This window comes from Pelodiscus sinensis, chromosome 3 (genome assembly GCF_052426305.1).
Source record: "Pelodiscus sinensis isolate ZL-2025 chromosome 3, ASM5242630v1, whole genome shotgun sequence".
In the NCBI taxonomy this organism is placed as follows: domain Eukaryota; kingdom Metazoa; phylum Chordata; order Testudines; family Trionychidae; genus Pelodiscus; species Pelodiscus sinensis.
The window spans coordinates 159,588,224-159,660,312 of NC_143054.1; the positions used below are offsets into that span (position 1 = coordinate 159,588,224).

The following is a 72,089-nucleotide window of genomic DNA, read 5'->3' on the forward strand; positions in this document are numbered from 1 at the left end:
TTAGCAAATTAAGAAAGGCTATAAAGGAAAACACACCTGTATGTAAGAATATTTCAGAAAGAAGGGGACATTTTTAGCTGAGCACAGAGTATGCTTCCATGGGTCAGAGCAGTTGGGAACCTGCATTGTGGATTTTTATCCTGACTCTAAAATTAGAGTGTTGTGTAGTTATCTGTGTTTGTACAAACTGAATTTGTTCCCCCGGTGTCTGTTGCTGTTGTCTGCATGCCAGATGGATTGCCGGAGTGCCCGTGCATGCTGCAGTTAACTGTTCTGGAGCAACTCCATCAGTTAATGCATCAATTCTTGTTAGCCTGCTTAATCTTGCTTTTTCACTTTGAAATTCTTTTTTTCTTACATTCCTGTGATCAAGTTGCAGCTCCTGTTTCCAAGTGTGCTCTGTGAACTGTTCAATTTTGTCCTTCATTTTATTTACCAATTCACTGGGAGTATTGTTTGTTACTTCCCCCTCCTGTGCACTTCATTTTCCCATTCTGACAGGCACCAGTCTAGGCCTCCATTTAAGTTCAGCTGGAACCTGGCTTTTATCATATGGTTGTGGTTGCAGTGCAGTGAACCCCGTCTCATCTTTCAAATTTGCCAGGACCCCCTTTGTCCATTTCTGTCCCATGGCTTCAGGTACCATGAAAATTCCCAAATGTTGTTGCTTTGCAGCAAGGGATGGCACTTCTCTCTTTTTCAGGGTTGCTTCCTTTACTTCCCTAGTCTGTTCAATTACTTGGGAGGTTAGCAGTGTGGCATACTGTTTAAGCCATCTCACTGCCATAAACATAAATTGCAAAATCCTAGGCTTTTTAGTACTATTACTGTTTTTCAGCGCTTCAGTTTCTGCCATGACTTTACATATACCGATTTCTCCATACTCTTTTTTTAAATTCATAGGGCTCTTCTTTTTTAGCAATCAAATGGCCCCATATTTCATCAAACTCTGTGGTGATTTTAAGGGAAAGATGGGGATTACCTAGCTCATGACTTTCTACCATGTTAGATAGCAAACAGAAAAATCAGTGTTTCTTAAACTTTTTAAGACCGAGGAACACCAAACAATAATTTTGTCTCAACGACTTAACCACCTGCATTCTGCTACAAAGACCTTTTACATCTGCACTTGAAAGGGAATCCTCTGAACTGTCATTCATGTTCAAATTCGACACTCTCCGGGGGGGGGGGATTGAACAAAGACCCCAACTACCTTACTCATTACCAAGATAGCTTCCCCAATTATCACCTCTAATACCATTAGCTCACAGACATCTAACTTTCCCCACCTCTAATATCATTAACTCACAGACACTTACCTTCCTTCCTCCCCCGCCCCCCCGCATCCCCCTTCTGTTCTGAAATGTGATTTGTCCTTTTCATATGTGTTCATTTTTTTTAAATTGTATCCTTTGGTATATATGGTTGTGACTATTTTCTTCCACTATTTGATCTGAGGAAGTGGGTCTGGCCCACAAAAGCTCATCATCTAATAAACCATCTTGTTAGTCTTTAAAGTGCTACATAGTCCTGCATTTTTTTTTTTTTAATGAGGAACACCAAGGATTTTTTTGTTGAGCAAAACAAAACAAAAAAAAGGTTTGGGGAAAAGTTGTTGAGGAAAAAAAAGCATCAGGGGAAAGTTATCGAGGAAAAGAAAAAGGTCGCCTGCTCCTTGTAAGGTGGTCATTTTGAATTCTCTTGTTCTCCACGGCACACCTCTGACTGCCTCGCGGCACCAGTGTGCCACGGAACACGGTTTAAGAAACACTGAGATAAATAGAACTATTCACCTTCTTACCAGATGAGCAGTCGGGGGGGTCACCAGTGTCGTCAGTCAGGGTTTCGGGATTGTCCCAGTTCGTTCTTGACAGGTCCTCTACTCCAGTGGTGCTCAACCTTTTTTAATTCGCAACCCCCAGGGCCAGGAAAATTTTGGTTGAGCAAAAAAAAAGCTATTCGGAACATTTTGTTGCGGCCCCTTTACTTTCAAGCACTGGTCCGCTTCCCTGCCATTCCCCCTGTTGTGCGTACGTTGGACACCAAGCCGGGAAAACAAAATGGTGACCAGCCTGGTGCTGCGACCCGCCCCCCCGCAGGAAGACAACTGCAACCCAACCCATGGGTTGCACACCACTGCTCTGCTCCATCGGTGGTGATATACTTTCATCTGTGTGCATACATGTGCTCCCTTTATCTAAAACGTTAGACCCCGTGCACTTGGTTCAACACAGTAGATATCTGAGAGCCTCCAGAAATGACAGATTCAGGCAAGGATGAAACCAGTCAAGCAGGTTTATTGCCAAATGCTATGCATTAACAGTTATCAGCAGAAAGTCTCAATGCTAAGCCACTGCGTTCTGTAAGTGTTGATAATGCCACCACCTACAAAAGTGCATAAAGCACCCCCCAACCAAGGTCGGTTGGTGCTAGGTTTGCCAGATGGTTTCAACAAAAATACTGGACACACTTGAGACGTTACATAACAATCTATATTACATCTTATTTAGAAAATACCGGACATTTATATTTTCTCATTTATATTTTCTTAATTTGTTTCCTGAACCAAAAGCTCAAATACTGGACTGTTCGTTTCAAACCCAGACACCTGGCAACTCTAGTTGGCGCTTACCGTTTGCGGTGCCCTTTTATAGACCGGTACAAACAACTTACATCACTTCTTTACATACCAGGTTGCCACCCTCTGTTGCCTAGTTATCAACCCTCACCTTGCAAAAGGGGAGTTTCCTTACTTACTATCCTTTATACTGTCAACTTCGGCCCAGTCCTGAACATAGGTCGGTATGTACATTAGTTTTTGGTACCAAGTCTTTGGAGTCTTTGGTACCAAGACATTTCTTATCGAGATGTTCCGCTACTCCCCTCTGGCTTACAGTCTGTCCCTGGTGCCTCCCTATGTCCTTCTATGCTCAACCTAATTTACACAATCATCAATAGGGCCTCTTTCTTGGCTCCTGTGTTACTGAACCAAAGATTTGCTCACTAGATTCCAGGCCTGTTGCTGTTTTCATGTTACAGACCTTTATTCAGGCCTGCTTACTCCATGTTACTGACCTTCAACTTGCTATACTAGGTAAGCGCCTCCCAGCCAGATTCTGCCTCTGGCACCCTACCCCTTCTCTCCCCTCATCTATCTGCCCCAAGCCACTATCCAAACCCTCTGTATCTCCACTTCCTCCAGGTCACAACTCCCTCCCAGAGCCTGGGCCCCCTCCTGCAGCCCTCCCCCAGGCCAGAATCCTCTCCTGGACCCTGCACCCCAAGTCCCTGCCCCAGATTATAAACCTCTCCTTCAGCCAAACTTCCTCCCACACTCCCTCCACCCCAGCCCTAGCTCCCTACTACACCCCACCCGCTGTGCCGCACCCCCTTCCACAGAATTGCAGCCCTTGACCACTTACCAAAATCTTGGAGTGGCCCACATTGAAAATTATTGCCCAGCCCTGTGTTAGAGCCATCCTCGGTTGTCTCTTTTCTAGGCTGACCAGCCCTAATATATATAGTCTGTTCTCTATGGTCAGAGCTCAACAAATTAGGCAATCGACTCACCCATGGCGAGTAGATTTTAGCACGGCGGGGCCACGCAGCTCTGTCAGCACATGCGCAGCATGCACTTCCATGAGGGCTGGCAAGCAGGGCTTGCTGCCGCTTGGCGAGCCCTGTCTGTGGTAGATGTTACATCACCTCAGACTCTGAACCTTTTCCATTTCTGCTCTATCCTTTTTGAGTTGGGGTGACCAGGACTACACTCTGTTCAAGGTAAGGGCTCACCGTGCATTTACATAGTAGCATTATGATATTTTCTATCTTATTTTTCTATCTATTTCCCAATGGCTCCTAACATAGCCTTTTAGATCACTGCTACATAGTTTTCAGAGACCTCTCCACTCCAGACTCCAAAATCTCTCTCGCCTCGTGAACATTAATTTAAACCCCAGCCTCATATATGTACAGTGGTATGTTTCCAGTGTGCATTGCTTTGCACTTAGCATTGAATTTCTTAGATTTTGTTGCCCAGTCACCCTGTTTTGTGAAATCCCTCTGTACCTCTTCCCATTTCCTCCTCCTCAATTTTTGTGTGTGTGTATGAAAGAGCATGAGCTCACCTGGCTTCAGTGCTGTCCCTAAGGGCATGTGGGGACCAAAACAACCTCACCCCTGCCTCTTGCCATCCTTGCTCTGTCCCCTTCCTCCAAGCCCTCTCCCCTGAGCGACATGACCCAGGGAATTACTAAGAGGGCCTGGTAGCAAAAGTCCTCCCACCACCACTCACTGCGGTGGCAGAAAATGGAGCAACCCGGCTGGGAGATGGCAGAGTCCCCCCCCTTGCTGCCAGCACCAGGGCTCACAGTATTCCCGTAGGTCCCCCAAGAGCTCCCAAAGCACAGGCCCAGGGTGGCTGCCCCAAATTGTCCTGTGGACGGGACGGCTCAGTTGCCCCTCACAAACCTGGTTGGGCTCCCCTAGTTTGTGGCTCACTGGATTGCTGTGAGGGAATCCAGTCACTGAGTCCCTGGGTGTTTTAAGCCCCCAGGATGAGAACACAGTCCAGGCATTGTCCCAAGGCACAAGTTTGGGGTGCAGAGGCCCTGTCTAGCCACTCCCCCTGTGAGCTGCAAGTAGTGCAACTAGAAGTAGTGCTGATTCCTCAGACTCTCCCTGTAGCTTACATATGTCTTCCCCCAGACCGGCACCCAAAGGGGTCAGCCCCACTGGTTCCTCTCTTCAAGGAGGCAGGTGTAGCACAAACATGCAGGTGTTTTGCAGAGAAGTCTAGCACATCGTTGCTCTTTACTTAATCCTGTGAGGAAAAACACAGGTCTATACAAGAATAATAAACCTTACATGCATTTCCTTGCATCGTTTCCTCACTGCTCCAGAGAAGTCCCTAGGCTGGGGTTAGAGACCTTTGGGGCCATCCAGCATTCTCCTGCTCCTGTGCCTGGCTTGTGTTCTGAAATGGAACCCTCTCTTTCCCCAGATCAGCTTCCTTCCTCTGACCTTAGCAGCATCAGCCTGGCTGCTTCCTTTCTCCTGCCCAAAACTTCCTGTGCACATCTCTCCAAGTCGTCTTCCTCTGAGCGCTTCTGTCAGAACCTGATGCTTTGGAAACTTGCCTCTGCTTCGCTTGTCTCCTCCCATCAGACAGGGCAGATCTCCTTCCAGCTCAAGTGAATTCCCTTCGCATATCTAGCTAAAACACGATTGCTAAAGTCAGAGGCGGATGAGAGTTTTGCGGGGCCCAGAGCAGCACAATTTTGTGGGGCCCCCCTTTTGGAGAAAAAATAGAAAAAAGGCATCCCCCCTGTGCCCACTCCTCCAGTAGCCCCACTCTGATCATGTGAGCTACCCCTCCTCATCCCCTCTCTTAAAATCTTCCTCTACACACCTGGCCTGCCTCTCTCCTCTGGTGCTGATCCCTCTCATATAGGTGTCTGCCCTTCTGCTTCACCCCCAGAATCCCCTAGCACCTGCACCTTCCCTTACCCCCCTGTACCCTCCTGGTGCTTCCTCCTTCCCTCACTGCCCCTGCGCCTTTTGCCCTCTTTCCCCCGATACCCATTTCCTCACCACCCTGTGCCTTCACACATGCCTTGCTCCATCCCCACCTTCCTCATGCCCACCCCTCCTTTCAAGCCTTCTCTCAGCACCTTCCCCCCCAATTAAGTCCGCAATGCCCTTACTCTCTCCTCTCCCAGCATCACCCTGTCCCCCCTCCCACTGACGCTTCCCCTCCTGCCCTTTTCCTCATTGTCTGCACTTGGCCACATAGCATTTGTCTCTCCTCCTTGCTGTCGCTTGGTGCCTTCCCCTTTCTTCTCCTGACCTGCTCCCCTCCCCTCCCCTCAGCACAAGCCCCTTCCTCTGCCATCTACCTTCTGCCTTCCAGTTTGCAGGGCAGCCACGACCCCAGCCCAGGCACCAAACCGAGCGGTGCAACACTGGGCTGTGCAGTTTTAAAGTCCCAGGCCATGATGTCACGCCACGCCCGGGTGTCTCCCCTCTCAGCTGCTGCGCGGCATGCGCTCCCTCGGCCCCATGTGGCCTGTACTGGCCGGCACAGGGAAATTTAAAGTGCAGGGCTGCAGCGCCCTGTCACAATCCCCCTACTCCTCTAGCAGCCACCAGCTGGTCCTTCGGCAGATGGCCCACTGGGAAATTCCTGGTATCCTGCCGGGCCAGTCAGCCCCTAGCGCTGGCGTGGGGCCTATTGAAGTGCAGGGCCTAGGGCAGCTGCCCAGCTCGCCCTGCCCTAATCTGCCACTGGCTAACATTAAGTTTCCCTCAGAGGCCTCCAAGTTGTGTACCTGCTACTGGTCCTGTCAGCCATGGTGAACACTTACTGAGACTGGGACTTTCTGTGATACAGCAATTCCATAATACAGCCGCTCCCCGAGTTACGAACAAGTTACGGACCAACACTTGGCCAACTCCGTAACTCGGCTCCCATAGAGTTACATGGCGACCGCGCTGTTCGTAAGTGCGGATCACCGTTCATAACTCAGATCTGCATTTACGACTCTTTCGTCTTAAGTGCAGATGGTCGTAAGTGGAGGTGGTCGTAACTTAGGAAGTGGCTGTAACTTCAAAATGTCACTTACAATTCATAAGCTGCATGAGGAAAAGAGATTTGCATTAGGAAGGTGAAAGGCTAACTGGTAAGCATCACGCTTAATGGGTGATGCTTACCAGTTCCAGTTAACTGGTCCCCCGCCAGCCCTACAGGTGGGCCTGTTGTGGACAGGAGCTGCTCCGGCTATCCAGAGCAACCCCTGCCTGCAACACATTTGCGCCACCTAACTTCTGTTGCTGAATCATGAGTGGCAGAGTCAGACTTATTTTTTAGAATAAAAGGATTTGAAAACCAAACTCTTTCATAGAATCATAGAATCATAGAATAATAGGACTGGAAGGGACCTCGAGAGGTCATCGAGTCCAGCCCCCCGCCCTCAAGGCAGGATCAAGCTCCGTCTACACCATCCCTGACAGATGTCTATCTAACCTGTTCTTAAATATCTCCAGAGAGGGAGATTCCACCACCTCCCTTGGCAATTTATTCCAATATTTGACCACCCTGACAGTTAGGAATTTTTTCCTAATGTCCAATCTAAACCTCCCCTGCTGCACTTTAAGCCCATTACTCCTTGTCCTGTCCTCAGAAACCAAGAGGAACAAATTTTCGCCTTCCTCCTTGTGACACCCTTTTAGATATTTGAAAACCGCTATCATGTCCCCCCTTAATCTTCTTTTTTCCAAACTAAACAAGCCCAGTTCATGAAGCCTGGCTTCATAGGTCATGTTCTCTAGACCTTTAATCATTCTTGTCGCTCTTCTCTGTACCCTTTCCAATTTCTCCACATCTTTCTTGAAATGTGGCGCCCAGAACTGGACACAGTACTCCAGCTGAGGCCTAACTAGTGCAGAATAGAGCGGCAGAATGACTTCACGAGTTTTGCTTACAACACACCTGTTGATACAACCTAGAATCATATTTGCTTTTTTTGCAACAGCATCACACTGTTGACTCATATTCAACTTGTGGTCCACTATGACCCCTAGATCCCTTTCCGCCATGCTCCTTCCTAGACAGTCGCTTCCCATCTTGTATGTATGGAACTGATTGTTCCTTCCTAAGTGGAGCACTTTGCATTTCTCTTTAATTAAACCTCATCCTGTTTACCTCTGACCATTTCTCTAACTTGCTAAGGTCATTTTGAATTATGTCCCTATCCTCCAAAGAAGTCGCAACCCCACCCAGTTTGGTATCATCTGCAAACTTAATAAGAGTACTCTCTATCCCAATATCTACATCATTGATGAAGATATTGAATAGTACGGGTCCCAAAACAGACCCTTGAGGAACTCCACTTGTTATCCCTTTCCAGCAGGATTTAGAACCGTTAACAACAACTCTCTGACTACGGTTATCCAGCCAATTATGCACCCACCTTATCGTGGCCCTATCTAAGTTATATTTGCCTAGTTTATCAATAAGAATATCATGCGAGACCGTATCAAATGCCTTACTAAAGTCTAGGTATATGACATCCACCGCTTCTCCCTTATCCACAAGGCTCGTTATCTTATCAAAGAAAGCTTTCAGATTAGTTTGGCATGACTTGTTCTTCACAAACCCATGCTGGCTATTCCCTATCACTTTATTACTTTCCAAGTGTTTGCATACGATTTCCTTAATTACCTGCTCCATTATCTTCCCTGGGACAGACGTTAAACTGACCGGTCTATAATTTCCTGGGTTGTTCTTATTCCCCTTTTTATAGATGGGCACAATATTTGCCCTTTTCCAGTCTTCTGGAATCTCCCCTGTCTGCCATGATTTTTCAAAGATCATAGCTAAAGGCTCAGATACCTCCTCTATCAGCTCCTTGAGTATCCTGGGTTGCATTTCATCAGGACCTGGTGACTTGCTGACATCTAACTTTCCTAAGTGATTTTTAACTTGTTCTTTGTGTATCCTATCTTCTAAACTTACCCTCTCTCTGCTTGTATTCACTATGTTAGGCACACCTCCAGACTTCTCGGTGAAGACCGAAACAAAGAAGTCATTGAGCATCTCCGCCATTTCCAAGTTCCCTGTTACTGCTTCTCCCTCCTCGCTAAGCAGTGGGCCTACCCTGTCCTTGGTCTTCCTCTTGCTTTTAATGTATTTATAAAAGGTCTTCTTGTTTCCCTTTATGCCTGTAGCTAGTTTGATCTCATTTTGTGCCTTTGCCTTTCTAATCTTGCCCCTGCATTCCCGTGTTGCTTGCCTATATTCATCCTTTGTTAGTTGTCCTAGTTTCCATTTTTTATATGACTCCTTTTTTATTTTGAGATCATGCAAGATCTCCTTGTTAAGCCAAGCTGGTCTTTTGCCATATTTTCTATCTTTCCTACACAGCGGAATTGTTTGCTTTTGGGCCCTTAACAACGTCCCTTTGAAATACTTCCAACTCTCCTCAGTTGTTTTTCCCTTCAGTCTTGCTTCCCATGGGACCTTACCTACAAGTTCTCTGAGCTTATCAAAATCTGCCTTCCTGAAATCCATAACCTCAATTGTGCTGGTCTCCCTTCTGCCTTTTCTTAAGATCATGAACTCTATTATTTCGTGATCACTGTCCCCTATACTGTCTTCCACTTTCAAGTTCTCAACTAGTTCCTCCCTATTTGTTAAAACCAAATCCAGAACAGCTTCTCCTCTGGTAGCTTTTTCAACCTTCTGAAACAGAAAGTTGTCTCCAATGCAGTCCAGAAACTTATTGGATAGCCTGTGCCTCGCTGTGTTAGTTTCCCAACATATGTCTGGATAGTTGAAGTCCCCCATCACCACCAAATCTTGGGCTTTGGATAGTTTTGTTAATTGTTTAAAAAAGGCCTCATCCACCTCTTCCACCTGGCTAGGTGGCCTGTAGTAGACTCCTAGCATGATATCACCCTCGTTTTTTACCCCTTTTAGCTTAACCCAGAGACTCTCTACACAGCTATCTCCTACGTTCATCTCCACTTCAGTCCAAGTGTGTACATTTTTAATATACAAGGCAACCCCTCCTCCCTTTTTTCCCTGTCTGTCCTTCCTGAGCAAGCCGTACCCTTCCATACCAATATTCCAATCGTGCGTCCCATCCCACCAGGTTTCTGTAATACCAATGATATCATAGTTGTATTTATTGGTTAGCAATTCCAGTTCTTCCTGCTTATTACCCATACTTCTCGCATTTGTATATAGGCATCTAAGATACTGATTTGATCTTGCCTCCCTGTTGTGCCCTGACCCTCCTTTCTCCTTGCCATTATAGGCCGTAGTCCCCCCCATTTCCAACCCATCTCCCAGTCCCGCACATTCAGCACTTACCTGTGGGCTTTGCTCACCTGCCCCCGACAAACCTAGTTTAAAGCCCTTTGGAACAGAAGTTCATGGCAAATGTTCCAGCCTTGTACTAGCACCCGGGGGGAAAAGCTGGTTTTTACGATCCCAGATGAAGTGGGTTGGGAACATGGCATTAAGTTCAGTTTAAATAATTACTCTTACCGTAGCTAAAGTATGTTTAGTCTAGCAGTGTTACTTACTTTTGAATATGTAACTTCATGTTGCACCAGTCCCTTTAAGATACAAATGGGTTGTGTAAGCATTAGGGATGTTCAATATTGAGTAATTGATTAATAGAATAGTCAATGCAATTTGCAGACTATTCGATAGGGCACCTCAGCCTTTGAAACGTAGCAACAGCCCTAGGGTTGTTGCTACACTTCAAAGGCAAAAGAGCCGCGTGGAGCCCGGGGTCAGCTGGGGACTCTGCTGACCCTTGTCTGTGTGCTGCACTATTGCTTTATGCTTCTGCTTTGAAGCACTGCAAGGAGCCTCATACTGGGCACCCTGTGGTGTTTTAAAGCAGCAGCACTGCATGGAGACCAGGGTCAGCAGGGAGTCCCCAGCTGATCCCGGGTGTCACGCAGCGCTGCCTCTTTAAACGCCACATGAAGCCAGGGGACACTCCAGCTGGCCCCAGACTCCATGCAGCGCTCCCACTTTGAAGTACCCCTACCCTCTTTCTGCTGCTTTCTGATAGAGGCAGCAAACGGGGGGGGGAGGGGAGGAAGCAACTAGTCAGCCTGTTGACTATCTGATATGCATTTGCTTTCACAGGCTATCGTCTTAAATTGGAAAACTACTATGATACTTAGGTAGGGAAGCTATTTTGCATATACACAAGGGAACACCCGGGCTTTCACTTTACCCTCGTCCACACAAAGATGTAATAATACAAATGAACTATGCTGCCTGCTACTACATGTTCTGCTGACCTAAGTATGAGTGAACATCCGGAAAACTGGGTCTCTCACCTTAAGAGAGAGTGGCAAAAGATCAAACCATGGGTATGTAGTATAATAGCTGGGGGAAGGCATTGCCTTCACAAACTACCAGCCTGGCCCATACTCTGCACCCAGCACACCTAGGCTATGTCTACACTGGGGATTCTTGCACAATAATTCTTGCACAAGAACACGTCCACACTGCCATGCACTTTTGCACAAGAGCATCCATTGCAGTGTGGACACACTCTTGTGCAAGAAAGCACCAATGGCCATTTTAGCCATAGGGCTTTCTTCCGCAAGAATCCTGTCCAGTGTCCATACTGCCCTCTTGCACAAGAGTGAATACACTTTCTTAGAAAAGAGCATAGCTCTTGAACAAGAAGCCCTCTCTTACCATGCTTTACTGTAAATCATCTTGCACAAGAGCTGGAGGGCAGTGTGGACACTCTGTGGAAGAACTGCCATTCTTGCGCAAGAACCTGCCAGTGTAGACATAGCCCTACTGTAGGCAAATTACAGCAGTGTTACTGCTCCCAGGGCCTGCCCACCCTGTGGAATATGGAGGCTCAGGATGCACAGCCTCCATGTGCTCCAATGCCAGGGAGGCTGGACCCTCGCACAAGCCATCCTCTGAGGCACACACCCACCCGCTCTCCTTTACTCCCTATGGTGGTGGTGGGGCACAGAGAGGGAGCTTGGCTCCCATGAGGGCAGAGCCTCAGCAGAAGGGGTGGGGCTAAGGACTTGCCTTTCCCCAGTCCTACCTTCACTGACTCAAGGGCTCAAACACTGATTAAGCTGGTAACTGATACACAGCACTTGTGTGGTTGTAGTATAAAACCATAGCTGTTGGGGGTGCCTTCACTATCCATTTCTGCACACTGGAAATGTCATCTTCTTGTCACTTCATAACCCTCTGCATGTGAGACTAAATGGGGGAGGAACCATTGTGATTTTGGATGTGCTAACATGGAATCTAAACCTAATTAACTACACTGCACCCTGGCCTTTGGAGACAGCATTGCATAGACCCTTGCTGTAGGATGACCACCACCCTGTGTAAGTTTTCCCCTTATTATTCACTGTTCACCACAGGTGAAAAGGGAATGTAAAACCTTATGTTTCTTAAATTTGTGCCCCTCCTGCCTACAGGGACTTGCTCTTGTACTCATGTAGGCTGTTAGGTCTACCTCCATCCTCATGTAGATGGAAGTCTAGCACATTCAGCCCTTGCTAGAGGAGCCTCTTTCATTCTTCCAATCCCCTCTAGACTGGTTTTCCTCTTTCTACAAAGATGTGCCACATTTAAAGACTGATGGGATCTGGGGAGATGGATAAACAACTGTCAAACCCTTAGATCATAGTCCCACTGCTATTTTGTGGATGTCCTGGGGAAGTACTGCCCTGAAAATTGAGTAGGAGCCTGGAGAAAACCAATGCAGCAACTAACAACCCACAAATCCTTCCTGTTTTCTCACCCAGGGTCATTACCTGACCTTTGAGGGAGGCAGAAGCTGGCAAGAGCCAATGTTGCCATCATAGGTCATGTAGGTTTGGGAGGAAGGGAAGAGGGGCCCAGCTGAAATCATTTCCCCCCTCCAATAGTCCCCCTCACCCAGAAGAGGTGACACTCCTTCCAGGGGCACTAGCATTCACGTAGTGGCCTACTTTCCCCAATCTCACAATAAGTGAAGGAGAGGCTTCACTGCCAGAGCTCAGCCAGACTGGTAGGTGAGGGAAGAATTTTCACTGGACACACTACACTGTGGGAGGGGGTGTATAAACAAAGCCAGTCTCTTGTCCTTAATCACACTATGCAAGCCCTTTATTTCCCCTTCCTTTGCCTAATGCACTCCATTAACTTCCACTTCAAGTTTTAAAAAAAAAATCATGGCACAAATGTGTTGACACCATCACATTGCTCACCATTTGCTCCATGGCTATAGCAACTGTAAGCACCTCAAGACAGTTAACTGTTGGTGCAGGGCTTAGCACAGTAGAACCCCAGGAGTGCTCCATAGCCACTACTACTGCAATAAAACAGTACATGAGGTCTCCACCCCAGCAGGACATTAACCTCCACTGCACATCCTCAGGCACATTTGTCCACATGGCCTTATGGTTTTTAATTGGTATCATCAGTATGTGCAGGGCAGTGTGTAAGTATAGCAGAACTAAATAATAGGGAAGAAAAGGCTGCAGTATACCATTAATCTTTGTAAAAAGGAAGGATATTTTAGAAAGCTTTACCATGTTCTACTTGAGTAGTCATATATAGTGGGAAGTTAATAAAAAGCCAACAGATGTACAGATAAAATGTATTTTAATTAAGATTAAATATATTATCCAAAGTATTTTGAAATCTCACTTGTACTGTACTAAACAGCCAGAGGCAATAAAAAAGTTCAGAAACTGAAAAGTTTGGACATCCAACACATGACAATAAATGTTGCCATTTAAAGCGACATACACCGCTCTCAAGAACAGTTATATTTTTAGAGAAAAGTCAAACTTTTTTTAGGGACAAATCTAAATTGAAAACTCAAAGAAATATTACTGCCTGTCTTTATTTTTTGCATTTTAAATATAGTTTGTTTTCTTAAAAAAACCAAGGTAATTCCTAACTCCATGGCTTATATACTATATGTACACATGAGCAGAGCATTTTACAAGTGTTTTGGATGGAGCAGCACTAGCTTGCTATAAAGCTGGTAAGTGTGTTGCTGAACCAAATTTCAAGACAAGTTAAGCACTCTATTTTTTTTCTTCTTCAGAATTGGTACGAGAGTGAATCATGTACATTCAAACCACATATTCAAACAAAACCCCACAAACTCCAACATCCCTATTTTTATGGAACTGTATAAGCTGCAACTAATCGATGGAAATCCTACTGCAATAATTGATTTGAGAATGATGCAACACTAATCAAGTGCATTACTCCTTCAGAAAGAGCAGTTCATCTTTACAATGTGCCTGAACCCTCTCATCCTTTCAAAAAACAGAGCCCCACAGAAAAGTGCACTGTTACTGCAGATGTGCACCAGATAACCATCTGTATTTATTTTTAGAGTAAAAACTATGCAAATGCTTCAACAGTATTATGAAATATGGTATGGAGATTAAAGCTAAAATATTAAGGATCTGCAGTGACATTCTGCTTTTCCTTGGAAAACATAATTACAGACTAGAATTAAAGCATGGAAGGTTTGCACCCAAGTACCCCCAGATTAAACTAAAATGGGTTGTCCCTGGCAGTGATTTCCATAATATTAGTGCAACATTAATTCCTATGCTTCACCAAAATGATTCAGATAATCATTTAAATGCACTAAGTGCAAATTTAGGTTTACAAAACACACAAAGCAGGAACTGAGAGTTGTGCAGAAAACTGGTTTCACTTCGAAGTCTACCCGTACAGCCAAATCAGCAAACAAGACAAGAACAGTCATCCCCTGGTTCAGTATCAGAATCCCACCATGACTTGCAGCAGGTGGAGGGGGACTAAGATTCTGTTGTGTCACTAGTTATGTATATTTTCAATTGCAATCCGAGTTAAAGCTTCCAATTTTGAAGTCAGAGAAGGACCTTTGTCTTTACAGTTGTCCTGATCTGGACTCTGCAGCCCCACTGAAAACAAATACCCTTCTTTTATACACTACACTGTTTTAAGAGATCAAATAGGTCACATTTTGCATGACAACAGGAGACACAACTTGTTTCAAGTTTTAATAGTGTAAAAATCTGACATTAATACAGTTTTGAGAGACTTGCTACATTGCAAATTGTGTCCAATTCTGTCCATTAAGGATGAGACTCCCCCCAACAACAATTAACAAGTTACCATTCCATTCCCAAAGCACACAGACCAGCCAACACCCCACCAACTGTTCAAACACTATGTGCTTGTATGTGTAAGTAACAGCTTGGAGGTTTTGCATATGCAGTTAGTGTGACTTTAGTCTGACAGTCAGTGATTTCATTGGCTAACCTCTTGCTGCCAGTAAGTGCTGGGAGATGCTGTACTAAGCCCCAAAGTAATCTTCTTTACAATTGTTCAGCAGAAAAATCCCAGCATCTAATGTTAAAGTTCACATACAAACCGTATAGATACACCAGACAGGGTAAAATACAAACTCAAAAGATCCATTACATTTGAAGAAAATTCCAAATAAAATGATGTCTTCTGCACAGCCCCAGCCTCCGCCACTGCAACAGCTTTATCTAGTGTAATAGACTCTGTAGTAAACTGTTTTTGATCTCCATAATGAGTAGGAGTTGTCAAATTTAAGGAGATAAACTCCTCTCCCTGGGTACTGGTGGCTGCCAGCATACACTTCTTCATGACAGTCTCGTCTGTACACAGGCACTATTTCATCTAGCTGAGGCTTGTTGGCATTCTTTTTGGCTTTCTCTTCACTGTTTTCTGTAGTAGAAAAAATAAAGCAATCATTACATGAGGGGGGATTTAATACAAAAAGCAAGAATAAAGTCAAATTGAGTTTTTAGGTTTTTGCTAGCCCAACAGGAACCAGGAATGCACGAAATCAAATACATTCCACTAAAAATACCCCCTATGAGTTTAACTATTTGGGAGTATGGATTTTTGTGGGTGAGGTTAGGGACAGTCACAAGGAAGAGCTGAGGTAAGACTGTTAACTTCATGCTGTTGTGTACGATTTCTAAACTGAGGCATGGAAATCAATCTTTATTCCAGCCTCAGGAAGTTCTTTATTTAAAAAAAATAAAAAAACGGACGGACGATATTTTGTTGTAACATTCATTATATTTACAAAGACAGGAACACCAGCCTTTGGTTCAGTCTGGTGATGGGTTTCTTCATCAAATCCAATCAATCTTTATTAATTCATTAGCGTAAAATGCTAAACTATATTCATACAGATGCAGGGTCTGATTTTAGGGGTGTTAAGGACAAGTCAACTATCAGATCAGCAAATGCTTATTTGGATATTCAGTCGACTAGTCCATTTCCCCTCCTCCCCCCACCTTGTTGCCTCTATTACAGTGTTTCTCAAACTTAAAGACCAAAGAACGCCAAAATATATTTTTTTAAATGAACACCACCAAGGATTTTGTGTTGAGCAAAAAATAGAAGAGAGGCAGGGAAAGTCATTGAGCAAGCAAAAAAAGTTGCCTGCTCCTTTAAGAGCAGCCATTTTGAACTCTATTCTCCCCAGCACACTAGTATGCTGCAGAACACAGTTTAAGAAACACTGCTCTATTAGAGGCAGGGGGAGGAGGAGGAAGAAGAGGAGGGGGATGCTGCTGCTTTGAAATGCTGCAGCAGCCTTCAAAGGGACAGCACTACACAGCTGAGCCCAGGATCAGCTGTGCAGCACTGCCACGCATAAAGCCTGGGGTCAGCCGGGAATTGATCCTAGGTTCCAGCATGGCATTTCCAGGAAACCCAAGATCAGCTGGGGAGTTTCAAAGCAGAAGCATGGCATAGAACAGGGGTCAACAGGGGACTGAGTCCTCTGCTAACCCTGGGCTCCATGCTCTGCTGCTGCTTTGAAATGCATAAGAACTCTTCTCCCCTCCACCCCCCCAGGACTCTTGTACACTTCAAAGTTGGCACATCATGTGCAGCCCCAAGTTAGTGGGACTTCCCACTGGCCCTGGGCTGCACACAGGGTTCTGCATTCCTCCTCTGAATCCCAGCAGGGGTTCTTGTACATTTCAAAGGAGGAATGCAGAAGTGCCTATCAACTAGTCAATTAACCATTACTTAACATCCTTACCTGATTTTCAACCATCTACACTTGAGGCCCCAGCTTCATTACAGTCAATAAAAGCAATTGGTGGTCAAATTTCAGAGTTGAACCATAAACACTTTGAGGTCCCCTGACAAGGCGCTTTAAAAGCCCAGCTGTTTTGGAGTCCCCACTTGAGAAATGCTTTTGCTCAAGACCAGAGTTAATAGAACATAAGACTCAAGAACTGGGAGCACAGTAAAATAAAGGTTAGCCAAGCTAACTCGATGCATCTGTGACAAGTTAGGGTAGCTAACTTGTTCATAGGAGCTGAAGGACAGCCTATGAAGTGCCTAACCTAATAACTAGACTGCAGCTGGCTGAAGGAAGGTCACAGTCTGAGGCAATTCACTACTAAGTGAACCACAGGTCATTTTGTTCACTTTTCTGTGCAGAGCAGTTGTGCACCTCTCCAAACAAATCCCTCTGCACAATTTTTGCATACAAGATAGTGTACACCAAAGTTGGCAGTAGCATAGGACAGATGGCTAGATCACAAGCTCCTGCAATGGCATGCCAGACTCCCCTGATGGCTGAGAAAATGGACCTGAGTCCACATGTTTGGAGACACAGGTCATTGCAATGTGTGGCCTTCAGAGACAGGATATTGAGGTTAGTTTCCTTCTGGTAAAATTTCATGTAAGCAGGGCAGGAATTGCATCCTTCATGGGAGTAAAAAGCATATGGAGACTTACTCCAAAACTCAAGATGTAGTGGTGAAACATAGAATAGTAGAAATGGGCATTGAGTTGTTGGATACATTAGATATTTGACAAAACTCTGAAGACTAGACAGTAAAAATATTCCTATATCAGAGGCAGGAGAATAAAAGACAACTTAGTAAGTCTTTTCTAGAGCTCTGCATGGATACAAAATGGATATCCGCAGATTTACAGGGCTCTAGTCTTTTCCATCTCTGACTTTTAAGACTGGTATGTCTCATGCTCTCTCCCATCAGGATACTTTAACTCCTCTACAGATGACATTTTCAAAGGGGCCTCTACCCAACCTCCATTTCTGTGTGAACATTTTATGCACACGAGGTTTCTGTTCTAGGTTTCAAATCACTGCACACAATGCACCCAGTGCCAACAGGGAAAGGCAGGAAACCATCAGCTTTAGCATTGCCCGAAGATCAATTTCAAAGAAAGCTTTCACCATAGTTGCTTCTCAAATTGATGCTTGGCTTGGTAACCTTTTAGGTTTAAGCTTTTCTTCCTTTTTTGAATATCCATGAAGGAGAATATTATTTAGCAATGGCTTGCTCTAGCTAGCACCAAGCATTATCTGAGTTAATATCTGGCAGAAGTAGGAACATCCAAATTTGTTTACCATGCGGTCATATATTAGGAAATCCAAGAGCTTGAAGGTCACATCCTAAAACAAAGATTTCCCTTACCCTTCAATGTGCAGGGGCTACAACTCCTGGCCTCAGCACAGCAATAAAGGCTTAGCACTTTACAGCTCTTTCTATCAAGGAACTCAGTACAGAAGTAATTTTCTCTCTCAATACCATACCCAGGACAGTGTATGTTTTACAAATTAAAAAGTCAAGGAAGTGGTTAAGTGATTTGTCCAAGGTGACAAAGTATCAGGATAAGAAACAAAATCCAGGCCTTTCCCCCTTGCTTTGATTACAAAACCAAGATCATCCTTCTATCCCAGCATGCATCTTGTTCAAGATGAGCATTGCATAATGACTCCCATAGTCTACATGAACACCCTTTCAGTGTTAAAGGAACTTTTTTTTTTTTCCCCCAAATCTCTTCGGAAGTGTTACTGTTACAGCATCCTAGATTAGATAATTTCAAACACTGGTGCTGTTAAATGCTTGTTTCCCTTGGTGGGTCTTTCATATCAAAAGAGAGAACAAGATAATAAAACAATCTCAAAAACTGGCAACAGGGCTACTAAGGCATATGCACGAACATACCCATACAGCAATAGCTCCTGAAACCAAATGATCACCAGAATTGACATTTTCACTTAACCACATTTATTCCAATTGGGTTTTCACTTTGAAAACCCTACTGCCTTGAGAGCCGCCCCCCAGACACTGGACCCACTGAGAATCCTGGTACCCTTGCCATCAGCCCCCACTGCAACTCTGTTCAGGTGCTGGTGGCAGGACCTCCTTTGCTTGGGTAAGAAAAAAACCTTTCCTATGAGAACTGCACCTGCCTGCTTAAGGAGCAGTAGTTTGGACAGGAGGCATATCTTGCCAGATGAGGGAGCAATAGTGACCCCTCCATAAGCCATATAGGTGGCTCCAGACATACACCTCAAGGACTATGGGGCCATGGACTCTCCCTCCCCCCAATGGATGCAATTGGACTATGACTGCCTAAGCCCAGCACCAGGCAGATGAACCAGAAGTACAGGCAGTCCCCGGGTTACGTACAAGATAGGGACTATAGGTTTGTTCTTAAGTTGAATCTGTATGTAAGTCGGAACTGGCATCCAGATTCAGCCGCTGCTGAAACTGATCAGTTTCAACAGTGGCTGAATCTGGACGCCAGTTCTGACTTATACAGATTCAACTTAAGCACCCCAGGAATCCCCAAGTCAGCCGCTGCTGAAACTGATCAGCAGCTGATTCCAGGAAGCCCCGGGCAGGGGCTTCCTGTAGTCAGCCACTGGTCAGTTTCAGCAGCAGCTGACTTGGGGATGCCTGGGGCAGAGCAGCTGGGGTGCTGCCGGGTTGGTCCCGTAGCGCCCAGAGCAGCGTTACGGGACCAACCGGCAGTGCCCCAGCTGCTGTACCACAGGCGCCCGGAGCAAAGGCGCGGAGCACGGGGGCAGCGGGACAGCCCAGACACGCCATGGCTGTCCTGCTGCCCTCGGGCTCCGTGGCTGTGCTCTGCTTTGCTCCCCGTCCCCCTGGTCTGCAGACCAGGGGGACGGGGAGCAAAGCAGCAGAACACACGGGCAGCCCAGACGCATCTGGGCTGTCCGCCGCCCGTGTGCTCCCCGTCCCCCTGGTCTGCTGGAGACCAGGGAGAGGGCCCCGTTCGTAAGTGCGGATCCGACATAAGTTGTATCCACGTAACTCGGGGACTGCCTGTAACTACTAACTCAGATTTGGAAGGGGCAGTTTTTGTATTTAGAGGTACACCAGCTGTGCAAAGAGACCCTTAGAGCACAGCCAACCAACTCCAGTGAAAATGTATACAAAATAAGCAAATATACCTTCATCTTCATCCTCTTCATCACTGGATTCACTGACATGCACACTGACTGCAGTGTTAGGCGAGTCTGTCCATTCAAAATATACCCCAAAACCAATGTCATAATTGTCTGTAGCAAACTCCCAGAAGAGATACGACCCTTCTTCGTGAGTTGGTACTCTGACTGTAACCACTTCTCCTCTGCCTACTGTGATCACAGAGTCTGCATCTTGTCGGATCTTCTCTTTGAAGTCTTTTATCTGGGGTCGTGTCCACATGGATGGAGCCGCTATCACAGGAACAGATTCTAAAAAATGGAAAAAGCATGGAAAGTGAAGGGCTTGACTTAAAAAAATACAGTTATGTAACATGTCACTTCTGTAAGACATGGCATCATCCAGCCTCTGCAGGGCAAGTCTTAAGGTTGCATCTTAAATGGAGCTTTCATGCTACAGGACAATGCTCTTGTAATGGAGGCCTAGGAAACTCACATGAAATACAGCATTGGAACATTACAAATCAACCTCTTAGAAATGTAAGTCTGGCTGAGTGTTCCATTTGACTTGTGGCTGCCAGCCCATCTAAGCTGACTGACAATTCTTTCCATCTTTATTCAGGAAAAACCTCATTTCCCAAGACATCACTTCAGTGCAATATGAGTTACCACTATAATTCCAGGCACAGAGGGTAATGACTGATTCTATGACAGCTAGAGAAGATCATTTAAATCCTTTAAACAAATTCCTAAACATGAAAGCTGTTTTGACATGTAGTCAACTACAGAACTGCTCTGCTTTTTACACACAGGACCCAGACCCCATCCCCTGGTTTCTTAGTAAGGCCTGCCCAAATGTCACAAGGACTGCGGATGAAGGCAGGAAAGTGCTGCTGCTGAAATCAGGAACAGACAACTACAGGGGAGGGGTGGGTGAGAGTGTGTGTGTGGGGGGGGAGGGGAGATGTGAGTGTGGGAAGAGTGGGTTGCTTTTCCTCCTCTTGTAACCCTCCTTACAACAGGTTTCTGCGAGCCAAGGGAACACCGAGGAGCTGCAGTCTGGTGGATTGGAAGGAGAATACATCGGGCTCACTGAAAGAGGAGCGGTGGCAGGAGAGAACAAATTACTTCTTTAAAGTCTCTGCCTTTAAACACTTGGTTCTAGTATCCATGAGACTACACCCTTCAATGAACACCCACCACCCCCATCAATACCCACTTGTACAACTATGAGAGAGAAGTTCTGCAACAGAACTTCTACCTTACATTCCTTCCCTCTGTGGTCTTGTGTCAATTCAAGTGGACTGGACAGGGCTCTTTGGAACCCATCCAGCCCTCTCCTAGTTTAGGTACTGGAGTTGCTGCACATGTGTCTTTCTATAGGAACTGCCTTTATACACAATCCCTTCTTTAGGAAAGGAAGGGAGTGGGCCCAAGAACCAAATCTAGCTCTCACACAGTAAATACAGCGTGCCAAATACAGACAGAGCCTCAATACCAAAGAAAGAAAAGCAACTGGTAATTTGATTGCCTTCTAGAACTAGAAGTTCGAGATGTGTGGTCCTGATCTATATTCCACAGGAGGTGAGTGTGCACTTATGCACTTTGAGTTGGAGAATTCTTGCAAGTGGCATCCATTGGTTCATGCACACATACTCCTCTCTTTGTGCCTCAAACCAAAAGATAACATGGGCAGAGCAGACTGACTGCCTTTCAAGTTCTTTCTACTGTGAATCCAGGAACGAGCCAAAAAGGGGAATGAAGGTGGGTAATGAAACAGATAGGAACCACCTATCTCAAAGTTACTTTTCTTCCAGTCCACTGAGAATGACCATCAAGCAGTACTCAAGTACTAGAAGGAGATGAGTGTGCAAGCAGCAGACTGTTTGAAAGACCACTTTCACAAAGGTTGCACCAGCAGTGGACAGTGATCCCTCTAAGCTGTGTACCAGCACAGCTTCACAGGTGATCAATCAGCCACACAGAGTCAGAAGCTCAGGAGCTGACTGGGTGGGGCTGATTAATCACCTGGCCACACAGCTTACAGGGAACACTGGTGGTGAAGTCCTGTACTAGAGCATAAGTTCTCATGACTGCATGGATGGATCTCCAGGCAGCTGCCTTGCAAACGTCAAGGACAGGAACTTCCTGAAGTTCCACCACTAACGTTGCTTGTGCTCTTGTAGAATGAGCCCTTACCTCATGAGGAAGGGCAAGAAGTGACAACTGGTTGCAGAGTCCGATACATCCCGAGATTCATTTAGAAATCTTCTGGGAAGAGACAGCATGACCTCAAAGTCATTCTGCTATAACAAGAAAATAATTTATTTTCTAGTTGGCTTTGTCCTAGGTAGGTAACAAGCCAACGGCTGTTGCATGTCAGTGGAATGCAGTCTGCTCCTCGTATACATGAGATTTTGGAAAACGACAGACGATTGACTGGCTTAATGAGAACTCTGAAAGCACCTTGGCAGTGAACTTTGGATGTGGTCATGATAAGACTTTGTCCTTAGTGCATACAGTGCATGGCAGATTCACCATTAGGGCTCGGAGTTTCTCCAGCCTCCATGCTAAAGTGATGGCCAGAAGGAACACAACTTTTATTGCATCAGAGGGGTAGCGTGTTAGTCTGTAACTGGAAAATCTTAAACAAAAAGTCTTGCAGCTCCTTAAAGACTAACAAAACATGTAGATGGTATCATAAGCTTTTGTGGGCACAATCCACTTTTTTTTAAAATAGGTAATACATGGAACATATCCCTAGTGTTTGAAGGGAATCAGTGAGTGCCAAAAACAAGGTTCAAGTCCCCGTGAGAGGTAAGCTTCCTTATTGGTGGGGAAGTTCAAATTGGGCCTTTCAAGAAACTCTCAATCAATGGGTGAGTGAAAATTGAGTAACTGTTGATGGCGGATGGCATGCACTGAATGCTGCCAGGTAGACTAAGGGGATTGAGTGAGAGCCCAATCCCCTTTTTTGGGGCTGACCGAGATATGGGTTTCATCTGTACCCAAATGGGAAAAACACTTCCCCTTGCCTGAGCTGCATTTAACATACTTTATTTTCTGTTGCTAAGGATAGTTTGCAAGGCCTCCAAGCAAGAACATTCTGGTTGATGCACATCCAAAAACCAAGCCATAAGATGGGCAGGACAAAGCATCCTGACCTTTCTCCTGGATCAAGAAGAGTGGGAAAGGACAGGATGCTGATCAGAAGGTAAGATGATATAAGGAGATTTGGGAACCAAAAACTGTCTGGGCCAACTCAGGACAATGAGGATGACATATGCCCTGTCCTATCTAATTTTCTGTTGGAATGGGGAGAGAAAGTCAAAACCAGATGCCCTGACCAGGAGAAAGAGGACAGAGTGTAGCTCTAGAGCAGTGGTTCTCAAAGTGCAGTCTGCAGCTTGAGCTTGGCTCTCCCCCACACAGCGGGGAGACCGTGCTGGAGGCTTTCCCCACTGCTCCCATTGGCTGGCCAATAGGAGCAGCAGGAGGCTGTGCTTGGGAGCGATGGGGGCATGAAGCCTGGTAAGCATCCCCCTCATGCCCAGACCCCACACCCAAATCCCCCTCTCATTCATTTCCCCCCTTCCTCCCCAGACCCCACACCACCTCCTCCTCCAACCTAACTTCTTTTGCTCTTGCTCCTGCTCACCCCAGCCAGACACCCTAACTCCCAGCCTTCTTTTGCCCCCAGACCTTGCACCCTCACCCACTCCTGCACCACCCCACCTTCCATCCAGATCCTGCACCCCCATCCTATCCCACTTGCTAGCAGCCCTGATCTGCCCACTCCAGAGCCTAAAGGAGGACTCACAAAATCCACTTACTACAGAACCCTAGAAAAGTAAATCTGGCTAATGAGAAGCCCTGAACTTCAGTCTTCCCTGTCCCTTCCCTTTGCCCCATGGGGCTGGAGCACCAGAGGAGTGAGGTGTTTCGGTCGGGGGCCATATCAGTGACAGTTGGGGGTTTTAGGAAGAGTTTTGCTTCTCGCTTGTGTGGTCCCCAACTGATTTTTCTGTGGGTCAGTGGCCCCATCCCAAAAAAGGTTCCCACCCCTGCCATAAAGAAAGATGACATTGAAATCTTGTGTTGGACATTAATTTAATTTTACTTTATTTAAAATGAGTCTGATAAGAGTTTGAACTTTCTCATGTTAGTTTAACCTGTTTAATAATTTAAATTAAACTTTTCTCCCTAGCTGCAGCACTAGAAAAATGGCTTGGGTGTAATTATGGGTGCGTTTCATTAGCAACAGGTGGTCCGCAGAAAGGCTTGCAGTGAGCCAGGGGAGACACGGACCACAAAGTTTGAGAATCACTGCTGTAGAGCACCTTTGGAATAGCAAATACAGCATTTTGGGTTGGTACAGAAGGCAAACATCCCACGTTGGGCTTCCATATTGAAGATACTGTTCACCAGAAAACTGTATAGCTCCCACTTGTGATTGATGGCAAAATACCTGCAAAGGGTCTGCCAACAGATTCCAAGTTTCCCAAAAGGTAAGCTGCCAAATGACACCATTTTCACAGGGTGACAGCTTACACATAATGGGGAATGACTCTTACCTTCCTAGTTTGCTAATGTAAAAGAATGTCCATATTATCTAACATAAGGACATGCTAGGACTGGACAAGCTGCAGAAAGGCCTGCATGTTTCTCACACAAGGATATTCCAGAAGACTAAGTCACATCCTGGTATCTTAGAGCATCCAAGTGCCCGGTGCAGTGTGGCTGTCTACACGGCCCCCTACCACCTTAAGAGGGAAGCATCTATTGACAGTCTTTTCCAGTGAGGGATATAGGAGGAGAACACACACACACACACACACACACACACACACACTTTATGGGGGTCCCTTCCACCAACTTAATGACAATTCCTTCCAGAATAGCATCTCTAAGATATATGTGCTGTTTGGCTGGTGAACATGCTCTCTGGAGTCATGCCTACAGGCCAGGGGTGGAGAAGCTTAGGCCCAGGGGCCAGATGCAGTCCCCAGCTTTCCTGGATCTGGCCCCTAGGGCTCAGGGCTCCTGCCCCCCCACCACTGGGGAGCCCATGCTGGAACTCCAGACCCCACTTCCTCCCACAACTGATTTTTCTGTGGGTCAGCAGCCCCTGACCCAAAAAAGGGGTCCTGCAACAGGCAATGTAAGTAGAGTCTGGTGAATGGGATAACAAGTGCATGAAGCCAGGAGGGAAAGGCAAGTTGAGTGGTGCTTAAGAGTTGTGCATAACCTGTTCTATCGGGTCACTCATGGAGCAAAACTCATCTGTTGACTTGCCATGTATCAATCCAGTGTTGCCCCTGTAAGGTCTATGGTCTGTCAGAGGAAGGATAAACTTTTCTATGTTTACAACTCCGAAAGATGACAGATGCTGAAGCATTAATAAGGCCTCTTGTGTTTTCACAAGGAGAATCCAGCCACTGAGAAAAGGGAAAATAGTGAGGCCATTCCAACTGAAGTGAAATGCAACTACCAGAAAGACCTTGGTAAAGATCCCAGGGTGTAGGCAAGGTTGAACGACAGCATCCTGTATTGGCTTTGTAGAGGGTCCTAACCATTTCTGAATAAATGCCTTAGCATGAGGTGAACATCCACATAAAAGTATGTGTCCTTAACATCAAGAGCTGTAAACCACATGTCTTTTTCCAGGAATGCCAAAGTGAAATTTCAGTTTACAAAAAAAAAAAAAAGCAATGGAGACTGCAAATATTGAGACGGGTCTCCAACCATCCTCTCTTTTTGCATATAAGGAAGTACACTAAGTAAAAGGCCTTTTCCTTTGTGCTAGAGTTACCTGCTGTTTTGCTCCATGTTGGAGAAGGGACTATACTTTCTGCCTGAGAATACCTTTATGTGATTGATCCCTGAAGAGAGGAGTTTCTGAGGCAGTAGGACAGTAAACTTGACTGTGTAGCCAGACAGACAGATGTCTAATACCCTTTGTTCACTGTTACAGCACTCCAGTTGTGGGAAAAGTGCCAAACAACTCCAGAAGGATATATGTGCTTTGGCTAGCAATGGCATCACTTAGTTTGCAGTTCCGAAGATATGCAAAGTGCAGGGAAATGAGACTTCTGCACCTTTTGGCTCTTATAAGGAGTACTGCAAGATAGCGGATACAACTTAAGACACAGGTCTAGATTTATAGGGCTGCCTGAAATATTCTGTCTTCAGGGGAGGTGTATATATAATGCTGGCACACCAGTTGTCAGCTCATGCCAAGGTGCCAGGCCTCACTGAGCATGTAAATGCATAAACTAGAAACCAGGTTTGCTTACGTGTGTTATTATGAAAATAAATATTGGATGGTATGTTGATAAGAATGCATTTAGTATTTTATACAATACTGCATATGTTGTTCTCACTCAATTATACCTTCTGTTATAATGTAACAACAAATATTTGCATTGCATTATAGCCCTGTAACTAAGTAACCCAGCAAACAAGATGGAATCCTTGTGTAATGCTAATGGTCTCTTACCAAGATGTTAAATCCTGTTCCTTAAATGCCAAGGACACGTTGAACTAAATTAAGGATCAATGACTAAGTGTGTTCTTCTCTGCACTGCCCTCCCCGCTACCTGCCATGAAAAAAAACCTGTGGGGGACCTGGTGCTGTCAGCTTGGTTTCTGAGACCCGAAGCTGTACATATGGACTCAAGAAAGAATCCTTCATCTCTGGGCTGTTTGGATTCGAACAGAATAAAGGAACAAGATGACTGAATTCCCCAAAGATACTCTGAGTAGCTCTAAAAGCCTTTTTGGAATTGTAGCCTCTTTCACCAGTACATGCATTTTACCTGTTTTAACCTTTCAATAACTCTCATTCCTTTTTCTTACCTAATAAGCCTTTAGTTAAGTTTACTATAGAACTGGATACGTGTTGTCTTTGGTTGCAGAGCTAGGATGCAAATCAACCTAGGTGAATGACTGGTCTCTTGGGATTAGATGTTACCTGAATGTTCTATGGAATATGTGATAAGTGGTCACACTAAAAATCAGCTTGCTGGGGTGGCAAGATAGCCTAGAGTGTCTAACAGGACTGTGTGACTCTAGTACTTTGGGAACTCACATTTCGGGATTGGGTTGCAGAAATCTAATTATAGAACATATCATCAGGGTTTTGTGTAAGGTCCCTACAACTTTTTGTTTCTTATTGTCCACACACAGGGTTGCTAGATTCTGCTGGTTTCTGTCAGTGTCATTTTTCTGAAGTAAGGGCACAGGAAGTAGGGATGTAAGTGAGTACTTGACAAGCCTAGCCTATTGGGTAGTAGAGTTGACTACTCACATTCTCCGCCCCTTGCTGCCTCTGTATCAGTGGCAGCAAGGGATGGCAGGCTTAAAAGCTGGTTCCCTCGCCAAGCACTGTCTCTGCAGTGCTGCCTGTCCCCTTCCGTGCCCCCACACCATGGCCTCTATTGGAGGCAGCTATGGGGGGAGAAAGGGGACAAAGGGAGACTGACATGAAGCAGCCTGTGCCCATGGCAGGCCCAGGCTTGCCGCAAGCAGAGGCTGCTCTGCATCCCACAGAGCAGCCCCCCTCCACGGGGTCCCAGCAGGTACCTGGGTCCCCCTACGGACAGGGGCTGCTGGACCTAGCACAAGCCAGGACTGAGCAAGCTGGGAGGCTCAGTCCCAGCTCGCACCGGGTCCAGGAGCTACCCTTGCTGCAGCTCTGCATTTTAAATGTAGTAAGAACCAGGCCAGCTCTTACTACATTTAAAATGCAGAGCTGCAGTGGTCCTGGACCCAGCATGAACTAGGACTGAGCCAGGCTTGCTCAGAGCTGGCTCACGCTGGGTCTGGGACCTACCCCTGTTGTGGCACTGCAGTTTAAATGTAGCCAGGCTGCCTGTGCACTCCTGGACCTAGCAGGAGCCATTACTGAGTACCTTCCCTTATTGACTAATCATTAGGGATGTAATACTGTAGAAGATTAATCAATAAGCAAAAGCTTACAAGTTAATAGTAGAGACTACACATTCCCCCCTCTCCCGGCCAGTAAATTTTTTTGCAGGCTGTCCAGCAGCCTGGCTCAGTCTCAGCTTATGCAAGGTCCGGGACCTACCCCTAGTTCGGCTGTCTATTTAAAGTGTATTAGGAGCCAGGAGGGAAGGCAGCCTGGCTCAGTTCTGACTTGCCCCCATCTGGGAGCTCAGAACCCACCCTCGACAGGTAACCGGGTCATTGGGGGGGGGGGCTGGTTTTAAACTGGGTCCCCTCACAGACCAGCTCCTGCCTGGCAACCCACCTGATACAGAGGCAGCAGCACAGGGTGGCAGGGGGCTCCAGCACACTGGCTTCCGGCCTCACCCCCCCCCCCCCCAGAGACTACAGAACGGTTGAACAACCAATAAGAATTCATGAAGTTACTCGACTATTGAATTAACTGATATTTAACATCCCCACTAATCGAGTATTCAATTCATGTAGTTGATACAATTTGATTAGCCAACGTTAAGTGAGATGCCTGCTGGTTGCACACAAGATGCACAGAGATCCGTGCGCTCCCTCCGCATCCAAAGCGCTACGAAGGTTCCTTCAGCACACTCTGCAAATTCTAGGTACAGAAGTGCAGTTAGTAAAACTACCCTGTCCTGGGAGATCATCTTGGTTACAAAAGTCTTGCAGCCCCAAGCAGATGAGAGATGTGGCCCACTCACTAGCTTAAGTTGCCCATTGCTGAATTAGCAAATTATAATGGATGTTAGCATTGCCCTTGATGTGGGCCCATGGCAGCTGCCACTTACAGATGTGCAGTTCTGGCCTTTAGCATATCTTCAGTAAATGCTTGCAACAGAGCTCTTGGTCTTCCTATGGTAGCTCATGTACAAACTTTGTGAACTCTGAATAGGTCAGACTGTCATAGGCCACGTCTTTACTTCCCAGAAGACTGATGCTACAGTGGCTCATCTGGAATTTGATTTAAATTGGTCTAGTAAACACCCACTAAATCAAACGCTGACAGTGCCCCCGTCAATACCGAACTTCTACTCCTTGCAAGAAGTAAGGTAAGGGGAGCGTTTCTCCTGTTGACCTCCCACTGTCAGAACAGCACTGAAGCATGGCTTAAGCTACATTGACTCTAGCTATGTTCTTTACATAGCTGGAATCCCATACCATAAGTTGACCCTTGACTGCACCATGTACCTGGCAAGTATGTAATAGCACTTGAAATGTCACTATTCTGAGCTGAAGGCTAGTGGATGCAAAGAGCTTTCTTCCCAAAAAGCCTAAATGTTGAGCCTTCTTGTCAGAAGGATTTTGGATATTGTTATCTAGATCTCTGGATAGCTGCCTGCATGACCACAGAGTTAGGTATGTGATAAGTAAGAAGAAATTCTGCTCCCTTGACACTGAAATGAAATAGTGTTTCTCTACCTTCAAGGGGCAGGGGTGCAAATGGCTGGCATAACAGGTTCATTAACTCAAAATGACTGCTTAACAGGTTCATTAATTCAAAGCACTATTTGACCAGATTCAGCAGTTTACAGTGTATCCAAGCGCTTGAGGGGTCTGGACCTCTCCTAAGGCAATCAGGAGTTCCTCTGCCATTTTGCACAATAATTCCTGGAACTGTTTCTGATCATCTAGAAGGGATGGAAACCCTGGATTGGCTACTTCTTCAGTAGCTGAAGAAATCTTGTCAGTACCAGCAGAACTGATGGAATCAGCTCAATCTTCCTCTGCCAGAGGGTCATGAGGAAGTTCTAAATGTTTCCTCAGAGGGAAATGGTGGCGTGACTGCCCAAATGGAACAAACAGGCGCTGCATAAGGGTCCCATATTCCGCAGTATGATGAATAAACTGGGTCACAAGATGGTTGTAGAGGTTGCCAATGCATGAGATACTACCAGTCCACAGCTAAATGTGGAGATGGAGGTTGGTACCTGAAGACACTGGATTTTTTTGCCTGGGCTAGATTACTTTAAGGGAGGAAATGTTCCCTATGGGAGTTCAGAGTCTCCCAAGGAAGAGAAAATTGGGTCTGGATCCATCAGTGATATCAACAGTTCCAATGGAGAAAGACAGACTTCTGCCCTAACCAACATCCCTTGGTAGAATGAAAGATTCTAGAGAGAGGCGACCAAGATGATGGGGGAAATTGAGGCATTGGAAGAGCAAAACTCACCTTCTAGTATAGTACAAGTCTGTCCCAACTCTTCCCCCACCCCCAGTATAAACTTCCTAAAAGTATTAACAGTTATGTACAAAATACACTAAAGGCAGATTTGAAATATCTGCAGATCACAGAATGATGACAAAGCAGCAGTTCTGGACCTTGGAGGTTCTGACCAGGGTTATATGGTGGCGAGAAGGAATGAGAGAGGTAGGAAGTCTGCTCTGCATTCTTTAAACCCTCAGTCTGAGGCATAAGGAGAGCAAGGGTGCATATGCAGACCAGTGGAAGCTGCTTGCAGGAGCGCTCCTACTCCAGGTTCACACAACACATGCACCCACAGGGGAATATACAAGAAGGATCAGCACAAACTAAGCTCTAACAAAAGTCTCATGTTTCTTGTTCAAATAAAGGAATCTAGGTTTAGTCATACCTTTTGGTCCATTCTCAAATGCTTCATCCAGAGCATCTGGCTCCAGCTGTTTTTCAGGGCTGTCTGTTTGAGCGCTGGCCTGTCCATTAATAGATGGGGGACTCTCTCCTGGGGCAGCTGCATTCACCTTTGACATAGCAGTCATAGAAGCCCCAGCTGCCACTGCTGTCTCCTGCTGATTTTGTAATGCTGCCTACAGTTAGAAAAATTAAATTCAGCAAAAACAAGAACAGTCTTGAGATCTCTTCCTTCACTATCAAGGCATCTTAACCAATTTACATTTCCAAATATATGCCTAACATTAGGCACCTAAATCAAGTGGCCTGATTTTCATATACCCAACTCCCATAGCAATCAGTGAGTTACATGGAGTCAGGCCTTTTGCATCTAGATGTTGCTAACCCCACTGCAGCTCTGCCTTTTAAATGTATTAAGAGCCATTAAGAGGGGGGCAACCAGGCGCAAGTCGGGATTGCTTGGGGAGGGGGGCGACCAGGCGCAAGCCGGGACTGCTGATTCCCAGCTCATGCCTGATCCCCCGCACCACACCTCTGCCCCCCGCAGAGATGTGCCAGATTTTTAAGACTGCTTCCCCCAGCACCAGCTGCCTCTCTCTGCTAGAGGCAGCAACTGGAGGGGGGGGCGGGGAAGGGGAGAAGCGACTAGTTGAGTCACTAGTTAACTATCCGATAAGCATAAGCTTATCCGATAGTTGACTAGTCACTTACATCCCTAGCCAGTGGCAGTCTGTTTTCATGTCTAACTGTGAGAAACGTTTGCAAGTTTCAGTAAATCTGTAAAGTAATTTTGCTTACAAAATATTCGATAATTTTAGAAAAAGCATGCACAGAATTTATCACATTTTCATATTTACTGATCTTTAATATTAGCCTGTAGAAACAGTCTATCCTGAAATCTAGTCAACTTTTCAAAAGTAGTACTTGAGATCTATTATTAAATTTCCTACCAAATTGTGGGTTTACAATATCAAATCCGTGTGAGTTTGAGAAGGGTAAAAAAAGCCAGAGAACTAAAAGGAGAGAGTGCCACTATGGGAAGAAAACCAGCATAGACCAAGAGGATGCTCTTCACACAGAACAAAGCATGTGAACTTTAACAGATTTAAAAAAAATATCTTAACGGGACTGAGTGCTATACAAACCCTATGCATATGATTTAATTCACTCAAGGAGAGGAAGGGTTATATCATGTAACAATTCAAAGAATTTATGGTTACATTTGGGCCAATGGGGAAGCCTTCTGGATTTAGGAAGGAAGGATTATTCTGGAACAAAAAATTGGGAAACCCAACAGATGATAAAATTGGTAGGAAGAGCAGATGTACAGAACTCTGCGCTCATCAAGTACCACATAATACATTTATATGATATTAGCCTTCACAAAAATCAAAGATAGACAAGAGATGGGTAGCAACAGAGATGTGATCTGACTTAACTCTTTAAAAGACTTCCCCATGAATGAGTCTCAACTAAAGTTTAATGAATCTGATTTTAACGCATATTAGTTGCCATCTGAACCCAAACACCACTGATATGGGCACATTAAACTATTTAAAAACTTACATTATTTCAGTGTGCTTAAAATGTGACCATCAAGAACTCTAACAAGGATTGTGTGATTGGGAAAGTCATTTCAGACACGTCAAATGTTAAACTGTCTACTTAGACTATTTTTAGTCAATGGCTGTTTTAGAAAACTACAGGAAGAGATTAACAGAAGCTCTGGCATTTGAATCTGATCCAGTGCCAGTCAACCAAATGTTTTTTTAAACTTTTAGACTCACTATCTCTTTGACCTAGGATAACAAAAGCTTGGAGGAGGGATACCAATAACCATAGACCCTGTATATCAAAAATGGTCTACTATACCTGTTGCTGTGCCAGCTGGACTTGATATAACTGCTGCATGTACTGTTGATAGTGCTGTTCTTGTAGCTGACGAATCAGGATCTGCTGCTGTTCATAGTTGCCCGGATATTGCTGGGCTGCATATTGCTGGAACTGAACAGCAGTCTGCGAGTTCAATGCTGCCATTATTTGTTGCCTAAATTGTCAGGAGCAGAGTATGAAGATTACAAATGGCTGGAAGTACCAGCAAAATCCCTATTTTTAACTGGCCTCAAATACAACGAACTCAGTTCCCTGTGCAAACTAATTAACTCAGATGGAATAAAGCCAGGAGATAAAGTGAGATTTCTTCCATCTAAAATATGCCAGTTGAGAAAAGCATTAGTAAGAGACAAACTTATTATTTCCTACTTAATGTTTGAAAACCCATTTAAAGTGTTAAGTAAGAGCTGCCTTGCAAAGCTTACCATGAGTCACCATTTGCAGTCTGAAAACTAGAAAGAAGTGCTAGAAATCCACAATATTTTTAGATTGAGGCCAGAGAAAAAGGCTTGGTGTTTAAGTATAACACACACAACCCTCGTAGTCCTCCAACACAGCCAAAGCAGTCCTTTAAGATGAGAGTTCTGTGCAAAAGGAAAACCTGTGATGCCAGATCTGCCTCAAATTGAGTGGATAACCTGTACTCAATCGGATGAAGTATGACTGACTGGTCTGGTTCAGGGAGGACAGAGAACATGACAATAGCAGGTTTAATTGGTAACACTTAGGATTAATACATGGGTTTGTTCTGATTGGATTTGCAGCTTTCCTCCTTTTAGACAGGAATTAAATAGAAAAGTGATTAAGAGGGCAAGGCATCTAACATGGAGTAAAACACTTAATAGTTCAAATCTTGTTTTAAGGCAAATTAAACAGCAATTTTGCTTAAAAGGCTGTCCACATACTGGGATCTGCTGTTTGCAAACTGCACCTCTGTAAATTGCATAGCTGCAGGCCTCATTTTAGAACTCCAAATGTTGTATCTGAGCAATACACTGACTGCTCCTGATCAAGACTTTTGCCATTTGTATATAGTACAAACTATTCCAGAGGGAGCACAGATGAAAGATAACTGTTCCATAGCATAGATAGCAATTTTCTTAAATTATATCTATTCCAAAAACTCACTTTTGCTGTTCCATCCGGAGCCTCTCTTCCTCTATTCGCCTCCTCTCCTCTTCTTCCTGTCTCCGTCTCTCTTCCTCCTCTCGCCTACGTCTCTCTTCTTCCTTTTGTAAACGCTCTCGCTCTTCCTCTTCACGACGCCTCTGTTCCTCCTCTTCCCTCCTATGACATCCATTCAATGGAACATTTCAGTATCTCCACAATCCTAAATTTAGTTTTTACCATTTTGGCATCTGCATCAATGTCAAAAGTTAGGCCTATGTGACTCACTGTACATGGGACATGATTTAGGGCTGCTTTTCATATGTATGGTAAGGCCTTTCAGCATTCAGCACACCTACACCACTAACTTGACAGGTGCAATGTCTTGCTGAAGGTATGGAGAAGAGAACCTATTGTCTGAGCTTTACTCAGACAGAATGGCCAAGTGTAAAATTTATAATCAAATTATGATTCTCAGTCTGACCTAAGTTACTTTTGTTAGCCACGAAACCAAAGGACTAGAAACTTGAGCTAAGCCACAACCGCTCCCATCTTCCCTATGTTTGTTAATGACTTAAAAACTATTATGCAGATTCTGCTTAACAGCACATAAGCTGCTGTATAAGCTTGCTGTCCAATAGGTCGGGGGGCCTTGCCTGCACTCTGCCTTTCCCTCCTTGCTCTACCCTTTCCGTGGCCCCCGAATGTGCCCCCCACCCCCCGCCGTGGATCCCCGATGCTCCCCATCCCTTCTCACCCTTCTTCCATGATACTAAGGATGTTAGATATCAATTAAATAATCATATAACCGCATAAAAACTTTGTGATTTCATGATTATTCTATCACCCCCAGGGGTGGGGCCAGCAGCCAGTGTGCTCCCAGCAAGCCCCCTGCCACCTAGTGCTGCTGCCTCTGTATCAGAGGCAGCAGCTCAGGAAGGCAGGTGAGAGGCAGTCCACAAAGGAAGCCTGTTAATACAGAGACAGCAGCAGAGGGCAGTGGCAGGCAGCTCCCCACGAGCCAGTGCTTTTAAGCTGGCTCCCCCTGAGCACTGGCTCCTATCTGCCGCCCCCCCCTGCTTTGCTGCCTCTGTGGGGAAGGGGAAGGTGGTTCTCCACAGGCACTGCTTCTCCACCTCTGATACAGGGGCAGCAAGGGGGGGGGGGGGGGGAAGGAAATGCGTGTAGTTGATATCAGTTAATCCTAAATGTTGACTGATAAGTGTTGGCTTATCGGTTACTCATGTAGTGGACTACAGGTTGACATTCCTACATGATACCTCTCCCACCTGCCATATCCTTCCTCATCACCCTTCCTGTTGTGTCCCTTCTCATCTCCACTCCCATCCCCCATAAGGCTGCCCGCTGCATCCCTCCTCAGCCCCCTCTCTCTGGAAGCTGGCTGACTGGGAAGCAGGGATCAGATAAGTTGTGAAGGGTAGTCCTGGGCCAGCCTGGCGAGGGCTCTGACCCTGAGGGGAGATGTAGTAGAGCAACATGAGGCTCCAGCAGGCAGGGAGAAGGGGCAGGCCTTCTAGAGATGGTTTTCTTATCTCCTTCATTCAAATACTCACTTATTACTGAAACAGTAAAAAGGCTTAAGGAGTGAGTGATACAAGGCAATTTGGGAGACCAATACAGTCAAAGATAAGGGCTGGCAACTGAAGCTAGCGGTAGCGTCTGCACGGGGAAGACAACAGCTCCCTTCCACACAAGAAACCAAAAAACCCACCCAACAACTTCACCTTTTCTTTTCTTGTTCTTCTCTCTCTATTTTATGGGAGGTGACATATGTTGAAAAGAGATGACAACACCTATTAAGGAGCTTTACAAATTCTGCCATGGCTTCCTGTTTTGACATGTTTCCAAGGGTCGCCCATTCTTTCCTTGGAGAAATGATACAAATAATACTCCAGTAAGACTATACAATGTTAAAAGAACATACAACCATCTTCTCAAGTTAGTGGTCAATTCCCAGTCCAACAAACACAAAGGATGCATTTATACAGCACCCTAAACTTGAAATAAGATACGCAATTTGCCCTATGCAAATTGCATATCTTATTTTGAAACAGATTATTTTGAAATTGGGCACATCTATGCAGTGCCAAATTATATATATAGTAGCCCAATGTCTGTGACTAATGCTGAAATGCTGGCTGTTTCCTCTGGGCGGCGCTGTTACTGAAATGCTGGCAGTTCCCTCTGGGCAGCCCATGCTGCATGGGGAATGTGGGGCCCAAACGGACAATTGGGCTCCGCGGTCCCCGGAGTGAGAGGTAGGAGGGGGAGGAGAAGAGGAAGAGAGAGAGAGACAGGAGGTGGAGGAGAGCTGGGGGGGGAGGGGCAAGAGGAAGAGGAGAGAGAGACCAGAGGCTCAGGAGAGAAGGCCAACACGGAGGAGAGACCTGAAAATCCCATCTAATTGGCTAGTTTCAAAATAATGTGCTATTTCGAGCCATCCCTTATCCCTCATGCAACAAGGTTTGCTGGGATGGCAAAAATAGCGAGCCTGTTATTTTAAAAAATATTTTGAAACAGGTGGCTTGTGTAGACACGGGGTAGCTTTTCTGTTCAGGGTAGATGTATCCAAAAAGACTGCAATTACAATCACATCTTGAGCCATAGTGCACAAGAGACTTGGGACCAAGTGTGTTTACCTCATACCAACTAGAAGAAACAAAGGTTCTCTTAAAAAGAGTCACATTTCGACCTGAAAACCTCATAGTTGCTTTTACTCTCTATTCTAGAATTGTTTTTTCTGCCCATCCTTCTTACAGTACATTTATGGAGGGATTTTGTTAAAATAATGCAAAGCAAGTCTCAAACGTCATTAACCTAACTATAACGTCTTATAATTCGAAAATTCCAAAATTCAAACAGAAAAGGAGGCATTTAATGTATTATTCCCCCCTCTTGTTTCGGTTCTACATTATTACTTATGTTTAGCTGGCTAGAGCTACACAATTTATCTAAACCACTTCTGTTATAACATCTTTTTGATTAATGCCTGGAAAATCTCATTGATTTCATTAAAAAAAGCTAAAGAATGCTGACTATCCCTGAGTTTCAAGTCTAAACAATTCTGTTCTTATATTTGTGTAGTCAGTCAGACGCATGTACCCAGAAGAACTCCCCTTTTACCAACTTATGTGCATTTTCAGCGAGTCCAATATTTGCTTTGCTACTAGGGATAAATGAGTAGTCGACTACTCGATAATCCTAGCCTTATTGGGCAGTCAAGTCACTGCTTGACTAGTCGCTTCCCCCATCTTGCTGCCTCTGTATAAGCTGGTGCTGGGGAGAGCTGACTTAAAAGATGGCTCCCCCCAGCACCATTTCCACAGGGGGCAGGGGAGGCAGAGGCACAGCAAGGGAAATGGCATGAGCGGGGACTCAAGCAGGTCCTGACTGGCATGAACGGGGACGACTCTTACTACATTGAAAAGGCAGAGGCATAGGATTGTTAGGAGGGAGCACTTGCTGACTACTCGATTAGCTGATTCATCAAAATTTAACATTCCTCATTGAACCAAGATTATGTTAACTGAATTTCTCTACTTGAAGACTAGGCCAGTGAAAGACAACTACCTTCTATCGTTCCCCAGCACATCAAAGAATCCAACTTCAGGGCAGGTGTCCGGATTGTATGGTCCCAACAGAACCTGTTTGTGTAGTGCCACAAGTTTAAGTTTTTCTTCATATGTTGGATGAAAGGCTTTGCCATCTTTCTCTGCCAAAGCAATGAGAAGAATTTGGAATTACAATTTATTCATTAAGAGATAAACATACATTAATGTGAAAAAGCCTCACAGAATGGACAGGGTAACACATGCCTTAAGTTCCCAATTTTTGCCCCAGAGGAATGATTTGCCTCTTGCCTTGTTAAACAGAGGTATTATTTGGTCAAAATCATTAGGACTTAAGCAAATTTGTCTAGATTAGAATCAATCAGCTATAGTTACTGCAAAATACTGTAATTATGAAGAGTTTTAAATAATGTATTCTAGATTGCATCTTTAGCCGGGTAATTACTAGGGATGTAAGGACTAATCGACCATTCTATAAGCAAAAGCTCATCGGATAGTCAACGCACTAGTCGACTAGTTGCTTCCTCCCCCTGCCCCCCCTACTGCCTCTATCAGAAAGAAACTGTAAGGGTGGGAGAAGTAAGGGCTTACAAGCCAGTTACTCCAGCTCCAGAGGAACGGGAAGGGGGCACAGCTGCAGCATTCCACCTTTGAAACGTAGACGAGTCCCCGCTAGGACTCTTGTACATTTGAAAGATGAAGTGCCGCATGGAGCCTGGGGCCAGTGGCGGACTCAGAGTACCCCACTGGTCCTGGGCTTCATGCGGTGTTTCAGTCCTGCTGTGGCTCTAGGACATTTCAAAGGCAGAAATGCCCTTAACTAATCAAACAGTCAATGAAATTCCATCGACTGTTCGATTAATCAATTAATCTAATTTTAACATCCCTAATAATTACCATATAAATATTGAAGTTACATGGACCAACATTGTATCATATGGATCTATAGTTTTCAAATATTTAAAAGGCTTCTTAATGTGAATTTTTCACAAGCATGTATCCCCAAGTCCTCTGTAGTGGCATGTGGAAGGATTGCTGTATAAAGAGATAGGATTTTAATTTTACAATCAATTGAGTTTTAACCCTGTTCTGTGCCTCGTGCTTTATACCAAAAACTACAGCAAGGAAGGGTACAGAAAGTAAACAATTACAATTTAAGAGGAAAAACTTGTTTGAAGCAATTCGACTGCACCAATGGTGTTGGCAAAATGTGATAGTACTCTACAATTAAGAGGCCAGAAGTGATTAGATTAAGGCTAAAATTGAATGGATTTCAGTGCTAGAGGAGAAATAGCATTAAAGCTTATATTCAGAGTATATTAAAATTAATTTAAAAAAGTCTTCTGATGCTGTCTTAGTCCAATTACACTGAGCACTTGTTAGAGACAGGCAGATCTGCAGATACCCGGAATTTGCAAGCCATGTTTGCAGATGGATGCAGATCCAAACTTTGTATTTAGAGTTCTGTAAACTTGCAGATACTCGCTTCGTATTTGTGGACCATGTTTGTGGATTGGATGCAGATCCAAATTTTATATGCATGCATGGCTTTACTTATTAGAAAGAAAAATGTTGCATGAAAGTTTACTTTTAAACAAAAATAGTCAACAAGGAATATCCCAGCATGTTTCACTACCTGTCAAAACAAAACAAAGGAACACCCATTATTTCAATTACACTGCTCATTGAGAAAACTTGGTTGGTTCCTGTTACACAGGATAGAAAGAGACAATTACCTTTTTCTAGAAAGACTAGAAGAAAGCATAAAAGGAGCCATTACTGTAGGTAACCACAATACAGAATTCATGTGAAAGATGTACTGCACTCAAAGACTGTGCTTGCTGATACTGCTTCAACAGTCATGAATTACAGCCAAAGTACCTACTGTTTGGAGCTGTGAAACTAACAGGAAAATCTGGCTGCTCCAAGGCCAAATCTCACAGCTCCAAGGCTTTGTCTAGACTATTAAGTGGGTCAGCACTTTAACATGGAAGTGGGGTTAAGGTGCCAGCACTGGGGAAGAGCCCCTGGCACTTGTAAGTAACTACCTTCATAAGAGGAGTAACTAACCGCTGAAACACTGGGAGCCTGTTTACACTTTACAGTACAGGCAGTCCCCGACTTACGTGGATCTGACTTATGTCAGATCCGCACTTACGAATGGGGCTTTTCTCGCCCTGGAGCTCACGGGCGGCGGGTCGCCACCCGTGTCCTCCGGGGCCAGAAAAGCTTCTCCCAGTCTCCCTGGTCTGCTGGGGGGGGTCCAGCAAAGCCACTGGACCCCCCCCCAGCAGACCAGGGACACCCGAGCAAAGCCGCCGCCTGGGCGGCTTTGCTCGTTTGCCTGGGAGCAAAGCCGCCCAGGCAGGGGGACCCTCGCCGCCTGGGCGGCTTTGCTCCTGTCCCCGGTCTGCTGGGGGGGTCCAGAAAAGCGGCTTTGCTAGGGTCTCCCTGGTCTGCTGGAGGGGGAGGGGGCGCAGCTAGTGCGCCCCCCCCCCCCCAGCAGACCAGGCTTTTGTTGCGGGACGCCTCAGGTAGAGCAGCTGGGGTGCTGCCGGGGGGGTCCTGTGGGAACCTACCGGGCAGGGCCCCAGCTGTTCTGTCCCAGGCTCCCAATTCAGCAGCTGTTGAAACTGATCAGGCTGATTCCAGGAAGCTGGAGGCAGAGCAACTCTGCCTCCGGCTTCCTGTAGTCAGTCCCTGGTCAGTTTCAGTGGCAGCAGCTGAATCTGGAGCCAGTTCCGACTTACATACAAATTCAACTTAAGAACAAACCTATAGTCCCTATCTTGTACGTAACCCAGGGACTGCCTGTACCTGCTGTGTGAAAGAGAGATACAGTGCAGTAAAATGGCAGTGTAGACAAGCCCTAAGTTTCCCACAGCAGCCAACTGGAATTCAGGTGGCTTCCCTCTGCACCTAGCTGGGAGCAGGAAATGGAAAAGTGGAAGGGGTGTGGGGGCAGAGGAGGAGGAATAAGGGGGAGAGGCTGGGCTCCTAGCAGGGAGCTATGTGAGGGGAGAGTCCTGGTTTCAGCCCCTCACACTGCCCCTCTTCAATCAATAGGAGCACTCCTGAGGAGGCCTCACACTCCTGAGAAAAGAGTAGTGTGGACATCAGCTAGTGCAGCAGTTACTGCAGTGGCTGTAAGCCAACCTAACCTTGGTTGATTTAAGATTATAGCATAGACCTGCCTATGGTTTCAAATAAGTTCAGTTACTCTGAAATATTTTTCTCTTAAACAAGAGACAGTGGAATCTGAGCCATGATACACACAATACTGAAAGAACCTAGGAAAAACAGAAGTTAAATGTTGTTTGGTTTTATGGCTTTAATTGTAATTATCCACCAGATAATTTCTGAAAATAGCTCTGGGTCCATGGATCATTTGTGAGTAATTGATTAGACTGTCCAATTAAACAGTCAAGTAACTGAAATTTAAGTAAATATGACTTTAAAAACAGATTTCCAGTGGGAATACTCATGAATATAAATAGCATTTTCAACAACTATGAGGAGAAAACCCAAACTAAACTAAACGGAGAAGACTGTACTTGGTCATGATCAGGACAAAGATGCTAAGCTGACATTCTCTCTAGGTTTATATGCAAAGTACACTTGGTCACTAATCATGGGCAAATGTAACAATAGGAAACTGATTCTTCACTGTTGGATGCCATAGCACAGACAAAGCATGGAAATTTTTACCAAGTCTAACCCTGCTGTTAGCATTAGCACCTGAGCCCACCTCAGAGCAGGGTTAGTAAAGACTGTTTCTATCAGCAATTGCACTCTGATGGCCAATCTCCAAGTAGGAAGTTCCCCAAGTGGGAAAGAAATGAAAACACCAGAGGAATAACTTTCCACTGAGGGACTCTTATGATTGGGTGGGAGGAGAAAATATTCAGTGGTTTGTTCATAATATCAACATAAGTACTTAGCAAATGGGGTATTCTTCCAAGTCAGTCAAGAGAGTCTAAGCTTTTAATCATCTGTGAGCTTCAAACACTAAACACCCATCATACTTAGGCTTTGTTTACAATGTGTCTTTGCAGCAAAAGGCAGCTTTTGGCAGCAAAATAGTGGAGGTGTACACACTGCAATCAGTGCTGGATCAAGAAAGCAGCTTTAAGGCCCCGGGCTAAGGTAAGGCCCCAGGCTACAGCCCCTGAAGCTAAGTTCCCACTGAGCTGTGCAGCTTCCTGTTAAGCTCCAAACTTTTCCTTCTCATCCCCAGAAGGGACCTACTGCTGCAGATGGGGAAGAGCAGGGAGCAGTCACAACTGGGGCAGCTGGAACCAGTGGGAATGCAGCCAGTGCACCGGATCCAACTCCAAAGCAGAGGGACAATGGGGCTCCACATGTCAGAGCTCATTCCCCTCCCCCCAAAAGCCAGAAGTACCAGTTGCTTCCTGGGTGCAGCAAAGTGCCTCAAGATAAGCAGACACCAGGCAGCCTGTCCTAGCACTGCTGGCCAGGTAAACCAATAATAGCAGTCTGATCACGGTAACATGGATGGCCAACAAAGTACAAGCTTGTTGGAGACCTCAGGTATATACTGAGGTGGCTAGCCAAACTGCTACCCATTTTGCTGAGACCACATTTTTAGCATATTAATGTGATCAGAGTTAGCACAAGTACGTCAGCCGGAACTGGGAATATACCTTCTAGCTGCAGTGCAGACGTACCTTACAGTGTTTTGGGATTTTTAAACAAAACTAAGTTTTATAGAAAGACGACTCCAAGCCTGCAGGGCTAGCTGGTCATGTACTAGACATGTACATTCAGAAGCAACATTTGGAAAAGTAATTTATTCTTTGCCCTCCTCTAGCAACTTCGTGTATTCCAACCTATGCCCTCTCCACGCCAATATCTGTATCAGTGCCATCCATAGTATAAATTCATGACCAAATGTTGTCCTTACTTGCTTTGTGATGCGTGTGTGAACAGTAAGTATCATGAGCTACCACAATTTATCATCAAGTAAACCTTCAGAGAGGGATAGAAGATCCCCCCCCCCCCCGCCCCGAGGTCAGTGTTCATGACAACTGCTAAGAAACACCAAAGTCTTCCATCAACACAGTGTAGCTTTTGCAGAGGGATCACAAGCAACACAGGTTTCCAAACAGGAGTCTTCCAGCATGCCTAGTCCTTACCTGAAGCAACAGGCTGTGCATTCACTTCTCTACTGTGACTACCAATAAATGGTTTCAGTGTGAAAATGTTTACACACAATGTGAATACCTACGCCACTGGGAATAGGGACCGAAATCAATTCACTTCAGATATTCCATAGTCACCAGCGTACTTCATATGAGTCATTGACCTGAATGTGAGTCTCTGTAGCCAATTACTAATAAGCTAGGTGACAATGTTCAGACTGTCTAAGCATATGGATGAACTTCATGACCTGGGGTTAGTCTTTTCTCATCCCGATGATTTTCATTAAGTCAAAATATTCCCTACTATTGTGCCTTTTTTCTATTTACAACACATTTACAATAATTTAACAGAGGAGGTTCTGTAGACTTAGTTTTTTAAAGATAAACAAAGTCCACGGTACATATTAAATAATTAATGCTGGTTGAAAAGAACACATGACATCACGCTGAAGTTTGTTTTCAATGAAGGCTAAACTAAAATCAAGCTTTTATAATCTCTTAAATACAAAATAGATATGCAGAATCTGTAAGTCTCTACTCCAAATTGAGTTAAATGCTGCTTTTCTATACAAGGAAAGAGTCAGGTGGGGAAGCAATCTAACTTCTGAGGTCAAGTTTTATAAATATGGACATTAGGTTATGTACTATATTAATAACTTGTTATATTAAATAAAAATATTTTATATACTGTTGTGTATTTAATTACAGTAAACATTCTAATGCAGCTTGACAGAAATGAGCAGAATGTTAGTTACCTATTCTTTCACTCTTTTCTAGCAATAAGATGTACAATTAAAAATGTGTAAATACTGAAATATATAGCTGCTTAAAGGCATATATTTAGAGCATATCAGCCCAGATATCAAAAGATGCAAGCTCTGGCAAAGGTTCTATTAAGTTATAACTATTAAAACACATGAGAATGAACCTTTTTTCAGCAAATAACTGAAGCATAGGTGGATAAGTTGACTGAAATAATTTTAAATTGATGCAGTCCACTTAGTGACTTAAATGTATGTTTGTTCACAATGTATGATTTTACATTATGTCTTTAAAATAGAGAGGGAAAACAAAGCAATAAAACCATAATCAAGAATGAAAGGGAAAGACAGTAATAAGATGTATGGAAGATAAAAGTTTCAAACTATTTTTTTTAAAAGTGTTCAAAAAGCCACAAAAGAACCCATTATGTACCCATTTTAATAGATGTAAACAAGGCAGAGATTACATGACTTGTCTCAGATGACAGTGGCAGACTCAAGCTATGCCTTCACTACTGGAAAGATACACTGTGGTGGTCCATTTTCTGGAGTTTGATTTAGAAGATCTAGTAAAGACCCACTAAATCAAATGCTGATGCTGGTACTCCTTGATTTGTGAAAAGCAAAAAAAGTCAATAGGAGTATTTGCTGCAGTCGACCTCTCACTGTGGAGCTGGCAATGAAGGTCAAATTAAGGTAGGTCGACTCCAGCTACACAATTAATGTAACTGGAATAGTGCATCTTAATTTGAATTTCCTAGTAAGTATAGACAAGACCTCAGGAATAGAACCCAGGAGTCCTGATTCCAAATTCATGTACTTACCATTAGATAAAGACTGTCTGCCTCTTGTATTTTAAAGAATTAAGGAAATACCTCTGCTTGTTAGAGTTTTAAGAAAAACACTGCAAAACACCACCCCCTTCCCCAGGTCAGGCTGAAAGTATGTCTACACACTTTATACTACAGTGTTCTTCAGTGCAGATGCTACCAACACTGATAACTTCAAGTACCTAATCTCACATGTAGACAGTGCTAAACCAGCATAACTACATCTGTGGGGTTTGGATTTTTTGTACCCTGGAGACCTAGTGTGTTGATGTAAGTTCCTAGTGGAGACTAGCCATAAGGCAATCCAATGTCCAGAACACAGGCACCTAAAAGAGGCACGAAAATTGCAAGATGAAGACTGCATGCAACAACTTAACCTGGCACAATGGAACTTTCACAAGAAGATTACAGCTTATCTATCTAGACGATAAGAGCTTTTTGGGGGGCTAGCTTGAGACTGTACACACACACAGAGGAACTAAACACCACCACAAATGTAATCATCATCCACTTTATGTACAAAGAGTAATTCTTTGACCTTGCCTTCTCTAACAGATATTTTATTAAAACCCCCAAAACAAAGCACTCCACTGCACACAAAAGTCTCTCTAGAGAGAACAAAAGTACAAACAGGTGACATATTTGTCACATTGCTTAAAACATTACTCTAAGACAGTGTTTCCCAATTTTTTTTTTACCACGGAACCCTTTCAAACTCAGAAAAATTTCAAGGAACCCCCTAGCCAGGGATTAAGTTTGTCGAGCAAAAAAAACACAACCAAACTGCCAGTATACTACAATTAGTAGTAATAAGATGCTAAATACGGTCATGAGATCACCATTCATTTAAATTCAACAAAAATCATATTAAATATGTACAAAAAATAAAACTATCAAATAATATTATTTATATTCATAGTTTTCAATGCGAAGAGTGGTTTTTCTTCTTTTCTTGGCAAATTCTTTTTATATTTGGTTTAATACTAGAAAGTTGGATTCGTATATCTGGCGCAGCATTCACTCGATTTCTGTATTTTGTTTTCATTGCTGCATAGTTCGAGAACCCAGTTACGCACAAGTATGTACTGGCAAAGGGTAACAGCTGACGAATTGCGTGTCTTGATAAAGATGAATATTCTTGACTTTGACATAAGTCACTCCAAAATGTAATCAGAGAAACTTCTTTAAATTTTTGTATTAATTGGCCATCTGACGCAATTTCAATTAGGTTTTCATAATCTTGTGTAGAAAAACTGACTGGCTTTTCTGTTAAACTTAATGGATTTCGAATCCAGTTATTGTTGTCACTGATGTTTGAAAAATACTTAATGATGTTAGTGTATAAATCGCAGAGATGATCTGCAATGTCACTGCGAATATCTTCATCAAGTTTGTATCCATTTTCTTCAAGGAAATCATTCAGAGTTGGTAAACAATCCAAATCATTTCATCCTACAGATGAGATCCAAAACTGTAGCTTCCATGACAATGACAAAATTTTGTCTTTTGTAATAAAAATATTTACATTCTTTCCTTGCAGCGACAGATTTACTTCATTTAGTTTTGTAAAGATGTCTGCAAGATACGCAACTCTAGATAACCACAAAAAAAGTCTGTTAAACGATCAGACAGTTGGAATTTGTGATCCATCAGATTTGCGGAGAGCTCATGACGCAATTCAAATAATCTAACCAGCACTTTTCCTCATGATAGCCACCTGACTTCTGTATTAGAAGCAGGGTTGTGTGCTGACTACCCATATCTTCACACAATTTTGAACAGTCTTGATTGTAATGGTCGAGTTTTTATATAATTAATAATCTGTACTGCTTTGTCCAACACATTTTTGAGAGGGAGAAATATTCTTAACTACCAGAGCGTGTCTGTGGAGAATGCAGTGACTGCTGGTGCAGTTTGGTGCTACATTTTTTATTCGTGTTACAGCGCCAGCCACTGTTCCTACCATTGCTTTGGCACCATCACTGCACACATCACCACATTTTTCCCAGCTTATTTGATGTGTTTTCATAAAGTTAGATACAATTGAATATATTCTCACCAGTTGTATTGGTTTGCAAAAATTCACATAAAAGTTAGTCTTCTTCAATAGAACTATTAAAATAATGGACAAATACAAGCAGAACTGCAAGACCTGCAACGTCAGTGGACTCGTCTAATTGTAATACATATGCATCACATAAATGCAGCCGAAAAATAAGCTCCTTCTCGATGTCAGCAGCAAGATCGTGAATACGACGTGTGACAGTATCGTTTGACAGTGGCACAGCCTCAACTTTTACTAAACTCCTGATCCAACATACACATCACAATATCTTCTGCACATGGTTTTATGAGTGGTTCCCCAATAGTGTGTGCTTCTTCGGCGAGCGATATATGATAGCTTACTTTGTAAGATGCCTCTGTTGCATTTTCATTATCAGATTTGGCAATTTACATGAAGAGTTTACTTTTTCAAGTGATTCAAGCTTTTGCTTAAAAAAACAGAAGTCTTTATCTTTGTATTCTGGATGATTTGTTTCAAAATGTCTTTGCAATTTAGCAGGTACTAAACAACTATTAGATAATATTTTGTTGCACACTACACACTGGGCACCTGGAGCATCTTCATTTTCATTGCTTGTGAATCCAAATGCCAAATAGTCCTCACAATACCTGCATTTCTTATTAGTCAGCTGAAATTTTTCATAATTAACTTGAGCTGCCTCAGTATTTTCCTTGCTGGTTTCAGTAAAAATACTGGAGTTTGAAGTACTCACTTTTCTCTTTAAAGTTCCTTCTTTTAACCAACGATCCATGGGGAATTTTGATATTAGACTGAATTCTTAAACTTAAAGTCACACACAGGAGCCACGTGTCCTCACAGTGTGTATGGGGATTTGTTCCTATCCTCACAGTGAGTAGGAGTTCCGGTGTTCCACTCACTGATAGTACCACCCCCTCTCCCCCCCCCCCCACACACAGCCTTTACCAAGGGACCTAGCTGCAGCAACAGCTGCTTGTCCCGCTTCTGCCCGATCAACCCAAGATCCCTCTCCCGCGTCCCCCGCTGCCACTCTGCTTTTTCCGGTGGTAAAAGCAGAGTGGCAGCGGGGGACGTGGGAGAGGGATCTTGGGTTGATCGGGCAGAAGCGGGACTAGCAGCTGTTGCTGCAGCTAGGTCCGGTGGTAAAAGCAGAGCGACAGCGGGGGACACGGGAGATGTCTGAAAGGGGAGCGGTGAAGGAGCCAGCGTCTTTGTGTGCCGGGCTCCTCTGTCTCTTTATGGGCGGTGGGAGGGGAGCATTCGGGTTCTCGCGGAACCCCTTACGTTCGATTCGCGGAACCCCAAGGTTCCGCAGAGCACCATTTGGGAAACACTGCTCTAAGGCACTGGGATACTATTATGGTGATGAATATGATATGAGAACTACAGAATGAAATTCTTCCTCCGTATCTGACCAAGATAGAATCTCTCCCTTTGGGAGCAATAAAGATAGCAATAGGGACTTGCTCCACCAGAGAGACAGAGGTGGCATCAAGGATACCTCAGTATTTACCCAAAGAGATAAGCTATGCCTATGTAACACAGTTGTCTCTTGGGACAATGTTCACATGGCTCCAGGAGCAATGAGCCACCCCTTTGAAATGCATGGGGTAGTTCACAGCCCTGAGAGCAATTGTCTGGCTGTCTGCAAACTCAAGCAGCCATCACAGACATTGTACACATTTTCAAAGTTCTCTTTGTATCACGCAGGTGAGAAAGTAACAACTCCAATTCCAATACCATCACATGCACCCAGGAACCTGAACCTTAAATAAGAGCCAACAGCACCTGTTGTCTTAATTCAGTATTGCTGCTCTTCCTAGCAGAACAAAAACAGTTACAGTTACAATTGCTTTTTAAACATAAAACAAAAGACTCTGCATTTTAGAACTACTTGAAATTACCAACTACAACCCGACTGTTGCAATCCTTGTTAACATATTTACTACTATAACCTACCTACTTCCTCTGGTGCTATTCTAGTGAGAGTGGGAACCGGCGATGGTGGGGGATGGGGCTTACAAGGAAACACACAAGCATGCTAGTGCCGGTAATTTTCTTTTCAGCCCAAAGCAAAGTAAGCTTGCTGGCCCCTTCTCGCTACCTTCCTGCCCCAGCGGCCGCCGCCTTCATCGCCCTGGGGCCGGGCGCTGAGCAGGGGCCGGGCACAGCTCTGGGTCAAGTTACGAGCAGTCCCCGAGACAAGCTGCGGCTCCGCTCGCGCCTGCCCGGGGGGGGGGGGGTGCCAGGCACGTGGGGCAGAAGCGAGGTAACGCGCCACTCGCGGGGGGCAGGGCCGGGGCCAGCGGCCGGGCCGCGGCCCGCGGGAGCGGGTGAGTCACCTTTGAAGAAGCGTAGGGCCAGGCCGTACAGCTCCTCCAGGCCGAACCCCCAGCGCCGCTCCGGGCTCAGCGCCGCCTCCTCCGCGTCCCCACCGGCCCCCTCCTGCGGCCCCGGGCCCGGCCGGCTCCGCCCCGCCCCGTTCAGCGCCTGGGGATCCGGCTGCCCCGGCCGGGCGTCCTCGGGCCGCTCCTCGGAGTCGGGGCTCAGCGTCAGCCCGTCTATGGAGACCTCGAGCCGCTCGGAGCTCAGCGCCGCTACCGCCGCCGCCGCCATCCTCCGGCTCGCCTGGGCTCGGGCGGCCACGTCCCGATTTCCGGTCCCCTCCAACCCGGAACTTCCGGCACCAGGGGCGCCGCCCCCGCGTCTTCCCTCCTCTGCCCCCGCCCCCGCGCGCTCCGCCCCCGCGTCTCCGCCATTCCGCGCCCTGTCCCAGAGCCCCGCCCCTTCCCCGCTGCTCATCACCTGCCTCGAGTCTTCTCCCCGGCTTAGTCCCGCCCCCCGTCAGCTGCGCCAGCCCCTTTCCTTAATGCCCCCTTCTGCCTCCTCCCCTCTGCGGGCAGCTCCCGCCCTGGCTGCCACCTTCACAACCCGCCTTGCTCATGGAGCCCAGTGGCGACAAAGCCTTTGTTGTACCCCAACATCCTAACCTCCCCACACCCATCCAGGCGAATCCCTGTTTGCATTGCCTGACATCCAGCTCACCCCAAGGCAGGGAACCAAATGAAATTAATGGGCAGCAGGTTTAAAACAAATAAAAGGAAGTTCTTCTTCACACGGCGCACAGTCAACCTGTGGAACTCCTTGCCTGAGGAGGTTGTGAAGGCCAGGACTATAACAGGGTTTGAAAGAGAAGTAGATAAATTCATGGAGTCCATTAATGGCTATTAGCGAGGATGGGTAAGGAATGGTGTCCTTAACCTCTGTTTGTCAGAGACTAGAGATGGATGGCAGGAGAGAGATCGCTTGATCATTACCTGTTCGGTTTACTCCCTCTGGGGCACCAAGCCGGAAAAAAGCGGCGGACATCTTTATTTAAATCCCGCGGGGGATATTTAAATCCCCCGCGGATTTCCCTATTCTGATGTTGAAAATTAGCATGCCCCTTTCGGAAAAGGGACCAGTGTAGACATAGCCATGGTTTTTGATTGTTTTATGCATATGAGGGGTGCTTGCTCCATAGCTATATGGAAATGATGAACACTCATTTTCTTCTGCCTTGGGGTGAGGTTTGCTGTTGGCTCTTCTTTTTCATGTTTAAGTTCAAATTGTGCATTTGTAACGCAGACCTTTCTAATGGGGGATGCAGGGGAGGAAATAAGCCAGAGAAAGCAAGAGAGCCTGTACAAATGTTTCCCCTATTAACTCACTGTCTTGTAACTCAATAAAACAGCATCCACACACTAACATTGCAATTGCCTGCTCTTCACAGGGATGAAATCAAATATGATCATTTGTAGCTCTGTGGAACAAGTTTACATCTAATTTGTTCAGTCTGTGTAGTACATGGCACATGATTTCAGAAAACTAATGAATTATTCATTATCAATCGCTTTTGGTCACATTTCTATTTGACTTATTGATAACTTGATGAAAAAGTACAAGCCTTGGAAGATCAAGAGCTGATGTTTATTTAGTTCAATAACAAGAAATAATACCCTATAACTCTGTGTAGTTTACTACTGGAGCACATGTGAGTTATCGGGCTCCTGGAGTCTTTGCTCTGAACTGTAAATCTGTGCTATTTCTTTTATTGAACTAATGGTGGGACAGTTTATTTGATTTGCAAGTGCAAATGGCAAGTGTATACACTGTGCTATACAAGTTTGAAATTTCATCATCAGACCCAGCTTCTGTTGTTGATTAATATGTTAATTTTATAGCTGAACTAAACTTGTTTTCAGGTTTTTTGATCTGCTGCATTTTATGCTTGATTTACAATGTTTGTGTATTGTGTTTCATAAATGTTTTATTATGCAGCAGCTACATAAGTCAATCTTTTTAAAAATTGAATTCCTTATTGAAAATATCTTCACTGTAAAAGGAACTGAATTTGTGACTGGACCTCTCAAGTTTGCCAAGTTTTACTCAAATGGAAGGAAATACGTGCTTGCATTGTAAGATAAGTTTGTTTCCTTTCTCATTTTGGCCTTCTCTACATTAGGGGGAAAAAGCTATATTCTTACCTCACGTTAGTTAACTAAAGATAAAATCCTAGTGAAGACAAAGCAATTTGTAGTTTTCCCATGTTAAGAGTTCAAGGTAAAGACTAAGAAAGCCTTAAAGTACAGACCACCTTATCTTCAGGAGGAACAATCCTGGAAACTCAAGATGTCACACAAAAGAAATCAAGTGAATTAAATATAATCAGAGATAATCGATAAACAAAGGCTCGATAGATCCTTTATATCAAGAGACCAGCTCCCCAGCCCCCAGATCCCAACAAATATCTTCATATAAGACAACCTTATTTGATTAACGACTGTAATATTAAGATCAAGACATGTCCTGACAGTGAACATAAGAATGGCCATTCTGGTCAGACCAAAGGTCCATCTAGCCCAGTGGTCTCCAACCTTTTTAACCACAAAAATCACTTTTTTCAATTTAAGTGCAATGTAAGATCTACCTCAAACCCAAATACTCCACTTCCTTCCTGCCCTTTCTTTGAGGCTCTGACCCTGCTCCATCCCTTCTCCAAGGGCTCACCCTGCTCACTCCATTCCACCTTCCTCCCCCATCCTCACTCTTGCACCAGGCTGGGGTAGGAGGTTGGGGTGCAGGCTCTGGTCTTGGGCCAAGGGGTTTGGAGTGTGGGAGGGGCTCCAGGCTTAGCCTAGGGTGGGGGATTGGGGTCCAGGAGGGATTTCAGGGTGCAAGCTCTGGGAAGGAGTTTGGGTGCAGGGGGATTCGCGTCTGGGGCAGGAGGTTGGATAAAGGACGAGGTTCAGGGCTGGGACAGGGGTTCAGGAAGCAGGCTCTGGGAACCATGTAACTGAGAGGGTTTCCAAGTGATGGAGCAATGGGGTTAAAGCAGGCTTACTCCTGCCCTGGCCCTGCACCACTCCTGAAAGCAGCTGGCATGTACAGCAATGGCTTCATGGTGCAATGTGCTTCCCCCTCATCTAAAGGCTCTGAGCCCACAGCTGCTACTGGCCATGGATCCCCGTTATTGATCAATGGGAGCTGCAGGAGTGGTGTCTGCAAGCAAGGACAGAACGTGGAGATCCTCTGCTCTGCCTTTCTCAGGGGCTGCAGGGACATGCCAGCCACTTCCAGGGGCAGCAATTACCACAGGGGAAATTACTCCAGCCATGGCAGGTTTGGCATTTTAGAACTCACTACTCAAAGAATTACATTAAGCGTAAGAGAGAAATGAAATTATGAAATGCAGAGACCAGTCAAAAACCAAAACTAACCCACTTTGCAAGCAGTAACAGAAGTAACAACAACCCACGTATGTGTTGGGTTGGGGGGGGGGAGGGAGGAAGGGAGGGAGAGAGAGTGCGCCAGAGATTTGCATTGCCAAACTCCCTCCATCCCCTTCTCTCTATGTGGAGATTGGATACATCAGTGCCCCCCCCCATTCTTCCTCCCACACCTGCACAGCAAGCAAGAGACTCCCAGGGGGGCATCTCAAGACAGTGGGTGGAGGGGCAACTGAAGTGCCAGCGCTTGAGAACTTCCTGGCCTAATCAGTCACGATCACCTGTCAGAGGCACTAAGATCTACTGGTAGATCCCGATCTACTGGTTGGTGACCACTGGTCTAGCCCAATATCCTGTCTTCCAGCAGTGGCCAATGCCATGTGCCCTAGAGGGACTGAATGGAACAGGTAATCATCAAGTTCTCCCGTCACCCATTCCCAACCTCTGACAAACAGAGGCTAAGGACACCATTCCTACTCATCCTGACTAATAAGCATTAATGCACTTATCCTCCATGAAATTATCTAGTTCTTTTTTGAACCCTGTTAAAATCCTGGTCTTCACAACATCCTCTGGCAAGGAGTTCCACCAATTGACTGTGCATTGTGTGAAGAAATAGTTTCTTTGTTTTAAACCTGCTACCTATTAAATTGGAGTTTGGGGGAAAGCAAAGCAGCAAGCCCTATATTTAAAGGTAAACGGCCTCTCCTCCCAAGGCAGACTGAACAACCTGGCTCATCCATCACTCTGTACCTTCCTATGAGGAAGGGGGTCATGTTCCACCCATCCAGCAATTTCAGAAGTTTAATCTTCCTCTTATTTCATAAGATGTGACCTAAATTACTCATATGACTTAATATGCCAGTGCAGCTAGAGCAAACTAGCTAAGTATTTTTATTATCTCAAGTGCACACTTCTGAACAGCCAGCCCTTACAGCAGGCTCTGAACAGCAAGGTGTTGAGGCAGTCAGTCATTCACAGGGGAAATCTGATAATCAGCTGCAATGGCACAGTCATTTGTCCCAACTTCGGTAAGTGGGACAGATGTAAGTACAGTGTTCCTCGTAGCACTGGAATTATGCCAGGCTTGAGCTCTAATAGTTCAAGAAGGAAGTCCTAGACTAGAACTTTTTATTATGAGTGATTAAAATGAATGAGTATGTCCCTGGCCAATCAAAGAATCCCCACCCCCACCCCCGCTTTATGGTAGAAGCTCAAATTAAATGGAAGGGTGGAGTTCTACTAAATCTGGCAGCTGAATTTCAGACTTGAGTGGTGGTAGAATTTACCTTCTTCCCCAGCATGAAGGCTGTGTTCTTTCCTCTGGGCTATTTCTGTTTTTCTTTGTTTCTTTCTTTGTTTATTCCTGGGGATTATGCTACTTGGCACAATCTAGAGGAGAAGGAGGAGCTTAGGGTCTTACTTAGGCTTTTTATCCATCTGAATATTATGCCCTTCCCAGCAGGAAATAGATCCCAACTGTACTGTAAAATCAACCATGTTGATTATTATGATATGGCAGGTTTCCAAGACTATTAAAGAAGCAAAACAAAGACAAATTGAGTTTGTGCCTAAACTACTTTAGTGTGCATAAGCAGTTGTTTTAAATATTTTTTCTGCTTTTTTAAATCAGATTTTCCCACTTTGAAAATAGGAAAGATCTATCACCAGAAAATTGCTAGGATTATGACAGCACAGCACCAAAGAAGTGAAACTTGTTTGAGAAGAATTTTGCAATAATATTTAAATCTCTTTCTCTTTTTTTAATGAATATTCATTTAATTCAATTTCCCTACACAGCCTGGGAAGAAAAATAAAATTTGTTAAAGATGCAGCAACTCTTACTTTTCAGTTCAGGATGAGAGAATTCCTAATCTGTGTCTTTGAAACTTCCAACAAGTTCTAATGCAAAAATGGGAAAGATCAGATCTAATAATCCTTATTTTTCTAAAGGTATAAAATAAGCAGCAGCATGGAAAGAAGGGGGAAGCTTCTAGCAGAAGCATAAAAAGTGCACAACTCATTTTTTTCAGGTGTGTGGTTTAGTCTTGCACTGTACATGAGATCAAAGAGTACTTCAAATATTATCTCTGTCTCACACTGCATCTGTGCAGTCTGCAGATCAGAAACATTAATTAAAATATAATTCAGTCCCTTTTGGGGAGGAAAATAGAACAACAAATTCCCACTGGTGCAGCACTTTTGGTGGTAGTACAGTCCCTCTGTAGCCCTGCCCATGTAGTCATTTTGTATGAATCTACCCTCATTTTGTAGATTCATACAAAATGAGGGTAAAGAACTACCAGGGAAGCATTATTTATACATCTGCTTTCTAGGGTTATCATATTTCAAGTTCCCAAAAAGAGGACACTGCAGGGAAAGAGGGGGCTGAAGGAGAAGAGGGAGTTGGAGGAGCTGGAGAAGGTACTTGCAGTACTCACTGGGGGGGCAATGCCATTCCCTGTAATGGTGGCAGGGCAGCTGGCACAAGCTCAGGACACAGTGACAGCTGACAGTCAGCACATACCTGAGGGATCTCCTTCCCAGAACTGGAAGTGAGGTGGGTGGGATCCAGCCGTTGTAGTTGCCAGGCAGTAGACCAACCAATTGCCAATGAAGGGGAGGTACCAAAATCAAAAAGCAGACTAAGTGGGGCTCTTTCTGAGCTGCAGCAACTCTGTAAAAACACTAGACATGTTTTGTTATTGAAAAATCCACCTGGATAAAGGTTCAGAAAAAGCGGCTGGGAAACCTGGACATATTCAAGTCAACCCTTCAAGTGACCTATTGTAAATAGAATAGTGATAGAAATGTAGCCGTGTTAGTCTGGGGTAGCTGAAGCAAAATGCAGGACAATGTAGCACTTTAAAGACTAACAAGATGGTTTATTAAATGATGAGCTTTCATGGGCCAGACCCACTTCCTCAGATCACTATTTGATCTGAGGAAGTGGGTCTGGCCCACGAAAGCTCATCATCTAATAAACCATCTTGTTAGTCTTTAAAGTGCTACATTGTCCTGCATTTTGCTATTGTAAATAGTCACACAAGCTGCAGAACAAATGTGTCCGGCAACAGTTTTCAACACCACATCCATTAAAAGACACAGACATGGGGTAAATTAACACAGTGCAGCATGTGGCTGCTGGAGAACTGCCTACACTAAAGGCCTTTCTTAAAGGAACTCTAGGGTAGGCACAATTATACCAGCAGAAAAATGCCTGTGCCAGTTTATTCTGCTTTGGCCAGGTGACATAAGCTCTATGCTGGCTTTTGCTGGCATGACCAGTCAGTAAACAACCACACCTTTTATTGACATAGTCATTCTGGGCAAACTTTCCTATGGCCTGGTCTATGCTATGCACTTGTTCTGTTTAACTAGGTTAGTCAGGGGTGTGAAAAGGCCCACCCCAGCGGTATTGTTAAGTCAATTTAAGCCTCTGTGGAGAGTGCTAGCTTGACTGAAGTTCTTCTGTTTACCCTACTTGCCTGTGGAGGGGCTAGTTTACCTACACTAACAAAAAACCACCTCCCTCTGGCATATGTAGTAGTGTTTACACTGAATTATTACAGGTGTACAGGGGATGCAGGAATTACTAGGGGTGGGGAACCTCTGGCTTGGGGGCGGGATGCAGCCCCTGGTTTGCCTGGATCCAGCCCCCCAAGGCTCAGGGCTCCCCCATAGCATTGAGGAACCCACACTGCTGATGCTCCAGCCCTCCTGTTGCCCCACCATAGGACTAGAACATACAAAAGGGGGTGCAAAGGGAATGTGGAGAGTGTCTTTCACCTCTCAGGGGCCATGTCAGATTTTTTTTCCCCTCTCACTTTTGTGTGGCTCCCATCCCTGGATTAGATAAATCCTATTTTGCTACTATTGATAGGAAGTTTGCTACATGGTACAAAATCAATGTTTTAACCACATTGGGACACTCCTGGAAGACAACCAGCTCCTCTGATAGAGGAATTGGGGGGTGGCAGGGTACTGCCATTAATATTGTTAGCAGTTGCATTGTTTGGCTCTCTGTCCCAGAAACAATTCAGCGAATCAACAGTTAGAGAAAAGTCGCCACCCTGGTTGTTGCTGATCTGAGGCAGATTTGTACTAGCTCAGGATTAGCTTGAGAAGGGGTGTGACGCCTCCACTTGTTTTCATTGACTGAACCTGAATTTAATGTTTGTGCCCTGAAAGGCCTGGTCATAACTTGAGGTGGAAGAGGATTGAATAGCAGGGTTTGTATAGCATCCATCAACAGGATTTGAAAAGGGCTGTCAAGAAAACATGTACGGTCGCTTTGCTGGGACAACACCGCTATAATCTCCTTCTTAAGTGCAGACAGTTCCTCTTTCATTAGGTCCTTGTCTTGAACAGTCTCCTGGGAGAGGCTCACATTTCTGGTGCTGGCCAATGCTGAAAAGTTTCACAGACTTTGGGGTCCATCCATACTTCAGGGCAACGGAACATCAGGTGCTCACTGTGGTATCTGGAGTCTCCACACCACAACTGCTGCAAAACACATCAGCTTTCAAACATGTTTCTTTTCTTTGCACCTGCAGCTTTTCTCCTGCACTCTGGTTCTTTGTAGCTTTTTAAAAAATTAAGTTTGGATTATTAAGTCTGCGGGGCAGTAACTTTCTTCATACTCAACTGCAAAGTGCCAAGTAAGAATAGGTCATAAGGCTGAGTAGTGATTTAGTCGCTGGGGCTGTAGTGCTTGATACAGTATGTAAAAAATAAGCAGACATTTTTAGCTGCTGCACTGAACCTCCCCTCCTCTCCTTTGACTGGGTCCCTAGTAGCTCTTAAAGCCCTGATAAAAAGATTGCAAGGACACGCAGACGCCTCAGTATTTTCAAGGGAAATAGATAGTATGATCAATCCTGGCTCCCATCCGTGCAACACTGGCTCTGTTTCATGGTAAACTGAGGCCTATTCTACTCACTAAAATTTGCCAATATAGCTATGTCAACTCAGGATGAAAAGGGAGGGGGGTGATAAATCTCACACAGGGAGCTGATACTGCTTTGTCAGCAAAACCCAGTACAGGCAGTCCCCGGATTACGTACAAGATAGGGACTATACGTTTGTTCTTAAGTTGAATTTGTACGTAACTCAGAACTGGCTCCAGATTCAGCTGCTGCTGCTGAAACTGACCAGGGGCTGACTACAGGAAGCCCGAGGAAGAGTTTCTCTGCCCCCAGCTTCCTGGAATCAGCCATTGATCAGTTTCAACAGCGGCTGAATCTGGAGCCTGGGACAGAACAGCTGGGGTGCTGCCGAGTAGGTCCCCCCAGGACCAACCCACCAGCACCCCAGCTGCTCTACCCCAGGCGTCCACAACAAAAGCCCGGTCTGCTGGGGGGGGGGGGGCGCACTAGCTGCGCCCCCCCCCCCCAGCAGACCAGGGAGACCCAGAGCAAAGCCGCAGAGGCGGCGGGGTCCCACGCCTCTGCAGCTTTGCTCCTGTCTCCCTGCTGTGCTGGGGGAGTCCCCCCCAGCACAGCAGGGAGACCCGAGCAAAGCCGCACAGGCGGCGGACCCCGTTGCCCATGCAGCTTTGCTCCTTTGCCCCGGAGCAAAGCTGCACAGGCGGCGGGGTCCCGACAGGCAGCGGCGTCCCGCCACCTGTGCAGCTTTGCTCGGGTCTCCCTGCTGTGCTGGGGGGGGACTCCCCCCCAGCACAGCAGGGAGACAGGAGCAAAGCCGCAGAGGCGGGGGACCCCGCCGCCTGTGCAGCTTTGCTCCGGGGCAAAGGAGCAAAGCCGCACGGGCAGCGGGGTCGGCCGCCTGTGCGGCTTTGCTCGGGTCTCCCTGCTGTGCTGGGGAGTCCCCCCCAGCACACCAGGGAGACCTGGAGCAGCTTTTTTCGCCCCGGAGGACGCGGTGGCGGGACCGCTGTGCTCTGGGCGGTCCCGCCGCCCGTGAGCTCCGAGGCGAGAAAAGCCCCGTTCGTAAGTGCGGATCTGACATAAGTCGGATCCGCGTAAGTCGGGGACTGCCTGTAGTACAACCATGCTGCCAGAAAAGTGCTTCTGTTGATATACATTGTTTCTCCACAAGGGGGCTCTGCCCACCTAGCTAGTCCAGCGATGGCTCTGTCCTATTGACAAGTGGTTCTCAACCTTTTCAGACTACTGTACCCTTTTCAGGAGGCTGGTTTACCTTCTGTATCCCCACATTGCACCTCTCTTAAAAAGCTACTTGCTTACAAAATCAGACTTTAAGATTAAAGAAAAAGTGCCACAGCACACTGACGAAGTGCTTACTTTTTCACTTTGACTATATTTGAGAGTTTGTGAGCGAGTCTGTCAATTAGTTTGTTCAAGAATTCATCCTAAATGGTAAGAGCTAAGAACACCAAATTTGGTAGGTAGCTTCCTCTTATCATTCCTTAAAGAAGGTTAGGATTTGGTTGGGGTGAGAGTGAAGCTCCATCTCTCCCTTCAATTTGTATGGGCATGCATAAAACCATACAGAAAGGAGATAGAATCATCAGGCAAGTGAGAAGGACTGACTGGGGGGCACACACCCCATACAAGATTGCCTCATGCATGATCCCCTCCTCCCGTCCCTCCCAGGCAACTTTTAGGGATGGGGAGACTGCAGCTTCCCATTTGTACAGGAACATTGCTGGCTGTTCCTTTTAATCACAGAGCGAAGGGAAAGTGCACAGTTTCCTGCATTCCTCACTCTGGCTTGGGAAGGCAGGGGGCAGACAAACTAGGACTTGCCCCAGCTGGGGGACATGCACCCCTCCCCCCACTGTGCTTGCTGGAGCTGCAGTGGCCAAGGAGATGTGCTTCTCACCTGGCCCCAATCTGCTGCATTGAGAGAGGGATGGGGTTGTCCCCTGGAGCAGCCTGTGTATTGAACCGGGCATCCCCAGCCCCTCGCCAGAGCAATTATTTAAATTACGAAAAAACAAACTTATAAGTTAAGGACCCAACCAACCCCGGGAAAATCCTCTAGTAGAATTATAAAACAAATCCCAGCTCCCAGCTTGAGAAACACTGGTGTAGACAAGGGCTGAAAAGTGGTGTCACCTAACTAGTTTTCTTTCAACTGCTGCATTTACAGAGGGGAGTTACTAAACATTTTGCTCCCCCCACAATATTTGGTTAGCCATAGATGACCATGCTCTCACCAGCAGGAAATAAGTGCTTCTCAACACCTCTCCACACACACAGCCAAAAAGCATGGCTGACCACGTACAAACACTGACAACGCAAAGATGGGCAGACATTTCAACATCTCTACTCATCAGATTACCTACCAAATACTACCCAAAAGGCAGATTAAGCAAATCACTTCCAACAAGTCATCACTTTGGCAAATGCCCCCAAATACATCCAGCAATCTAGATCTTACAGCATTCTTCAACACAAGGGAGGTGGGTGCTGGCATTGATGCTCTGAAAACAGGAGGCAGCAGGCCTAGATATCCGAACAAAACAGATCAACAATGCTGGCCCCGTACACATGGAAGTGGCCCCTGAGTATGTTCAATACCTGTCTCATACAGCTCAAGATACAAACAAATGTGGTGATAAACTAAGCTAGCGGCCATTTTATAGCCTGGTATGAAACCATCCAAACCAAAAATATTTCAGCCTAGCTCACTCCTGTGTGATATTTCAAAGTTGTCTGAGTGATTACTGTTATGTCACCTTACACAAGTTATCGACCCACTACTTATTGAGGGATAGGGTGGCTTTTACCTACCTCAGTGATGTACTGGACAGCTTCTGAACTTGACACAACATATTCAAGGGGGGATTATTAGGGGACTAGTATTGATTGCGCACCATCTATGGTTCAGTCAGTCATTGCAAGCTACAAGGTACTAATAATGACATGGTACTAATGATGACCTGTTCATTCTTCCTCTCTACTCTGTACTGATTAGGCCTCAGTTGCAGTATTGTGTCTAGTTCTGGGCACCACATTTCAAGAAAGATGTGGAGAAATTGGAGAAGGTCCAGAGAAGAGCAACAAAGATGATTAAAGGTCTAGAAAACATGAGCTGTGAGGGAAGACTGTTTAGTTTAGAAAGGAGAATACTGAGAGGGGGCATGATAGTGGTTTTCAAGTATCTAAAAGGGTGTTACAAGGAGGAGGGAGAAAAATTGTTCTCCTTGGCCTGTGAGGACAGGAGAAGCAGCAATGGGCTTAAATTGCAGCAAGGGAGGTTTAGGTTGGACTTAGGAAAAACTTCGTAACTGTCAGGGTAGTCAAACACTGGAATAAATTGCCTAGGGAGGCTGTGGAATCTCCAGGACTGGAGATATTTAAGAGCAGGTTAGACAGACACCTGTCGGGGATGATCCAGATGGTGCTTGGTCCTGCTGTGAGAGCAGAGGACTGGACTCGATGACCTCTCAAAGTCCCTTCAAGTTCTGTGATTCTATTACTCCAATGCAGACCATGTTAGAGAACAGAAAATTCTTCATGAACTTTTATGGAAAACAGAGCCAATGACAATAAGATGGCCTCCCATTATAGTGTGTCTTAACACCTACATAATTCAACAGAGCCACAAACGACCTGCCATGCTACCTGAGCACAAAGTGCATGATCTCTGCATCACCACACAGCACAAGGAGTTTGGAGTAAGAGGGAGTAACCTGGTGAATGCACTTAACATCCTAGCCAGCCAATAGGGTTGCCAGAGGGTTTCAACAAAAACACCGGACACACTTGACATTACATCACAATCTACATTACATCTTATTTAGAAAATACCATATACTTATATTTTCTCCTTTATATTTTCTCAATTTGTTTCCCGAACAGAAAGCTCAAATACTGGACTGTTCAGTTCAAAACCGGACACCTGGCATCCCTACCAGCCAACCAACAATGTCCAAACCCAACATAGATGCAAGTCAGTGCATTCCAGCTCAAACACAGAGGGCATAGCTACACTACAGCGTTATTTCGAAATAACTCACGTTATTTTGAAATAAAGCGAGAGTCCACACAGCAAGCCCATTATTTTGAAATTATTTTGAAATAACGGGCTTCTCATTTTGAAATAATAAACCCTCATTTCACGAGGAATAACATTTATTTCAAAATAGCAGTAGTGTAGATGCTCAATTGCTGCTATTTCGAAATAGCTCCTTCACAGGGCCTTGCAAAGTAATTACTCCCCAGTGCTTCCTGGGCCTCCAAATTGAGGTTGCACGTCCACATTAGGGGAGCCTGCCTCGGACTAATTTTGAGGCTTGCCTGTAGCGTGGACTTCTATTTTGAAATAGTTATTTCAGGAGTTATTATTCTGAAACAACTTATTTTGAAGTACCCTTGTAGTGTAGACATACCCAGAGAGGCCAAATGTGAAGTCAATATAATCTGGATTGGGATGAAAATTACTCACTCCTTAAATCCCAACTATCTCAGTGTTATTCTCAACCACACACTCCTTTAGAGCCCACACAGAGAAAGCCAAGGTTAGTACCCAAAACAATATTCTCAGCAAACTGCTAATATCCAAGTGGGGCACAGACTGACCCACTCACTCTGCAATCAACAGCATCAGCACTTTGCTGCTCCTCTGCTCCCTATACCTGTGTATTGTGGGCATGATCCCCTTACGCAAAAGGAGCTAGACCCCGTACTTAACACAGCCTGCCACTATATTACAGGATGCCTCAAGTCCACATCAAAAAGCCTTTACAGCCTTGCAGGTATGATTCCTCCTGATAATACGCTGGGAAATTGCTAATAGAGTTAAGCACATGAAGCAATGCATAGATCAAAGACATCCCCTATATCACAAGAAAAATCAGTCATGGGCCACACACAGGTGAGAAGCAAAAAACAAACAGACAAAAAAACCCTCCAAACCCTCACTCACTGACATGGCCCCCTCACTGAGAAGGAGAAAGACACTCCCCACATTCCCCTTGCACACCAGAGCCTAGGAGGGCCCAGGCTAGTAGATTCTGTGTGTTCCAGCCCCACGTTAGGAGTGGCACTGGGGGTTAAAGTGCCAGTGCGGAGCCCTGAACCTCTGGAGCTGGATTTAGGCAAGCCGGGGGCCGGCTTAGGTTCCCCCACCCCTGTCCTATATGATAGGACCACGATGCTGAGCTGAAGTCATGACAGTTTTCCTGCCATCATTAAACCCCTTAATTTGTCACACAAACAGACAAGGGTTTGGGTTATGAACAAGGGCCTGTTGCCTCTTGCTTTCAGCTCCCGGGCAAGCATCTATCAGCTAGCGTTGGCTAGTCTAGGAGATGCGATGATCAAGAGGGCTACTTCACTGGCCCAAAAATCTATGAGCTGGGTCAGAGAGTCTCAAAATATGAAGCATTTCCTTCAGCGCCAGCTATCTGAATGACTGGGTGGAGTGAAATAATCGGGCAACTTCTTGTGAACAGATATGATAGCCTCAAGATGAGGACATGACAAGATCTCCATTCTTAGGAGCTAGCAGTTAAATTGAGGAAATGCAGTAAGAGAACTTCAATGACTCAAATACCAAATAGTTCCATCACACTCATCAAGCAGTTGACACCAACTTTTTTTTCTCCTCCCCAGCTGCAGCGCTAGTAAGCCCCTTCATTTCAGTTTAAACCAGTTTAAAAAAAAATCCTAGTTTTATAAAAAGTAAATTTCCCCCAAATTTTCACACGTTTGTATCAAATATTAAAAATAATGTTATCAGGAAAAATCTAGTACATTGCATAAGATGTATGTATTATGATAATACATCAGCCTGTGTGTATATGCAAAGCTGCCTGTTGAGGTAAAGGCTATGGATTTGTCTGGAAGATACACACAAAACAGGCACGCATGCAAATTCTGAAACATGTGCACATGTACACATTTCAAATGCTTAGATAATAGTTTAAATGTGAAGAAAATGAAAATCTATCAGAATATGTTTCAGACCACAAGTATTTAAAAGTTTAAAAACATAAAGGAGAAAAAGATAAGAGTTGAGTGTATGCATTGCAAATGGTGTGGCCTAATTATTAAATATAAATATTCATTGGCTAATAGTTCTGAGTCTACAATATTGAACTGTTTATTCAAATGAAAAGTGTCATTTTGGGTTAGAGACATTGTTTTCTTTAAACTCAGAGGTGGCATTGTGTTTTGAGTCCTGTTAGCTCTGCAGCACACCACACAGAATTACATTCATCAAAGCATTAATCTACTGAAAACTTTATTCCCTGTCCTTCCATCCACCAAAATAAACCCTGATATTTACCCAGAAAAAATAAATCATTTTTTCCACCAACTTTTAAATTTTTTGTTGTAGTAGGTAATACACACCAATACATTCATGGAAAAAAGTTAAATAACAAAGGTCCCTATATATATGATAAAACTCACTTTCTTCCTTTTTAAGAGATCATAAATCCCTCTTCCGTCAAGGAGAAATGACAACAAGGTGGAAAGAGGCAACATGCCAGAGTTAATTTGCCTTTAAGGGATGGAGCTGAAATCCAGCCTGCCAAATTCTTAGGCCATTTCCCCCAGCCATAAGCAAGATGTTAAAGTAACTTGCTGTAGTGGTTGAAAAGATGGAGTCCATTTCCGACACCCAATCACCGGGGTGTCCATCCATCTATATTAAACATTTCTAAGTACCCATCAAGTTGCTATCTAAGCACCAATGTGAATTGGACAAAGTGCTTGCTCTCTCACCTTGCAGTGAAGAATGAGAATGGATTGAAACATGTCCTTGAGCCATGCTAATGCTTTGGACAACCTGCCAGACAGAGTTGTGTCAAAGGTGGTGTGTCCAGGTTGGTTTGGTTTGGGGTTTTTTTGTAGTGTAGATGGGATCTTTGGCATATGGATGGAAAATGGTGCTGCCGGCATCTAAGCAGCATGTAAACTCTTTTGACACAGTTTGAAGTGGTGCAATGCTCACTGGGTTTGAGAGGAAATGGGTAGGTGACAAATACTAAAGCAGCCAGAGGTGACGGGAGGTTGAGGCAAAGTGAGAAATGATTATATGCTAAGCAAGGAGACCGGGCAGGTGAAGGGACACACTGATCCTGTCTACGCCATATCTTGGGCTGTGCTAAACAGGAGTGTATGCTTATTAAGCGGTGTCTTAGAACATAGAGGTGTCATTGATGTGGATGAGACAGAATTGCCCTGTAATAGAAGAAAAGTTCTGCATAATGTGTAGAGTTGAAGGCAATGGAGATCTACACAAGTGGAAGCAAATCTGTGCAAGAATCTCCTTGTTACGGGGCAAAAAATCATGCACTTTTATCCAGGTTACTCAGAGGGTTTTGCATCTGCTGAAAAACACTGACAGCAGTTTAGGCATTAAACCTGTTAAATGTGATGTAGGTTCAAAAAGGCAGCTTAGAAATACAGCCAGCCAGTTTCCATTCTTCCCTGGTGTGTGTCTGCAGATTTTGCATAGTCCTAAATCAAACCCAGAATCGAAAATAGCTTTCTCAGCTTCTTTAACCAAAATCACTTCAGTCATTTCTATCTAGACTGGATAAAGCCCTAAGGAACATAGGAAACTATCTTGCATTGGAACAACTAGACATGACCAAATGAGGATCATCTCAGAGCATGAGCCTGCTCCACTGAAGTCAATGGGAGTTTCACTATTAACTTGAATGGGAGAACAATCAAGCCCTAAAACATGAAAGTTCAGTTCTGCAAATAAACCCTGGTATTACTCTAATTTCCCTGCTTTCTCCCCACCCCATCTGAAATTCTATTGGGAAGGCCTAAACGTGAAGGTATCTCAGCCAAGGAACGCAATGTGGAATTTCTCATTTTCTTACCTGCCCTTTGAAGAGCACGTGTTTTCCCCATCCTTATAATACAGTGGGAAATCATAGAATCATAGAGTTGGAAGAGACCTCAGGAGGTCATTAATCCCAGCCCCCTGCCCAAGGCAGGACCAATCCCAACTAAATCAACCCAGCCAGGGCTTTGTCAAGCTGAAACTTAAAAACCTCTAGGGATGGAGATTCCACCACCTCCCTAGGTAACCCATTCCAGTGCTTCACCACCCTCCTAGTGAAATAGTTTTTCCTAATATCCAACCTAGACCTCTCCCACTGTAACTTGAGACCACTGCTCCTTGTTCTGCCATCCATCGCTACAGTGAACAGCCTCTCTCCATCCTCTTTGGAACCTCCCTTCAGGAAGTTGAAGGCTGCTCTCAAATCCCCCTTCATTCTTCTCTTCTGCAGACTAAACAAACCCAAATCCTTCAGTATCTTCTCATAGCCTAATCATTTTGATCACCCTCTGCTGGCTCTTCTCCAATGCGTCCACATCCTTTCTATAGTGGGGGGGCCAGAACTGGACACAATATTCTAGATGTGGCCTCACCAGAGCCGAATAAAAGGGAATAATCACTTCTCTGGATCTGCTGGCAATGCTGCTCCTAATGAACCCCAATATGCTATTAGCCTTCTTGGCTAATATGTTGACACATATCTAGCTTCTCATCCACTGTAATCCCCAGGTCCTTTTCTGCAGAACTGCTACTTAGCCATTCAGCCCCCAGCCTGTAACAATGCTTGGGATTCTTCTGTCCCAAGTGCAGGACTCTGCACTTGTCCTTGTTGAACCTCAGATTTCTTTTGGCCCAATCCTCTAATCTGTCCAAGTCACTCTGGACCCTATCTCTGCCCTCAAGCATATCTACCTCTCCCCCAGCTTAGTGTCATCTGTGAACTTGCTGAGGGTGCAATCCATCCCCTCATCCAGGTCATTAATAAAGATGTTGAACAAAACCAGTCCAAGAACAGATCCCTGGGGCACTCTGCTAGAAACCAACCGCAAACCTGACATCGAGCCATTGATCACTACCCATTACAGCCCTCTGAAATGCTGTAAAGCGAACACCTTCAATGATACTATTTCAGCCCTGAACTAGTCCTGTGTCACAAAACAGCCAGGCAATATTGCAGCCAATTCTTCTGCTGTTCTGCCAATTCCTGCTACTTAACTAGTGACAAGGCCTCTCACATAGGCACTCTAGCCACAAATGGTGTAATCTTGGGACAGCACAAGTGCTAGTGACAGAGGGTGATTATATAGACAGAGCACTAAGGTTTTTATAGCTAACTCTGGCATTCCCCCTATACTCTGTTTTATCCCTTTGCCCTCCCAACTCAGCATTTGGCAGTACTATCACAAAACCATGTTCAGTAGGGAGAAGGATCATTTCTAAGATTGCTGTAAAAACAGTGTTTGGGTCTGTATTTGCTCATAGTTTTGGGGTTGTTATTTTTCTGATTTAGAATAATCAATGTATGTGATAATAAATTGGCATGTATCAAGTGGCAGGGGAAAACTTGGAGAATAGGGGCTTAAACAAGGAGAAAACTCAGGATTCTTGGTTTCCTGCTGAGCCACACACAAAAAGGGGGTAAAGGATGGACTTGGTCACACACCGAAGTGATGGAAAGAATTAGGGGGCCCAAAAGATAGAGTAGACTGAGATTATATAAATAGAAAAGAGAAGGAGAGGGAGATAGAAAACTTTAGACAACAAAGGAGTGGATTAGACTAAAGAGGTGATAATGATGTTCTCTTGACAAGTCAGGCCTAAAACAGATAATAATAAGCACAACAGAACTGAGAAGAGAATGAATAATGGGGAAGAAAGCATCTTCATGTCAAATGGGAAGGTGGAATAAAGGAGGCACTTCAAAGGAATGATCAGAGTTGAAGCATTTTTGTTGTAATTAGCTCCTAATGCTTTCAGATAGGGAAAACATGGCACTTGGATGGGGCATCTGATTCAGTAAGGTGTATGTGGTAAGGACATAGAGGCTAGATGCTACAGACCAGGTGTTTGTGGCAGGGAAGGATTGCATAGATGGTGGAACATTGGGAAGATCAGGATTAGATACAGCTGGTTGGCCCTGAGGAAGAGGGGGAGTGCATTAGGTTAGTTAATAGTTCTCAACCTGTGGTCCCGACTCCTGAAGTTCATAGACTATGTCTAAGGGTCCATGAAATATTTTTGTTACCACAGAACAGTGGTTTTCAACCTATGGTCTGCGGATCCCGGGGGTACTCAGCCTATGTCTAAGATTTCTAATTGGCCCATACCTCCACTTGAAATTCTTAAAGGTCCACAAATGAAAAAAAGTTGAGGACCCTGCTGTTAGGGTGCAACTGGGAGGGTTTACTAGATCAATTGCAAATGTGTAAGGGCTGCATACAAAGGAATATATTTTCTATAGTAACTCAGCGTTTATTCAGTGTAGGGAAATTTCGACTGGTATAACAATAACACTGCAGCCCCCCCTCCCAACCCTGCCCCCTAAAAACAGTATAAACCAAGCCTTAGTGCTGCTCATTAAAAGGCTTTGACTAAGAACATAAGAATGGCCCACACTAGGTCAGACCAATGGTCTATCTTCTAGTTCAGCATCCTGTGTTCTCTGACTGTGCCACGGTTAGGACTAGCTGCTTCAGAGAGAATGAACAGGACAGGACAATCATTGAGAGATCTATCCCCTGTCATCTGGTCCCAGCAACCGGCAATGAGAGGTTTAAGAACACCCAGAGCACGGGCAGGCACCTTTCATCAGCTTGAGTTATAGCCACTGATGGACCTGTCCTCCATGAATTTATCTGATTTTTTTTAAACCCAGTTTTATTCTTGGCCTTCACTACATGCCCTGATGATGAGTTCCACCGGTTGTCTGTGTACTGTGTGAAGAAATGCTTTCTTACATTTGTTTTAAACCTATGGCCTATTAATTTGTTTGGGTCACCCCTAGTTCTTGTGTTAGGTGAAAGATAAATAGCACTTCCCCATTCACTTTCTTCACTCTGTTCTGATTCAAGGACAGATTATGAATGCTTTGGTAAGACTGGGACTTTTCGTTCAAATATTTAATTTAATTTAATTAAAACTGTACTTGGTCTCTACACAAAGTTTCAGCAGGAATACAGGGTCTGAGAGTTACCTTAACCCCCTCAAACTTCCAGATGTGGTCTGAATATTTATTATTTAATACTTATATTGTGGTGGCATATGCCCCAAAACACAGGAAGACAAGATCCTTGTTGCTTTCCTTAGCTCTTCTGTTTTTACTTCCCTTGTAAAAGAACGGTTACTTACCTGTAACTGTTGTTCTTCGAGATGTGTTGCTCATGTCCATTCGAAGTAGGTGTGTGCGCCGCGTGCACCACGTCTTCCGGAGCGTTTTCCCTAGCGGTACCCGTAGCACCGGCGAGGCGCCCCCTGGAGTGGCGCCGCCATGGCGGGGCATAAGTACCCCTGCCGGCGCTGCCCCACCTCAGTTCCTTCTTGCCAGATACTCCGACGAAGGGGAGGGGAGGGCCTGTCTCCGGTACCAGTGGTTGCGGTGCCGCAGGATCTTGTTGCGGCACTCGAATGGGGGAGGGGGGCACCCTAGACAGGGACACAAAGGAGCGGGAACAGTGCCCTGAAGCCTCCGACCCCATAGATGGTGGTGGTTGTCCCTGCCACTGATGATAGGCCCAGGGAGTCCAAAAGGGCCACTGCGGATGAGGGGGCCACATCTGCTGGTTGTGGTCCCTCCGGTGCCTGGATCTGGACCTGTGGGTCAAGGAAGCTCCCAAAGACCCTGACCGCACCGACACCGCGTCCGAGTCCGAAGAGTAATCGGATTCCGGCCAAGGGGGAGCTGACGAGGAGTGCGGTGCAAACTTGGCCATCGACTCCGGTTTGCCCGCATGGGTGCGGCGAGGACATGCCATCTGCGGTACCGGGGGACTCATGCCCGGTGCTGTAAGGGCCACTGATAACTGCGGCACCGGGAGACCCAGACCCGGTGCGGTGAACTCCGCTGGAGCAGTCAGCTGTGGCACCGGGGTGCCCAGGCCCGGTGCCGGTTGCGCCATCAGTAACTGCGGCACAGGGGTACCCAAGCCCGGTGCCGTTTGCGACGCCATATGCGGCACCGAGGTGCTCAGGCTCGGTGCCAGTTGCACCATTTGTGGCACCGAGGTGCCTAGGCCCAATGCCAAGTGCGTCACGTGAAGTTGTGGCACCGGGGTGCCTAGGCCTGGTGCCGGCTGCGTCACCAGTAACTGCGGCACCAAGGTGCTCAGGCTCGGTGTCGGTTGCGATGCCTGGAGTTGCGGCACCGGGGTGCCCATGCCCGGTGCACCGACTGAAGCTGCGGCACTGGGGTGCTCAGGCCCGGTGCCGATACTGTGGCCAGCAGCTGCGGCACCAAGGTGCTCAGGCTTGATGCCAACTGAGTCGTGCCCAACTGAAACGGTACTGGGGTGCCCAGGCCCAGTACCGGGGTAGACCACTGGGTCGATGCCGGTGCCAATGATGGCACGGAGACGGACGCCGACTCCTGGGAGGCCACATGGCCATGGGGGTATGGCACTGGTACGGCCAAGCGGGGCTCTGGCAACTTGGAGAGCAACAACCTGCCAAGGCTCGACGCTCCCTGAGAATGACGATTCGGCGTCGTGAAGGGTGCCGTAGTAGTAGCGGGAGCCGACCCCACCGGCGTTGGTCCTGACGCATAAGCCACCATAGCATGCCGACCCTGGCCATGCATGGGCGACGGGGGTGCCCTCCGAGCTTCCACCGGGGGTGACCTCGACCCGTCTGAGTCGACCGACGATGGCGGGGAGGTTGTAAGACTTATTAGGTCCTGCGCCGCTTCAAAGGTGTCCAGCGTAGAGGGACGATGAGAGGGCAGGCGACCAGGGCTCACTAGACCCCCTCGGTGCCAATGGTGCACCGGAGGGGAAACACGCACCGGTGAACTGCCAGTGCAGTGTCCAGCCGACGTCAGCTTCTTAGACAGAGACCTGCCCCAGGACTTCTTCACCCTCTTAGATGGCGGAGAGTGAGACCGGTGCCGGAATCTTGACGTCGATGCCCGGTGCTGGTGTGCGGCCTCGTGCGTGGAGGCCGGTGCGCTGTGCACCGCAGGCTGGTCCGGCGGTACCAGTTGAAGCGCCGTCTCCATGAGGAGAAGCTTCAAGCGGGAAACTCTTTCTTTCCTCATACGGGGCTTGAAAGACTTGCAGATTTTGCAGGCAATTGCCAAATGAGCCTCACCCAGACACTTAAGGCAGCTGTCGTGTGGATCGCCCCTGGGCATAAACTTCCCGCAGTCAGTGCACGCCTTGAAGCATTGCGGCCCTGGCATTCCTTACCCCCAAGGGGGGAAGGAACAAAAACAAAAAAACCTAACTATCTAACTACACAAACTATTTAAAATGTGAGAAACGGGAACCATTAACTATCTAAGCCTAACAGCTATAGAGAGAGAGAGAGACGCTCCAACGACCTGAAGGAACTGAGCTGGGCCGCGCTGGCAGGGGTACTTATGCCCTGCCATGGCGGTGCCACTCCAGGGGGCGCCCCACCAGCGCTACAGGTACCGCTAGGGAAAACGCTCCGGAAGACGTGGTGCACGCAGCGCGCACACCTACTTCGAATGGACATGAGCAACCACTCGAAGAAGAATTCATTTACTGGGACCCAGTTACTTTCCTTTCTCACAGGGATGTCTGGAGACTAAGAACCTCACAAACCTCAATGTGTTTAGATACTCTGGTCATAAAGATTTTTTAAGTATCTTAGATTTAGTTATTATAATAGCTCCTTTTAAAGAAAACATGCATAAAATATAGGTTGAACTTCTCTAGTCTGGCACTCTCTGGTCCAGCAACATCCGTGGTCTGGCATGATTTCAATTAGCTGGATGTCCACTTATCATGGGGGTGGTCAAGTTTCCCATGATCCCATAAAGTTTGTTTATAGCCACCAGGCCTGGCTCAGTGTTCTGTGCTATTATTTAGCTCTAATTTACCCCTGAATGTCTTCTAAGAGCCCAGTAAGCCATGGAAGTGCTGGTAATGCTGCTAGATCATATTGGCCTCCTGTGGATCAGCAAATCTTCTGGTTTGGCACCGTCAGGTCCCGAAGGTGCCAGACTAGAGAGGATCAACCTGCCCATTATTGACAAGATCCTGTATTCCATCTGCACACTATGGTAATGAGCTAAGCCAGTGGTCCCCAACGTGGTGTCCGCAGGCGCCATGGCGCCCGCCGGGCCATTTTTGTGCCCCCTCTGAGTGATCGGGGCCGGACCCACCCCCACCCCCGGGCACGTGGCGCATGGGCAGTGCCGGCCCCTGGGTGCGCAGTGTATGGGCGGCCCCGCCCCCAGGTGCACAGCGCAAGGGCTGTGCTGGCCTCCGGCACGCGGCGTATGAGCGTCCCTGCCCCTGGGCATGCGACACAGGAGCAGCCCCAGGCGCGTGGCGCATGTGCGCTGCCAGCTCCTGGGTGTGCGGCACAGGAGCGGCGCTGGCCCCGGGCATGCAGCGCATGGGCTGTTCTGGCCCTGGACGCACGGCATATGGGCGGCCCTGCCCCTGGGCGCATGGCACAAGAGCGGTGCCGGCCCCGGGTGCATGGCATATTGGCAGCCCCACCCCTGGGCACAGGAGCAGCACCGGCCCTGGCAGTACGACACATGGGTGGCCCCGGCACCGGGCACGCAGCATATGGGTAGCCCCGTCCCCGGGTGCCCAGCACATGAGTGGCCCCACTCCCAGGCACCCGGTGCATGAGTGGCCCCACTCTCGGGCACCCGGTGCATGAGTGGCCCCACTCCCGGGCGCCTGGCAGCCCCAAAAGGTTGGGGATCACTGAGCTAAGCAATGCAGTTTACCCATTTTAAATGGTAGGAGTGGTTTCCCTCAGTTTTGTGTCCAATAAAATTAGAGAGCAGGACACAGGATTCATACTTAAAAAGCACTTTCTCAGGATGGGCCATGGCTCAACCCACTAAGTGCTCAAGGGCCCAAGCCTGCTGCCGCTTAAGTCCATGAGATTCTGGCCATAGACTTCAGTAGGAACATGGGCCCCATGTCACTTTCAATTATGTACATTCTCTTTCCCAAAGCATCTCAAACTTCAAACCCAGAATAATGTTTAAGAGAGCCCCAGATTCACCAAAAATCCCCTTCACTCTAGAGAGATTCGTCCCCTTCACCTAACCCCCTTCCACCTCAAGACAGCTTCCTAGCAGTCCTTCCCCCACCACATGCTCTGATCTGCCTCTTTCTTACTCCTGAGTCATTCATCTTTCTTGCAAGGGAAGCAGGGAGCCAGCTGCTGGCAATCAGAGTACTTTTGCTCCATCCGCGTCCCCTTCCAAACTTGGGATTTCAAATCTGTCCCTGTTAATGTTTAGAAAATGTTGCTCCTTGATCTTTTCATATGCATCTCTTGGGTTCTAATGCCTCCCCCACTGCTGTTTTTTTAAAGGTCTTCTTTATGTCTGAAGCTCTTATCAACTCTTTGGAACAGAATACACTACTGATATTGTGGGAGACTTGTGTCATGTCTCACACCTCCTGGGTACCAGGCCACATCTTCTTACTAAATAGAAGGCTTGAGTCACAAGATTCTGTTCGTTCCTTCCATACTGCGGAGGCCCAAAAACAAAATTAATAAGATTTAGGCATGTATTTTTTAGAGTTCTGAATTACGGATGGAAGCGAGATATAACCATGCGCTAATCAACAGAGATCAAGTCTCCACCTTTTGGAAAGGGTATGAATATTTGACACGCTG

At 45.7% G+C, this 72,089-nt stretch overlaps 1 protein-coding gene and 1 long non-coding RNA gene across 2 annotated transcripts; one reads left to right on the forward strand and one right to left on the reverse strand.

The window, feature by feature from the left end:
• The first annotated feature begins 3,653 nt into the window (after positions 1–3,653).
• LOC142828033 (uncharacterized) lies at positions 3,654–26,393 on the forward strand. Its single transcript, XR_012902950.2, has 3 exons — positions 3,654–3,780; positions 22,847–22,986; positions 26,209–26,393. It is a non-coding gene; the product is annotated as an uncharacterized LOC142828033 (long non-coding RNA).
• On the reverse strand, positions 14,553–48,426 carry ACBD3 (acyl-CoA binding domain containing 3). The gene is made up of 8 exons (XM_075925300.2): positions 48,093–48,426; positions 36,955–37,096; positions 35,109–35,249; positions 33,385–33,543; positions 32,236–32,410; positions 30,347–30,539; positions 19,800–20,084; positions 14,553–15,262 (listed from the first exon to the last, which is right to left on the reverse strand). Exons 1-8 carry the CDS (start codon positions 48,364–48,366, stop codon positions 15,057–15,059), a joined length of 1,575 nt encoding a protein of 524 aa, XP_075781415.1. The 5' UTR covers positions 48,367–48,426; the 3' UTR covers positions 14,553–15,056.
• Between the last annotated feature and the right edge of the window lie 23,663 nt (positions 48,427–72,089).

Bases quoted from the DNA above. Each gene is read 5' to 3' on its own strand.
- ACBD3 (XM_075925300.2), bottom strand. From the start codon at position 48,366: ATGGCGGCGGCGGCGGTAGCGGCGCTGAGCTCCGAGCGGCTCGAGGTC. The intron at 30,540-32,235 runs GTATAGTAGACC...TTCTAACTGTAG, and splicing joins TCCAGCTGGCACAGCAACAG to GCAGCATTACAAAATCAGCA. The intron at 15,263-19,799 runs GTATATTTGCTT...TTTCTACTACAG, and splicing joins TGAAGAGGATGAAGATGAAG to AAAACAGTGAAGAGAAAGCC.